General features: G+C 38.8%; 1 protein-coding gene across 4 annotated transcripts; it reads left to right on the forward strand.

The window, feature by feature from the left end:
* Nucleotides 1-2,421: 2,421 nt before the first annotated feature.
* Nucleotides 2,422-60,051, forward strand: trip10a (thyroid hormone receptor interactor 10a). 4 transcript variants are annotated; one of them, XM_063015194.1, is made up of 15 exons: nucleotides 2,422-2,604; nucleotides 20,771-20,886; nucleotides 22,659-22,715; nucleotides 22,882-23,029; nucleotides 26,446-26,508; nucleotides 26,743-26,847; nucleotides 30,706-30,834; nucleotides 31,019-31,165; nucleotides 34,661-34,849; nucleotides 39,374-39,553; nucleotides 44,244-44,353; nucleotides 44,550-44,682; nucleotides 46,324-46,412; nucleotides 49,557-49,690; nucleotides 57,154-60,051. In XM_063015194.1, the coding sequence occupies exons 1-15, from the start codon at nucleotides 2,581-2,583 to the stop codon at nucleotides 57,303-57,305; spliced, it is 1,776 nt and encodes a 591-aa protein (XP_062871264.1). In that variant the 5' UTR covers nucleotides 2,422-2,580; the 3' UTR covers nucleotides 57,306-60,051. The 4 variants fall into 4 exon arrangements, with proteins under 4 accessions (XP_062871264.1, XP_062871274.1, XP_062871284.1 ...); XM_063015204.1 differs by having other exon boundaries at nucleotides 39,374-39,538; XM_063015214.1 differs by having other exon boundaries at nucleotides 39,482-39,553.
* The last annotated feature ends 12,038 nt before the right edge of the window (nucleotides 60,052-72,089 follow it).

Genomic DNA, 72,089 nt, shown 5'->3' on the forward strand with positions numbered 1-72,089 from the left:
GGAGGAGCGCAAAGTCTTGAATATCCGCCAGCTCCGTGATGTCGTCATGGAGGAGTGGAAAAGCATTCCAGTGGCAACCTGTGAAGCTCTGGTAAACTCCATGCCCAGGAGAGTTAAGGCAGTTCTGGGAAATAATGGTGGCCACACAAAATATTGACACTTCAGGAACTTTCACTAAGGGGTGTACTCACTTTTGTTGCCGGTGGTTTAGACATTAATGGCTGTATATTGAGTTATTTTGAGGGAAGAATAAATTTACACTGTTATATAAGCTGCACACAGACTACTTTTCATTGTGTCAAAGTGTCATTTTGTCAGTGTTGTCCCATGAAAAGATATACTTAAATATCTGCAGAAATGTGAGGGGTGTACTCACTTTTGTGATACACTGTATATATATATATTGTATATATAAATATACTGGTGCTGGTCATAAAATTAAAATATCATGAAAAAGTTGATTTATTTCAGTAATTCCATTCAAAAAGTGAAACTTGTATATTATATTCATTCATTACACACAGACTGATATATTTCAAATGTTTATTTCTTTTAATGTTGATGATTATAACTGACAACTAATGAAAACCCCAAATTCAGTATCTCAGAAAATTAGAATATTACTTAAGACCAATATAAAAAAAGGATTTTTAGAAATGTTGGCCAACTGAAAAGTATGAACATGAAAAGTATGAGCATGTACAGAACTCAATACTTAGTTGGGGCTCCTTTTGCCTGGATTACTGCAGCAATGCGGCGTGGCATGGAGTCCATCAGTCTGTGGCACTGCTCAGGTGTTATGAGAGACCAGGTTGCTCTGGTAGTGGCCTTCAGCTCTTCTGAATTGTTGGGTCTGGCGTATCGCATCTTCCTCTTTACAATACCCCATAGATTTTCTATGGGGTTAAGGTCAGGCGAGTTTGCTGGCCAATTAAGAACAGGGATACCATGGTCCTTAAACCAGGTACTGGTAGCTTTGGCACTGTGTGCAGGTGCCAAGTCCTGTTGGAAAATGAAATCTGCATCTCCATAAAGTTGGTCAGCAGCAGGAAGCATGAAGTCCTCTAAATCTTCCTGGTAGACGGCTGCGTTGACCTTGGACCTCAGAAAACACAGTGGACCAACACCAGCAGATGACATGGCACTCCAAACCATCACTGACTGTGGAAACTTTATACTGGACCTCAAGCAACGTGGATTCTGTGCCTCTCCTCTCTTCCTCCAGACTCTGGGACCTTGATTTCCAAAGGTAATGCAAAATTTACTTTCATCAGAGAACATAACTTTGGACCACTCAGCAGTCCTTTTTGTCTTCAGCCCAGGTGAGACGCTTCTGACGCTGTCTCTTGTTCAACAGTGGCTTGACACAAGGATTGCGACAGCTGAAACCCATGTCTTGCATACGTCTGTGCGTGGTGGTTCTTGAAGCACTGACTCCAGCTGCAGTCCACTCTTTGTGAATCTCCCTCACATTTTTGAATGGGTTTTGTTTCACAATCCTCTCCAGGGTGCGGTTATCCCTATTGCTTGTACACTTTTTTCTACCACATCTTTTCCTTCCCTTCGCTCTATTAATGTGCTTGGACACAGAGCTCTGTGAACAGCCAGCCTCTTTAGCATGACCTTTTGTGTCTTGCCCTCCTTGTGCAAGGTGTCAATGGTCGTCTTCAGTCAAAGTCAGCAGTCTTCCCCATGATCGTGTAGCCTACATAACTAGACTGAGAGACCATTTAAAGGCCCTTGCAGGTGTTTTGAGTTAATTAGCTGATTAGAGTGTGGCACCAGGTGTCTTCAAAATTGTACCTTGTCACAATATTCTAATTTTCTGAGATACTGAATTTGGGGTTTTCATTAGTTGTCAGTTATAATCATCAACATTAAAAGAAATAAACATTTGAAATATATCAGTCTGTGTGTAATGAATGAATATAATATACAAGTTTCACTTTTGAATGGAATTACTGAAATAAATCAACTTTTTCATAATTAATTTTGGATTTGAATTGATAAATACTTGTTTAAAGAAACTTTATGATAAATACTTTTTTAAGAAACTTTAAACTGCATTAAAATAAATAAAATTAAAACTATGTAAAGTCTATGCTAACCAAAAAAAATCTAAATGATACCAACATCCTCGTTTCTCTCCCACAGGCCTGCTGTTTTTGGGACATGCATTGGCCGTATTTCAATAGTTTCCTATCCCCCTTACGCATGTGTAATTTTTACAGTGTAGGACAACGCTCTGTGCGGCTTTTGCAGTGCACTTATCTATTTGACAAATCTCTATTTGGAACGCAGCCTTAGAAATATGACTCGGCTCCTTTAAGAATCAGGATTTGGGAGTGACGCGGATACGAAAAGCCTGTTGATCTTTCGCTTTTTTTGTAACAAAAAAATACTCGTCCGTTGGAAAGTAGCTCGCTGGTTCTGAAGATTGTCTTCGTATTTCGCTGTTTATAACGTTAAATGACTGCTATAAGGAGGGTTTTCATTTTATCCTTTTTATGTTGTGTGGTGGCGTGAGTCTGGATAAGTTTTGAGCCGAACTGCTGTAGTTGGAACTGAGAAGAACGAGACATGGACTGGGGAACGGATCTCTGGGTGAGTGAATTTAGTTCACATTTAATGTAAGCTAACAAAGACCTGAGTTTGTATGTTTGTCAGTGTTTAGCATGTTCGGACGTTGCTGCGTTTAAACTAAACGTATAGTCATTTTAGACCGACCTACCTATCTTTTGTATCAACGAAAAACGTTTTTTTTTCCTCACTCAGTTTCCCTGAAACCGTTTTCTAAAAGCATATGTTTGGTAATGGGTTATATTTTTATTATATCTTTTGAGTATTTGTTAGCTTAGCATCCAGCGTAGAGTTCACAAATGAGACGTTTTTGCTGTTCAGACTTTAATAAGCTAAATGAGCGCTAATGCTACTATTGGCTTTTTCTTCTAAACGTTAAGTTTTCTGGTAGCTACACTTCAGAGTGGGGATCCATTAGCAGTATCAATCTCCGATGTAATGTCTTAGCTGCCTTTTAAATAGTCAAATTAAAGAGTGAAAGTCAAAATCCACCGCCTGACGCGCTGCCTGGGAAACTACCAAACATAAAGTCATCAAGTGATGATTGGTTTGGGGCGCATCGATCAAAACTAGATGCGTGGACACCCGCATTATACCCGCCAAGTTACTGTACTTGTATTTATCACTAGGATAAATCTCAGTTTTTCTCTTTGGGCATCAATGTTAAAGTAAAGTGGCATTGGATACAGAATTAGGCAGAATGTCTGTAACATCTTACCACGTCTGCCAATTTAATGTCAACTCAATACTTCGTATAGTTTATAAACTTTTGTTTCCTTCAGGCCATCTTCTATCGTCTTTCTGTGATAATTTGCTTGATCCAATAACTTATGTTTTAATTATTTAATATCCTTTGATTGCGTATACTGTTCAAATGGCAACATTTATCAATCCCTCAATTCCTACCAGTCTCTCAACCCCTGCCCTTAAGCACCGCCATACCATGATTCTGTCACCTTCATTTTCACTTTATAGATGGTATAAGCCAGATGAAATGCAGTGTCTGTTTTTCATTTGCTGTTCTGACCAAAGAGTTCAGTTTTCATCTTATCAGACCACAGAATCTTTTCCCTCACTTGCCAGAGTCCTTTGTGTGTTGTTTAGCAAACTTTAAGTAAGCTGTTCTATGCCTTTTACTCATCATGGTCTTTAGTTTTTACACTCTGCCATAAATGCCTGGTTAAAGGAATGTTGCAGAGAACATTTGTGGGTCTTTTAGAGTTCCCTGGGTTGGGTTTTTTGACTGTTGTAAAGTGTGGGCTGGTATAGACCCAGACTTGTGCATTTTCAGACTTCATGTCCAGTCAATTCAACTTGTAATGTGTGGATTACAAGTTCTTGACACATGTCAGGAATAATTAAAGTAAACAGGATGCACCAGACCACACTTTGAGTGCCACAGCGGACCGTATAAATACTTTTGTGAATAAGAGATTTCTGTTGTTGATTTGTAATTATTTTTTTATTTTTATAAAAAAGGTTCTATTTTATCATGGGTGATATCCACTCATATATCAAAAATATTTTGTTATTTAAATAATATTTTTATCATATCCAATTCATACTATAACAAAAAATTTGCAAAAAATGAAATTGATTGGGATTACTATTAAGTAACTTTGTTAAAATATGTAAACTATGCTTGTAATACATTAAAGTTAAGAAAATTCCAGATACTAATGCTGTATTTATGTACCAGATTTAATTATATGGTAATTTCTTGCAATAATTAGGATCCATGATGGCAAAGGAGCTTCTTAAAGGGGACATGAAATACTAAATAGAGTTAGCATAAAAAATACAAGATGAATTCACGTATTAAAGATCCTTACAGGAATTTGCAGTCATTAAAACTATATTAAATTAATGGGCTATTTAAATTACATTTTTTAAACAGGTGTAGTGCCATCTTTTCAGAACATTGGAAGTTTGTTGTCTTGTAAAACCTACATTAGTTTACACTAGCTAACGTTAACTATTAGTTTTTATTATTTAAGTCAATAGAAAAGAAGTAAAGTCAAACCAGAAGTTGAGGTTAGGGATCCCCTTTCCTCTTAAGTGGCCAGAAGATTTTTTTTGTTGTCTAGCTGTACTAAAACAAGAGAATCCTCCAGTTAGGTGCAATGATAGGGTTTGTAGCAAGCACTTTGAACATGAGTATATGTACATTGTATGCAGTTAACCCGAACAGACTAAAAAAAGTTAAATGCAACGTGCAATGGCAAAAGATGTGTCTAAATGAGATGTTAATGTTATATTACATTTGTTTCATCTTTATCAATGGCTTTATTCTTGTCATGGTCACTGCTGGTCTTGTTCATGCAAAAAAGTTTTTACTATTCCAATGTCCATTTTTATCCCTTTTATTCTTGGTTTGTTGTTGGTGTTTTGTTGTAAATAGTATTACAAAACCTTGATTAGACATTGATGGGTAAACAGGTCTATTTTATTGCCATTGTTTGACCGATGATAAAGGTTTAAAAAAAAAAAAAAAATCTTCAGAAAGAGTAGTTGTAATGATTGTACTGGTTTTGTGTACTGGTTTACTTGAGGTAAAAGTAACTACTTGTGTTAATCTTGAATTACCTCAGATAACCTCTGACTCTCCAGTTTGAAATGTCTCCAGATATGACTTTGCCTTTAAGATTAGTGTCTTGACTCACTACTATGAGTTGTTTTAAAATGACCATGACGACTGAAAGCTTTTCACACTTGTGTGAATACATGCCACCCTAATGAATCATGAATGTTATTTAGAAGGACAATGAATAAAATAGATTTAACTGCATTCTGTCTCGCTTGCTTAACTTGGCCACCTCCCGCTGACCTGCTGAAATTAAAAGGTTGAGTCCTTGTCACTTGCAACTGTTTCAGTAACTTGATTTTCCAATTTAATGTTTTCATTTATTTATCTTTCATTTATTTATTCACTTTATTCTGATTTGGACCTAATTAAAGTAGTCAATTCACCTGCTGGATTGTTTTTGGAGAGTATTGGGAAGAGAATTAGTTTTCCCAGACAGCAACTAGAGGTTGGTATTAAAACTTCCCAAGACCCTAAAGCTGTAGTGCACCCCTGTGCTTGCTGCACCTCTTCATTATCCTATTTTATGTTTATATGTTTTGTCTATTTAGTATAAACTGATGCAGTGTTTAACAATATGCCTATAGTATGGAATTGGATCATTAGACAGAAGTGGGTGGGGACTTTCTGACCCCGATACACTGGCTCCCCTGGGCCTCTGTGCTCTGTCCCCAGCCATCATCTACAGCAGCAGCCTAATTAGTTTTGCCCTATTTTCTGCATCCTATCACCCAGTCCATGTCCCAGTGATTATATTTTGTTACAATGCAGATTTCTCTCAGACACAGATTCAATTATAAACGCTCTCTCCAGCTCTGTGTTGTACATGTAAAGTTCTGCCCTGCAGATCTACAAATATTGATATTTATATGTTAATTATTAGCTATATTTATATGCAGGTAAATAAGCAGTTACTAATATGATAAGTTATGGTGACTAGTCCTTGTTCACCTTTAATGTGCATGGAGCAGTTTAGTTTACAGCTGTATCAGAGAGTGCATCGTTTTAATCTGAACAGGAAATCTTTGTCATGAATTTGCTATATTTAAATCATATAAGACTGAACTGTTGCACGTTAAAATGCACTGATCAAACACTGATGTTTGAAATAGCGTTATTAGCTGCATCCCTTTTTTAGCGTGTTTAGTTTTTTTAATGGGATGTTGGCTACCGAATTCGTTTAAAATGTCTTTTGAGAATGTAGTTATGTAGGTATGCTTGTGGTGTTTATGTTCATCTTACTGTTCTACTGTACATTACTGCCACATTTGCTAGGTTATGCAGTTTTTTAATTAATGAAACATAGACTTTTTATTTAAAACCCAGTGGTGTTTAAAGATTTAGTGGTAGCTATAAGGTTGTCAGTTAAAGTTTAAGATGCATCCCTAAAGCTAACAAATGCTTACATGAAACAAGCACTGCCACTTTAAACTGCACCTCACACAACATTACAGGGAAGCTAAACACAACAGGAGGGAGCTGCTAACTGCTCTTTTCTGTATTCACAGCATTGATAAGTATTGCTTTGATGTATATGGGAGGGAGATATGTCACCCCTCATGCACAAGGAACAGTGATAATTGTTCTTTTTTTGGATCTGGTATCACATGGCTATGATGTTTGGTTTGAACCAGGGACGCAGACTTCAGCAGGTTGGCTGTGGTAATAGTGTCACAATTAGTAGAATTTTCTGATGAAATGAGTGTACCTTGCCTTTCCAGTAATCTTTTTTTCTTGGTGGTATGGCAAGCTTTAATATTTTTGTAGCTAATGGTGCTGTCTGCCATAAGGTGTTTGTAGTTTGAGATACATGATGTTTGCTGCTGCGGTCACTACATCAAATTATGAAGGATTTCAATAACTAACACTTTTTCTATAAATCATAATACCACCATGGTGTAAACCAACTAATACTTTATATAAGTTAAGGAGCATTTTGTCTGAATGCAGAGCTTGTTAAATGCACACATTGATTAATTAAGTGTTCAGCTTATTCAGTGTTTGGGCATTGTAGCCTAGCGGTTAAGGTACTGGACAAAAGGTCTCTGGTTCAAGCCCCACCACTGCCAGGTTGTCACTGTTGGACCCTTGACCCCTTAACCCTCAACTGCTTAGACAGTATACTGTCACAGTACTGTAAGTTGCTTTGGATAAAAGCATCTGCTAAATGCTGAAAATTTAAATGTAAATAAAAAACATACATCCTGAAACAATGTTAGTTAGGGCTTATTTCTTACACTAAAACTTTATGAATAAGTTTTTCATTGTTATGCTAACATTGACACTAAATGCCACTTCTTACATTGTGCATTGTTTTGGTCCTGATTACAGTCTAATGTTCTATAAACTATTTGTCATCACCCCAATCTATTTTTGTGTTTTTTTTTCTACATTACCTTGTCTTTTGAAACAAGAGACATTGCATACATGTCAAGATGTATGCTGGATTATAGAAAAAGCATTTAAGAAAGGAAGTAAACATGTGTTTCATTGACTACAACGAAGCCTTCGGCTGAGTTGACCACACAAAATTATGAAATGTCCTTTAGATTTTGGGAATATCAGAACATTTCATTTTAATGAGGACTCGCTACACTGATCAACTGATTAACAAGCCATCGTTTTAAGGAAAGTTATAACCAACAGACTAGCTCCACATTTGCAAATGAGTAAGAAAAGGCTGCATTCTGTCACCATTCCTGTTCAACCTGTAATTTTATAATGAGAGAAGCAGAACTGAAGCAAAATCAAGTCAAGTATTCAGGGTTGGTGGAAGAGACATTCGTAGCTTTCAATACTCAGATGACAGCACTCGTAGCAAAAATTAGGAAGTCCTGAAGGCTCTTATAAGAAAGTAAAAATGAGACTATGAGACTTCAGTTCAATGAAATGACACCTGAATGCCCCAGGCTAGCACACACCTCCTTTAACACATTCTTTACATTGGCCAGCAGCAGATGTTTACAGAAAACCCTAAACACTTGGAGAAATGCTCTGTTCTTTCTGTATTTTTCTGCTTCTACCAGACAGGAGAAGTCACTATTTCAGTGGCAGGGTGGTGACTACCCATCCAGTGCTTCCTTTTTCAGATACAATCTATTAGGAGGATTGCCTTTGGGTGTGGATGAGAGAATGTCTATGACGCCTTGTTATGATCTTGTGCCCCATTCTGGGTGTATAACAACCTTTTGTGTAAACACTAGCTACCTAGTGTTTCCAGGATAGGATGATTTATTAAAAAAAAAAAAAAAAGCATATGTGAAAGTAAATGAATGAATAAATGTCACAGCCCTGCTTTGCTTTGAGTACGTATTTGATGTGTTAGTGTTAAACCATTTTTTGAGTGTGAGTCAGCCTATATGGGTAAATTCCAGATGCTAGTATCGGAATCAGTGCATCTTAGAATCCCAAGCATTGTATTGGAAGATGGGATGGGCTAGTTGGGCCAGTGCAGCATTACCCGTGCTTCTGGTTCCCTCTCTGGTGGAGCAGGTCAGCTGAATGAGTTTGAATGAGTCTGAATGAGTCAGAGTGATGTAAATAAGCCAAGGTGGAGACTGTATAAGAGACAGAGATAGTGAAGCCATTGTTTTAAGTCTTGCCTGCCTAGTTATTAAGCAGTGTACAGCCTAGTCGGTTCTGTTTTTCATTTATTCATTAAGGACAATTGATGGCAATGTAACATGTCTCCACTGTTCCTTGTAAATCAATTTGCTGATTTTGGCAGCTCTGGAGCTTGCTTCTGCTTTATGTAAAATGTTTGTGTGTGTGTTTTCTGCTCACAAATTCTTTGCCTGGATTTGTATGCGTGCTTTCTAAACAACTCTCAAAAATGTAGCACAGCAGGCCCTGTATTAAGTCATTATAGCAGTGTGACTGGTGGAAAAGACATTTGCCAATGACTTTGACTGGGATACTAATGTCACAGTGGTGCCTGGCATGGTACTTTGTTTTTTTCCTAGCATGCTGATTTGTTTTTTACTTTGCTAGGGAGGGATAGGACAAGGGCAGGGTTTAAAAAAACACCAGGAGGGGTTAAGAGTAAACTGAACATAGCACTGCAGGGCTTTCTGTAATCAGACCTGCATGTTTTAAATCGTTACGTATGCCTTAAATTTGTCTGAATGGCTGAAAGGCTGATTCAACTTTTGGTGCGTAAATAGTTAGGATGTTTGTTCTTTTTGTATACATTTTTTTTTTACTTTTTTGTTTCAAATCAGCATGTCCATATTTTACCTCTTTTATTAGTGCAATTAATTGAATAACTTCATTTATTCTCTTATTTCAGTGATCCTGTTTTTCTTTTTACACATGTTGTTGTAGTATGCTAGTGTAAATTCTGGTATAATGCTGCATTAAAGGTGGAAATAAATCTGAAATAGTAATTGGTAGTTTGTTTTGTCTCATTTCTTATATCACAAAAGCCTAAAATTTTTTCCTGCGGTGTGTATACTTTTTATATCTATTGTAAAGGCATGCCTGGTCAGTCTTTACCAGCTTCAGATTGAATACACAGTGCCTGCGTAGTGTGTAAAAACCATTATTATTGTACTCTATTCACAGCGACCATTTGGGATTTGTACTGGTGGATTAAAACAAGTGAAACAGCAGAAATTGCATAACGGTACATCAGGGCTCAGACAGCTGTGCTTGCTTATTTTATATCGATGAAAAACTAGAAACAAACTGTAGTTAAAATGGAGATCAGTTACAAAAAATCTTTTACCAGTATTGCAGGTGCATGGGTTCTTAGTGACTACATAACCTTGTAAATGAAAACTGTAAACTAAAAAATGCCTTTTTAAGGCATTCATTTAAGTGATTTAAGGTCACTGTAGATCATGGTGCAGATGTCAACCCTGACCGTTGTCAAGTCAATTTGATTTGTATAGCTATTTTTACAGTGCACATTGTCTCAAAGCAACTTTACAGAATCCAGGACCTACAGACCAAAAACCCCTGTTGAGCAAGCCGAGGGTAACAGTGGCAAGGAAAAACTCCCTTAAAATTACAGGAAGAAACCTTAAGAGGAACCAGACTCAGCAGGGACACATCCTCCTTGGGTGGCCTGGAGGACAAGTTAAATAAATAGGATTTACACAAATCAAACATACACAAAATAAATTAAACTAAAAGTCATAACTAGCAAAAAATAATTGGAGTTTTTCATTATTTGTCTGTGATAAAGTCCGTAGTGAGTTCTTGACATTTTTGGTGCAAACTAGCCAGGTCTCCGTCACATCTAGCAGGAGCAGCATTGTTGGCATAGCAGTCTCGACGTGTCTTTAGTCTTGGGGTAAAACAGAAGATGTAGTTAAAATGTGAAATCGTTAAGAGTAAAATGTCAGTTTTGCAGAGAGTAGCATTAGACTCCGGCACCCCTAATTATTACAGCATAACTAAAAGGGAGAGCGAGCAGGTAACAAAGTCATGAAGGCTTTCACAGGACATCACAGCCCACCAATGCCCTTCCCTTAATTAATAATCTCAAAATGCACCTGGTGCCTACATACTTTGTGCTATAATTATTAGAGATGGAACGATCGATCGGCTATAAATCGATATATACTTCCCAAATGTAGCCGATCCGATCGTGTGATCTATAAAGACCATGTTAAGCTTAACAGCTCAGTGGATTGATCCAGACTTTGAGCTACAAAGCACCAACCATCACATCACCATTCATCAACCATCGTACAGAAACCATCGTGAAAGCTCTTCACGACCTAAAATAACATCATTAAAGTTGTGCATCATACATAGTTCAGGATCAGCTGCTCTGACTGACAGAAAACTTTTAGCTCCACAGACGGAACGAGTCTGACTCGGTTACAGATCTGTGGTAATAGCAGTTTAATTAAGCTTTTTAATTGAGCTTTTTAATGTAAGAGAGTCACACAAAATGTTCTGTAGTAGCTGGTGTTTATTTAAAACCACGACATTAATTAATAACAGTAAACACTGAGAGATAACTGAGAAGAGAAACTTATGCTTCGCATAAAATGAATCGACTCATGAATCACTTATGTCGATACTGTGAACAGAGCGTCTCTCTTAAAGGCACACACACGTCAACGCTTCTGTCACAGGTTTATCTTCACTGTTAGACCTATTTTTAAGGTTTTTTCAGACTGAACTGTATAACATCTAACGTGCGTGTGTGCGTGGTCAGTTAGACTAATGAGATATGTCTCCCGTGGGTGAAAAATGAATTGCTTTAGTTTTAGAAGTAAAAAATCGGCATCGGCTATCGGCCGATCACGCTGAAAAGAAATCAGAGATCGAAATCGGCGTCAAAAACCCAATCGGTACATCTCTAATAATTATAGATTAATGTAAGCATAAATAATCTAATAAACATGGGTGTTGTGTTTAATATTAATTGCCTTTTTAAATCCAAAAGTCATTTCATGAGCTGTCTTATTTTATCTAAAAAAAAACTGGCCTGTTTTTACACAATAGAGCAAAACCTAAATCGGCCTTTCCCTTTAGATAATATTGATTTGCTTATCTTAGCCTGTATAATAAGACATTGATTGTAAAAAGTATTTGCATGCATGACCACTCATCCTGCTTTTAATGCAACAGTTTGTAAGTAGGCAAATTCACCCCCTCTTAGCGACCTTAGACCAGCCATTTAATTAAATATATATGAAGAATAAAATGAAGGTTAGCAATTGAGTATATTTAACTATAGAGCTAGGATATTTTAATCTTCTGTGGCAAAGTTCAACCAGAAGAGGGACAATCTACAGCATGTATTTATCATGCAAATAATGGCTCATATTGTCATAGGTTATAATTCCTAAATGCATTCATAAATACATCAGCCTACTTATGACTTGCTGCATCTGACCAATGATTTGAACGAGAGTGTTCATTTATGTTTTTTGTAGAGATGGGACGATCGATCGGCTACGAATCGGTATCGGCCGATTTTTATTCAAAATATGCGATCGGCGATATTTCCTAAAAGTAGCCGATCCGATCGTGTGATATATAAAGACCATGTTAAGTTAACAGCTCAGTGGATTGATCCAGACTTTGAGCTACAAAGCACCAACCATCACATCACCATTCATCAACAATCGTACAGAAACCATCGTGAAAGCTCTTACGATGTAATTTTGCTGATTGTAATATTTACTTTAAAAAGATAATTCAACCCGGTCACATCTGAGTCGATTCTATCAGCACGTTATATAAACTCCTGGTTCACTTTAGTAAATCGGAAGCGGTTCTTACTTGTGATGTAGATGAGAACAGAAAACGTTACAGAGCCAATCCGAGGCAAAAGTTTATTCATTTAATGTAAGAGAGTCACACAAAATGTTCTGTAGTAGCTGGTGTTTATTTAAAACCACGACATTTAATTAATAACAGTAAACACGGAGAGATAACTGAGAAGAGAAACTTACGCTTCACATAAAAACGAATCAACTCATGAATCAATGAATCACTTATAGCGATACTGTGAACTCTGCGTCTCTGTAACTCTGTAACTGCGTCTCTTTTAAAGGCACAAACACACACACGCGCGCGCTGCTCCGGTTTATCTTTACTGTGAGGCTCTTTTTAAGTTTATTTACTGCTAACCCCCCCCGATCGGAATCGCCTATCGGCCGATGTCCCTGAAAGGATATCGGAGATCGGAATCGGTGCCAAAAACCCTGATCGGTCCATCTCTAGTTTTTTGCCATTAAGTGAACTGCATTGCATATTGACCATAATTGGGACAGTGGTAGCCTAGTGGGTAGAGCTTTGGGCTATCAATTAAAAGGTTGAGAGTTTGAATCCCAGCTCTGTCATGCTGCTCCTGTTGGGCCCTTGAGCAATATGGGATATGCAAAGAAAGAATTTCATTGTACTGCACACCTGTTTGTGTTCATATGACAAATAAAGGCATTGTTTTATTTTTGGTTCTGTGTTTATAGATTCCTTATTGTGGGAGCTGGAGGTAGGATGAGTTCACACATGGGCCAGCTTGTTAAGAATTTGCTGCTGGATGTTGTTCTAATACAGTCAGGTTAATTCCGGTATAGCCAGGCTTTTGATGGTGTGTGGTGGGAAACATTTCTTTATCTTTACTTACAAGCAGGCATGCCTGTGCTTGTGTGCTCATATATGCAGCCTGGCCAAAAAAGGAACTTGTAAGAGAAACTCTACAGAGCAGCTCTTCTCAGTCTCTCATCGCTGTTGAACATGTGGGTTTTTTTCCTTACAAAAAAAAGGTGCCGAGTCTGTAGCCTTTTCTTTTGATTTTTACTTGCTTGCTTTGTAAGAAAATAACATGCCTAGACCTTGTTGAAATATAGCAGGAAGTGAGAAATAAATCCAAGTTCTGTCTTAGAGATGACTGTGCCCCAGTACTCTTCCCCTGCTCTAGGAAGGCGTCCCTCTGATAACGCAGCTGAGGGTCAAGGGTGACAAACGTGCAGGGAATCCAAGGAATGTCAACTAAGTATAAACACAAATCAAACAACTTGCATTATTGCTGGCTCTTTAGCAAGGTGTTCAACCTACAGTGCACTTTATTTAACACAATGTTTGTCATGATAAAAAGTATTTAGTCACATACAGATTAATTAACTTTTTTGCCTGTACACACAATGCCTTGTACAAAAAAATGCAAAATCAAATTTTACAACAAATGTGTTTATGTAAATGTTACATAAATCAGGTTTTTTATGTTTAAGCATCTATACAGCACTTTTCCAATATACACTACAAAGACAACAGTAAAATAAGATGTAATAAAATAAAACGGGCCAGTGATAGCTCAGTGGTTAAGGTACTGGACTAGTAAACAGAAGGTTGCCGGTTCAAGCCCCGCCACCACCAAGTTGCCACTGTTGGGTCCCTAAGCAAGGCCCTTAACCCTCAATTGCTCATCGTGTTCCGCTCATTGTGTAAGTCACTTTGGATAAAAGCGTCTGCTAAATGCTGAAAATGTAAATAAAACAAACATATTAAAACATCACACACAAAAAAGTTTAATGCATACAGATGTGACTCAAACCTTTTAACATCTCCACAGACCCTACAAGTCTAATATCTAAAGCCAGCTATTCCAGCAATAACCACAAAAGCACAATCATATTTTTTTGTTTCCATTTGGTTCTATGGACTACCAATAACCCATGGCTGCTGAACCTCAGCCTCAGCAACAACTCGAATACATCCCGATCCATTTTCATGCACCGTTTAGTATGTACCCCTAAACTGCTGTTATATGCTCCCTTCTTATTGTCCTTGTTAGTTTGTGAGCAGCAGCATTTTGGACCAGTTGGAGTGATGTCATAGTTCCTTGACCGAGACACGTAAATGAAGAATTAAAATAATCTAACCCTGATGGTATAAAAGCATATTTTTCTGTGTCATGAAAGGAAAGCATTTTCTGACTTTAGCTGTATTTCTTAATTCTTAAAAAGTTAAGTAGCAGTCATGCTGAAGGTGATGGAGTCTTTTTTTATATTGTTGAGACATGATTAAATGATAAGATGTAAGAATAAACATCTTGGGTCAGATTAGCCATTATTTTATTGTGGATGGACACTAGGAAGGCTTGAAAATGCCAAAACACAGACTGGTCACTTCATTAGGCTTTGTGTGAACTGCAAAGCAGCACCAGACCATTACACTACCACCACCATGTTTGTGTTAATATGATGTCCAAATGCGAGACGAGCCGTTGTGTTCTTTTCGGTAGTTTGCACTCTGCAGCTCTCCCATGCATGCCATTTTTGTCCAATGTCTTTTTTTATTGTGTAATTGTGTACATTAGAGATGGACCAATCGGGGTTTTTGGCACCGATTCCGATCTCCTTTCAGGGACGTCGGCCGATAGCCGATTCCGATCGGGGGGGATTAGCAGTAAATAAACTTAAAAGGAGCCTCACAGTAAAGATAAACCGGAGCAGCGCGCGCGGGTGTGTGTGTGTGTGTGTGTGTGTGTGTTTGTGTGTGTGTTTGTGCCTTTAGAAGAGACGCTTTGTTCACAGTATCGCTATAAGTGATTCATTGATTCATGAGTTGATTCGTTTTTATGTGAAGCGTAAGTTTCTCTTCTCAGTTATCTCTCCGTGTTTACTGTTATTAATTAATGTCGTGGTTTTAAATAAACACCAGCTACTACAGAACATTCTGTGTGACTCTCTTACATTAAAAAGCTTCATTAAAAAGCTTAATTAAACTGCTATTACCACAGATCTGTAACCGTCAGACTCGTTCCGTCTAAGGAGCTAAAAGTTCAGCAGATGATCCTGAACTAACGAATTTGCTAATGAATAAACTTTTGCCTCGGATTGGCTCTGTAACGTTTTCTGTTCTCATCTACATCACAAGTAAGAACTGCTTACGATTTACCAAAGTGAGCCAGGAGTTTATATAACGTGCTGATAGAATCGACTCGGATGTGACCGGGTTGAATTATCTTTTTAAAGTAAATATTACAATCAGCAAAATTACATCGTAAGAGCTTTCACCATGGTTTCTGTACGATTGTTGATGAATGGTGATGTGATGGTTGGTGCTTCGTAGCTCAAAGTCTGGATCAATCCACTGAGCTGTTAACTTAACATGGTCTTTATATATCACACGATCGGATCGGCTACATTTAGGAAATATCGCAGATCGCCGATAGAATATTTTGATTAAAAATCGGCCGATACCGATTCGTAGCCGATCGATCGTCCCATCTCTAGTGTACATTAACCTTAACTGAGACAAGTGAGACCCAAAAGTTCATCTGGGTTTTTGTGACCCCCTGGATTAGTTGTTGATACATTCTCGGTGAAGTTTTTCATAGGCCGGTCACTCCTGGGAAGGTTCACCACTGTTCCAAGTTTACTGTATTTGTCATTAATGACTTCACTGTGGTTTGGAAGTCAATGAGCCTTAGTAATGGCTTTGTAACCCTTTTTCACATCTGTATTGGAATCTCTATAGAATGTGCATCATGTGCTGCTTTTTGAGACCTTATGGCCTGACAGGTTCTGTTTAAGTGGTGGTTGGATTCCACAGGTCTGGGAGTAACCATGTCTGGGTGTGGCTGGTAAGATTGAATTTACCTGTCAGTTGAATTTGGTTGACTTGGTACCTAAAGGGGCAATTACTTTTTCACATAGGGAGAGGTAGGGCTGAAAATTATTTTCCTTTCTTAGATGCAATAATTTTTTATTGGCACTAGACATGAAAATAAGTAGTTTTGCCAGATAAATTTAAGATTAACACTTTTATAACAGTTTACAGCAGATCTCTGATAATTTATCTGCACTACATGATTAGATCATACTCTTGTTGGAAATCCTATTCAATATCTAGTCTTCTCTTATTTTGCTATTATTGCCCTGGGATTGTTTTTTCACATGACTTTGTAGGATGTTTGTGTATTCCTGTACACATTCAGTCAAAAGACCCTTTGTGACGTGGTATTGACATTGGACAACTAGGCTTGCAATCAGCATTTCATTTCATCCCAAAGGAACTCAGCTGGGTTGACATCAGAGCTTTGTCTAGGCCTCCAGAGTTTCTCCACACCAAACCGTCTTTATGGACCTGACATGTGCCCATGGACACAGTTATGCTAGAACAGAAAAGAGCCTTCCCCACTGGGAACTCAATAACGACCCTTAATTTGCTTCAGCTGTGATGTGTTATGTAAAAACTAGGGATGCATCAATACAATTTTTTTCCCAACCAAGTACAAGTACAGGGGTTGGACAATGAAACTGAAACACCTGGTTTTAGACCACAATAATTTATTAGTATGGTGTAGGGCCTCCTTTTGCGGCCAATACAGCGTCAATTCGTCTTGGAAATGACATATACAAGTCCTGCACAGTGGTCAGAGGGATTTTAAGCCATTCTTCTTGCAGGATAGTGGCCAGGTCACTACGTGATGCTGGTGGAGGAAAACGTTTCCTGACTCGCTTCTCCAAAACACCCCAAAGTGGCTCAATAATATTTAGATCTGGTGACTGTGCAGGCCATGGGAGATGTTCAACTTCACTTTCATGTTCATCAAACCAATCTTTCACCAGTCTTGCTGTGTGTATTGGTGCATTGTCATCCTGATACACGGCACCGCCTTCAGGATACAATGTTTGAACCATTGGATGCACATGGTCCTCCAGAAGGGTTCGGTAGTCCTTGGCAGTGACGCGCCCATCTAGCACAAGTATTGGGCCAAGGGAATGCCATGATATGGCAGCCCAAACCATCACTGATCCACCCCCATGCTTCACTCTGGGCATGCAACAGTCTGGGTGGTACGCTTCTTTGGGGCTTCTCCACACCGTAACTCTCCCGGATGTGGGGAAAACAGTAAAGGTGGACTCATCAGAGAACAATACATGTTTCACATTGTCCACAGCCCAAGATTTGCGCTCCTTGCACCATTGAAACCGACGTTTGGCATTGGCACGAGTGACATGCAATTTTTAGCGCAAAATCAGCAGTAAATAATAAAGTAACCAAACAATTATTTTTTTCACCCACAGGAGACATATCTTATGAGTCTAACTGACCACACACACACACACACAGGTTTAATGTTATTTAGTTTAGTCTGAAAAAACTTAAAAAGAGCCTCACAGTGAAGATAAACCGAAAGCAACAGCGTGTGTGTGTTTCTTTAAAAAAACGCTTTGTTCACAGTGTCGCTTTAAATGATTCTGGTTCAGGAGTCGAATGTGACGCGTAAGTTTCTCTCTCCGTTTTTACTGTTATTAATAAATGCTGTGGTTTTAAATAAACACCAGCTACTACAGAACATTTTGTGTGACTTTCTTACATTAAAAAGCTTCATTAAAAAGCTTAATTAAACCGCTATTACCACAGAGCGGTCACCGAGTCAGACTCGTTCCGTCTGTGGAGCTAAAAGTTCTGATTACCCTAAAAGTTCAGCAGATGATCCTGAACTAACGAATTTGGTAATGAATAAACTTTTGCCTCTGATTGGCTCTGTAACGTTTTCTGTTCTCATCTACATCAAAAGCAAGAACCACTTACGATTTACCAAAGTGAACCAGGAGTTTATATAACGTGCTGATAGAATCGGCTCAGATGTGACCGGGTTAAATTATCTTTTTAAAGTAAATATTTCAGTCAGCAAAATTACATCGTATGTGTGATGCACAACGTTAATTCTGTTATTTTAGGTCGTGAAGAGCTTTCATGATGGTTTCTGTATGATGGTTGATGAATGGTGATGTGATGGTTCGTGTTTTGTAGCGCAAAGTCTGGATCAATCCACTGAGCTGTTAACTTAACATGATCTTTATATATCACACGATCGGATCGGCTACATTTGGGAAATATCGTCCGATCGTCGATAGCATATTTTGATTGAAAATCGGCCGATATCGATTTAAAGTCGATCGATCGTCCCATCTCTACTGCTAATTGAACCTTCACACTCTGCTCTTACTGGTGCAATGTGCAATTAATGAAGATTGGCCACCAGACTGGTCCAATTTAGCCATGAAACCTCCCACACTAAAATGACACGTGTTTCAGTTTCATTGTCCAACCCCTGTACATGTACTTTTGTACTTGCCGATGCCGATACCAATACCTATTGGATCAGATATCTGACATGCTAGAAAACTCGATCCGGTCGGCGAGCGCTCGGCGAGCCGGTCGGATCGAGTTGTTGGATAGTTCACACTTAGCGATCGAGAGCCGAGTTTTGATCACCGAGCAAACGCCGAGTTGCTCCCGAGCCGGCAAATCTAGCGCTGACCAGTCGCTGAGCGAAAATCAGGGCAAAATTCGTGTAGTGTGAACTAGGCATAACGCAGCAACGTGCACTAGGCACACGGTATCGGATGTTTAGTATCGGAGCCTCGTTTGCGAGTACGAGTACAAGTTAATGAGCGTGGTATCGGGCCATGCCAGTACCAATACCAGTATCGGTACTCATGCATCTCTAGTAAAAATCATAGACATTCAAGTGTTTAAGGTGTGTTGCAACCATGGTGAAAACTAAGAAGCTTTCATAGGAGCTGAGAGAGGAGATCATTTCATTGGACCAAAAGGTCAAGGGGTATAAGATTTCCTAGCCCTGTAAAATTAGAAACACTATAGGGAGTATTGTCCAGCCATTCCAAACTTATGGCGCAGCAGCAAACCTGCCTGGCTGAGTAAGAAAGCCCAAAATTAAACACTGAACATTGAAAAGGATGCCCTGATAAAGGTTGGGACAGGTTTATGGTGTCAGTGGCAACCATAAGAAGATCACTTAACAACCAAGTACTTAATTTCCAGACTCTATGACGCATGCCATTTTTTTACTGTGTGGTTTTATTACTGCCACTGTAATGGCAGTGTTAGCTCAGTGGTGTATTTGTACTGGACTAGTAATCTGAATGTCGCTTGTTCAAGCCCCACTATTGCCAGGTTGCCACTGTTGGGCTCTTGAGCGAGGCCCCAGACCCTAAGTTGATTTAACAATTGTAAGTCGTTTTGGATAAAAACGTCTGCTAAATGGCGTGAATAAAACATTCGCTGTTGATCTGCTCTTCATTAAATGAAGCACAAAGCTAAGTTTTCTATTTTATTGTGATATTATACGGTTGTAAGTCAATGGTTAAGCCTTGACTAATGGCAAGCGCTTATCAGAATTTGCCAAAATTTGCATTTTAAGGTGCACCTAGTCTGGTATCATCACCTCATACCCAGATAGTGGCTGTGATTAGGTTCAGGTAAAGCAATCACTTGATCTAACTAAGTTGGATGTTGTCTGAACCGTTATGCATCATCTACTGTACTTGGGTGTTTATTTTGTGATAAATTCATTTTGCTTCCAACAAAACACAGTTGGACTGTTGTGGCCTAGTGATTAAGGTACTGGACTAGTAATCCAAAGGTTGCTGGTTCAAGCCCCACTACTGCCAGGTTGCCACTGTTGGACCCTTAACCCTCAATTGCTTAGACTGTATACTGTCACAGTACTGTAAGTCGCTTTGGATAAAAGCATCTGCTAAATGCCAAAAATGTAAATGTAAAATGTAACACTACAGTAGCTCTCATACATTGCACGTTGCATATATTTAACCTCTTATTACCCATCCTGGCGGCACGATGGCTCGGTGGGTAGCACGGTCACCTCAGGTCCTGAGTTTAATTCCCAGGTTGAGCGGCCCGGGTTCATTCTAAATGGGGTTTGCATGTTTTCCCCATGTTCGTGTGGGTTTCCTCCTGGTGCTCCGGTTTCCTCCCACAGTCCAAAGACATGCAAGTGAGGTGAATTGGAGATACAAAATTGTCAGTGACTGTGTTTGACTTAAAGACTTGAACTGATGAATCTTGTGTAACCAGTAATTACCTGTCCTGTCATGAATGTAACCAGAGTGTGTAAAACATGACGTTCAAATTCTAATAAATAATAAATAATATTATGACCTGTCCTCCTCTGTGGTTTAATGGGTAAAGGGGAATAAAACATGTATTTAGAATTAAATGTGACTGAGTGACTTGTGTTGACCTGGAGTTCTAATATTATTAAATTATGCAAATGCATGTAAACAAGTTGATCTAATTCTTTTCGAAATCTGATTTTTGCACTACTTTCTAAATTAACGTATTGTTTCTTTTTCTCCACAGGACCAATATGACGTCATTGAGAAACACACACAGTCTGGACTGGATCTGGTCGAGAAATACATTAAGTTGGTAAAGGAGCGGACAGAGATTGAGCAAAGCTATGCCAAGCAAATAAGGTAAGCAATTCCACAATGTACAACACGCAGTTGGTGTAGACAATAATGTTTACAATGTTCAGGGAGCAGTTGCAACTGAACAAAAATCATTGTTACTGGTTCTCATGACTTATTCTGGTCTTCAGAATGCAGCCTTGTTCTAAATGCAACTGGGTTAGATTCCTTACCCTTGCAGTTTTTCACATTCATTTGCTTTTGTTTTTCACTTTCTCTTCTGGCTGTCCTTTTTTTCGGCTGTTTGGTCTTTATCGCTCTGCTCCTTCACTTGGCTCTTCCTGTGCCCTCTGGCTGGAGAGAGGAAGTGGGAGCAGACTGGCACATGACAATGAGGATGTGGTTGACTAGTCTTTTAATGGAAATTCTACTGCCTTAGCCACTTTTATTTTATAACAAGAACTCAATCCAGTAGCCATCATTTTTAGAACAGACAGTGTGTGTTTTGTCTTACTATTTTACAGGGGATTCGAGTTGGGTACTTTGGTCGTCTTGACCCCATTGATGTTTACTGTTGTCAGTTGAGCCAGGTCAATATCGTTATAATCAGGATTTAATGCCAAGGCAAGTTTGTCAAATAATGACGCTGTCAAATATTTGACAGTGACAATATTTGACAAAGTTGAATTTCTAGAGTGGTTACTTTCTTTAAAATAATTAGCTTGGAAACCAAACAGGTATTTTTTTATTTAATTCCATTTGAAATTAAAAGGTAGCGTATGGCATGGGGTCTGCTTCAATTTTAGGACACTTGTTTTAGTAGCCTCCTCAATTAGAAAAAGCTCCTAACCATGTAAGCTGTGCACTATACTTACATTTTTAAACGTTAATAATTTGTCATTAAAACATGAACTTTGACTAGAAGTGTAACTTTTGCTAAAGACTAAAGGCCAGTTTCTATTAAATAAGGTTAAACGGTTCATAATTTGTGTTTTATAAAAAGAGTTTATACAATACAAACAGGATGCAAATCAATCACGGGGCCTCTGCCACTTACAAGCAATTGTGGACTAGTGTAATTTCCCACCGAGTCACTAGCGCCCATTTCTTTTCTTTTTTATTTATTTATTTATTTTATTTTGATTGCTAGAGTTTGATGTTGTTTAATTAAACTGTATTGGTAATAAATAGCTGTGCCCCACATTCCAAATCTATATAATATTGACATACTTTAAAATAATACTATAGTCTAAAATAATCTTGTAAATAAAGTTATAGTATTATTAATAATGTTTGGGACATGGCACCTTTGCTTTGAGAGATGAAAAAATTGTTAACTGGATGCTCAATTGTGTGGTTAATTTTCTAATTAAATGTAAAGTGATGATGGTGGTGGTTGTAAGCAAAGGTAGTGCTACAGCTCTGGATTACGAGCATCTGATTCTAAAATAATTTTAGATTAGCACAGTATTTCTAAATAGTGCAAATTTATATCTTGATGTATTTTTAATCAATATTTCAGTGTGGAAAATAAATATTTGTTACCTAGACCTTACTGGTGAAGCAATTAAAACAAATGTAATGCAGTCTTTTTAGGACTTCTAGCTGAGAAATGTCAAAAGTGGCAAATTTAATACTGGTGTTTAATAATGGCAATTATATATGAAGTCAAATCAGCAAGACAGTGTGCAAGATGTCAAGGGATGTGTGATGTCTGAATACTTTCTGAATCCACTACGCATTAGGTGGTAAACACCAAATAAATATTCTTAAAAAGCTACAAGGTGGTAAGCAGATTATGTTAAAGGTTAATTGTAATTTCATTTTGATGTCTCCAGGAACCTGACCAAGAAGTACAGTCCTAAGAAAGGCAGCAAGGAGGAGCAAGAATGCAGGTAATTCCTTACATAATTTAAAAGACATTTGTTTAGGCATATTAGTTTAAACAGTCACAAAAAATTTGGTCCATTATGTCAGGAAGTGATTCCAGCCCCTAGACTAAACTGAAATCTGCTCCTGTTTTACATCTGTATCCATTTCCATCTGTGTCTCTTTTTTCAGGTTTTCCAACCACCAGTCCTTTTTCGACATTCTTAATGAGATGAATGATTATGCAGGGCAGCGAGAGCTGATAGCTGAAAACATGATGATGAACATCTGCATCGAGCTCACCAAGTATCTGCAGGAGCTCAAACTGGAGCGCAAGGCGGTAAGAAAAAGAGGAAAATAGAAAGTGGGCCATGCTTAAAATAAAGACACCAGTAGGCTAAACGAGTGGAGAACAGGAAGAAATGAAGGGTATTAGAGGGTTGTACGAAAAAATAGGAGAGATTTTAGTAGTCATAGACAGCTCATGCACATTTGTTTTTTTTTTCCGGCTGGTCCGGTATTTAGGGGTCACCACAGTGCTGTGTCTGATCCATTTAAACCAGCACAACACACACTAACACACCACCACCATGTCAGTGTCACTGCAGTGCTGAGAATGATCCAGCACCTAAATAATACCTGCTCTGTGGTGGTCCTTTGGGGGTCCTGACCATTGAAGAACAGAGTGAAAGCAGGCTAAAGTATGTAGAGAAACTGATAGACTACAGTCAGTAAATGTAGAACTACTGTATGTAGTTCTACTGTAGAAGTTATTCTATATGGTAAGTGGAGCTGATAAAATGGACAGTGAGTGTAGAGGTGGTTTTAATGTTATGGCTGCAACACATTTTTTACCACCGAGTTACATACCTTTCCTGTACTTTGCAATTGTATGCAAACTGAGGACTTTGATAGTTGTACTTGTGAAAGTGTAATTTTTTCCCTTTGTTGCTTGATCTAACACTCATCTGCTTAACAGTCCAGGGTCTTCACTGCCCGAAATAGCACTTCAAAATTAGGTCTACACTTATTTCAAAGCTACACTGGTGTAACATGCAGAATGTGGCTAGGCATTATTTTGGTGAAACAAGCTGGGACGTACCTGAGAAAAGGTGTTCCCATGCCATTGGCACTAATACTCACCACACACCCATACCATGACACATACTGGCTTTTGAACATCTTAGTTGGTAACAATGGGTGTGTTTGAAAACCTAGTGAGCTGTCTTACTGTCTTACCGCCTACATAGGCAGCTGCCTAAGTAGAGAGGATTCTAATAAGTCATTGACTTATAAGTCAGGTTATTCTAACGCACTACTTAGACAGTGATTCCATCTGTTTTCGCTAACACAGTTAGCCTCATGTCATTCAAATCAACACACTAGCATGTCAACTAATGTCTTTCTCTGTGTACAGAAAACGGTTAAATTAGCTGACAAGCCCGAATTTACAACTAAATGAAATTTGTGCAAGTTTATACAAATTAAAAATCAATAAGAATTTATTTGCGTTTGAAAATAACCCGTTTCTCCGCACCATTCTCCATGTTTTTCTGTGAGAAAAGTTGTGCCGCACTGAATGCTGGGATTGCCTTCATTGCTAAGGCAGCATCGGATGCTCCCTCGTTCTTGAGTCAAAATACCGTTGAAATTTTAAGATACCTTACTAGGGAGGATATTAAGGCATCTAGGATTTCGAACAGCCTCCTTCTCGGGAGCGCACATAGGATGATGTGAAATGCCGTCTATGTAGAGAGCTCACTAGGTTTTCCAACACACCCAATGCTTCTTTTCTCTTTGGCTTTGGCTCATTTTTTTTCTGCCAAGTTGGTGCTGTTTTGGGTGTTGAACTATGGCTTTCACTTTGTCTAAACTTGTATTTTGTAATTTCTGCAACTAACTGTGTTTACTGACAAAATGTTCTTCAAATTATTCCTCAGCTCTATAGCATTTAATATTGCTATTTAGCCTTCTTTTTAATATGGAAAAGATGTTGCTGGAATACACTACCCCACTTCCTTTTAAAATGTGTTACAGTTAATCTAGCTTAAAGTTAATCAGTGAGGTTAAACATTGTGCTTTTGTAATTTCCAAAGACGGATTGCATTTGTAATTCGTAAGCCCAATTCCAGAAAGTTCATAAAATAAATGTAGTTTTGGCACTAGTACCTCACACAGAACATACACAACACAGGCTTACTTAAAACTGGTGTATGCTGGTTTATTTCTGTCTATTTTTCTGCCTCCTTGTGTGTGTGTGTGTGTGTGTGTGTGTGTGTGTGTGTGTGTGTGTGTGTGTGTGTGTGTGTGTGTGTGTGTGTGTGTGTGTGTGTGTGTGTGTGTGTGTGTGTGTGTGTGTGTGTGTGTGTGTGTGTGTGTGTGTGTGTTTGACCAGCCCTTCCTTAGTAATTATATCTAAGTTGTTATTCAGGTTTTTTTCTATTTTAATTATTTATTCATTCTTATGTAATATAGATAGTTTACTAGTTTGCCAGCTATTGTCATTGCAAACACAGTAGTATCACAAGTACAGCTCTGTTTTGAAAACAGTAAACCATGGCCTAAATAATCAATAAATTAATGTTCTCAGTTTTAATTATGTACTAATTTCTTTTTAGAATTAAACCAACACTCAGAAATGCAAAATATAATTGGACAAATAGAAACAAGAAATAATAAAAGGAACTAAACATAACACTGTTAATGCCTAAATGATATTATCATCACTATCATATGTATGAAGTGGTGTTAAACTCTAATAAATATATAAATAAAAACCAACATTCAGAAACCAAATGGCAAAAAATAAATACACCATTTGTACTATTGTACTTGTACTACTATAATTAAAAGAGTAATTAGGAGGCATGTGTAACTAACTATTTAAAGGCACAAGATTAGTTAATCATCAATAATTGTTGATTGGAAGTTTGGTGGTGTTTGTTTTGTGTATACATTTTGTCAAGTAGAAAGTACATCAGTCATGACCTCGGTGAAGCAATTATTGCTGCTAATTAATCTGGAATAAGTCTGTCTACATTAAAATTTGAAAATCACCTTTCAGCAATGAGGAGGATTGTTTTAAAATAAAGAGCAATCAAGACGGGTGCCAGTCTACCCAGGAGTGGGCATCCTGGCAAATTCAGTCCAAAGTCAGATCATTTGTTTAAAGAAAACTTAGATGCTCCTTTATGGGAGCAGATGTAGCCTACCTACAGGTTTCTAAAAGTATGCTTAATAGGTATGTTCATGACAGTACAATTATACATTATACTCAACTAGAAAGAACAAGTATGGCTTTTATGTTAGGGTGGACAGGAAAATGGTCATAGGACTTAGGTTTGCAAAATTGATACTCTGAGATGCTGTGGCAGGATCAAAAGAGAGCTGTACATACAGCAATGCCTTCAGCATCAATAAACTGAAGCGAAGTTGTAAAGAAGAGAACTAAAATTCTTACAAAAAACTTTAGTTCAAGTTACTTTTGTTAAAAGTGTGTTTACATGGTCCTAAATTATAGGATGTTCTTTTTTTCCCACCGTTTTTCCCATCGCCTAAGGTTTATTGTTTATTAAAAAGGTTGGGCGATGGCCATACACTTGTTAATAAGTCAGTAATAATTAAAACAACAATAATTAAAAACAAAATTGTTTAAATTCATTTTAAGGTCCCTGTGCTCTATTAGTGTATCATATAGACTGTATGTCTACCGTTTTGTTTTATTCATTTTTATTGACTTCACTGTTATGTTTTCAGCATCTGTCAGATGCCAAAAAGGCTCAGCAGACATTGGAGAGCAACTCCAAGCACCTAGACAATGTAAGTGCACATCAGTGAATGAGGTTCACAGTGGGTGAGGGAGTGTGCATGTGTTGACTGGAAGCGCTAGTCTGCAAGCGATAATTGTGTCTGTCTGTCTGTCTCTGTCTGTGTGTGTTCACTGTAAGTAGGTTGTTCTCTGGCGTGTGTGTGTACGCATTGTTTTGTCAGGTAAATCCTTTCTTGTAGAGTTGGTTGGTTAATTGTGTGTGTGTGTGTGTGTGTGTGTATCAGAGTAAGAAACGCTTTGAGAGAGAGTGGAGAGAAGCAGAAAAGGCGGCACAGTATGCAGAAAAAACAGATCAGGATATTAATGCTACAAAAGCAGATGTGGAGAAGGTATGTGCAGTCACTTTCACACAGTCTGTGTGTGTGTGTATACAATGCTCTAAGGAGTTGTATCACCAACACACCATACTGTTGACTTTTCTTATAGGTAAATGTGCTTTAAAAATTACATATATTTACAGATATTTAATGTTTTACATGATGACCTTTATTGATATATTTTCATATATGCTAATTCCTAATATGAAGCCTGCAACACATTTCATAAATGTTGGGAGGGGGACACTGTAAGATTGGGAAGTTTGTGGTAAGAAATGCCTTTTTTGAAACTCTTCACAGGTAAACAGTTTCATAAGTTAACAAAAGAAAGAAACATTAACAAAAGGCTCAGTCATATACAAGCGAAAAAAGTAAATTGTTTATCAATTTAAGAACAATGTTCTCTGAGCACAATTGCAATTCATCAGACAACACTGCATTTAAAACCACTATGGTTAAGAGGAAAAGGACCTACCTATTTGTTAACAATGCAAAGTTCAGCATCTGTCATGACACAGGCCTCTTTACAAGTATTGGTAATCTTGTACAAATGGTACAAAGGGTTTTAAGAAATTCACTTCATTTGAATTAGCTTAAAGCCTAAAGTCACACTAAAGATGATAGAAAGAATCCTTTATTAAAGAATGATTATTTTTAACAGAAACCACATATGTTGCAGATATTGCCACCCCTGCATCTAATACTTTTTACAAGGATGGAGAATACAGAGAAGAGAATTTGAGACCCTTTCTCTTTACAGAATTGTCCAGGGGCCTAAGTCCTCTCTTGTGCACTCTCTTTTTTGAGCTCACCTCACAGGTGTTCTATGGGGTTTAGATCAGGGAACTGAGATGACCATAACAGAAGCTTGATTTTGTGTTCAGTAAACTTCTTTTTATGATCTGAGCATGTATTTTGGATTATTGTCCTGCTTGAAGAGCCAGTGACGACCCACTTTTAGTTTTCTGGCAGAGGCAGACTGATTTTGATTTAAAGTCCAGGTCCCATCTGTTTTTCATTACACTTTGTCACCTCTCCTGTACCCCATTCATCATTTGAAAGGGACCCCTACTGACCAGATGTTATTTGGGTGGTGAACCATTTTCAGCACAGCAGTGACACTAATGTGCTAATGACAAAGTGTGTTGTACTAGTACAAGTGTTGTTTGGGTTTTATCCTTAATGTCAATGCTAGGAAGAGAAGAGTGCTCTAACCAAAATATAAACCAACAGCATTCTGTGATCAGAAATAGCCTACTGATAAAAAGTCTAGAGGAAGATTAACACACTGTGCATGAAAAAAAGAACATAGGTGTAGTCTCTAACTGCAAACCTACACAGATTGCTCCTAATAAGCAGTATTTAAAAAAAAAACCCAACAACACTGCTGCACCTGTAATGACACTATCAGTTCATTACCGCATTTATTAGAAGATTGGTCCCGCGGTTCCCAAAACAAACTGCATGACATAACTCCCCACATCAATGTTAAACACAATCGAGACTTCTTAAAAAAGGCAAGACCAGACAATTGTAACCAGGTCATACTGCCCTCCCCCACCGACACCTTCTGGTTGGCGAGCAGACACCAACTTGACAGTTATGTGCTACAACCCTTACAATTAAACATATTTTGTTAGAATGTTCTAGAATTTCAGGTTAGAGAACAATAAAGACTTGATCGAGAAGATTACTCCAATTAAAAGTCTTTTTCGAAAGACTTGATGTAAAGCAAATGATCTAAACTGATAATGATGTAGTTTCAATAACAGTCTATGCCATAATTATAGCCAGTATGTTGCTGATGTGGCAGTAAACACAAACAAACAAACCACATTTATCATTTCAGTGCAAAGGATGATGGTTAACCCAAAAACCATTTAGTCACTGGTCTTTTCAACCCATTAGTTGGAGAAGATGCAGAAGAAAGTGAAGAAATGGTCATTGTGGGAGAAATGAATGGGGTCAGACACTAGTGGATTTCTGTTTTGAACATAAGTCGGTCATCACCAACACAGCAGGCAGATGATGGGGGTCCCTTTTAGAATAGAATAGAATAGAACAGAACCTTTATTGTCACTATACACAGGTACAATGAAATTTTGTATGGCATCTCTCCAATAGAGGTAATAGCAGCAGTAAAGAAAAGAGTAGCAGTAAAAAAATCAACATTTTTTAGTCTTAAAGATTAAAAAAAGTAATAAATTTACACTCTGCAAAAGTAATGTACATGTGCATTTATAAATATTAAATATTGTATTTGTGCAAATGCTGCATAGTCTGCATGTGAAGCATGGTGTGTGTGTGTGTGAATGTGTGCGTGCATGCGTGCAGTCTTTTCTCAGTCCTGTGGTGTGTTCTGTGCCTGGATGGGGACTGGGTTTTGATTGGTCAGTGGAACGTAGGGGATGATAGTATACAGAGCTGTAAATGGGCTACAGTTAGTTAATGGATGTACACAAAGTTAACCTGTATGGTGAGTGTATCTTAAAGTATTAACTATCACACGTGCTAGGTAGGTGTGTGTTTGGTGAGTGTATATAGGAAAAAACTAAAGGGTTGATGAATTATCTTGTCTTTTTATTGTTTTATTGAAAATGGATTAAAAAGGATTTGCAAATCAAATATAATTTGTCTGTTTTATTTAAAAAAATAAAAATAGTTGCATGGACTTTAGACTGTGTGTGAATTGACACTGTATTCAAAATGTTGCATGACACAACCAAAGTACCTGGTGCTAATCCCTTTGACATTTTTCCTGTTGATCCCATACTATTCATTATTTTTAAAACACCTTTACCACTGCACAGATGCTGCATGCTATAATTTGATGCCCCACCCGAAAGGCACTTGAACACCAGGAAGTCTTTGCATGGTGTGGAGTTTGCATGTTCTCCCCGTGTCTGTGTAAGTTTTCTCCTGGAGCTCCAAAGACATGCAAGTAAGGTGAACTGGAGATACAAAATTGTCCGTGACTGTGTTTGACATTAAAACTTGTGAACTGATTAATCTTGTGTAACAAGTGACTACCGTTTATGTCATAAATGTAACCAAAGTGTGTAAAAAAATGATGTTAAAATCCTAATAAATAAATATATACAGTATATCTCAGCCAGAAGAGTACCTATGCTATGTTGTGGGAGTCCTCATGGGAGGATATGTTTGAAAGTAGGTGTCTTGAGTGCTTGAAGCTTCAGAGACGAAGTAACAGAATAGGATTGCTGAAAATTAAAACAATAAAATGTAAATTTGATATTTGGATATTATTAAGGAGAGACTGCTTAAAAGCATGCATATGTTTAGAAATATGTTAATTTTTTTTATCATTTACAAATTTCATGGACATCCTTCTTTTAAAGTAAAATGATTTTAGCCCTTAAATCCTGCTCTGCATTTTAATTTTGCCCTCTTGTCCCTGGCTTGCCAAATTTTAAAGGCTAATCTGCACCAGAAAGCTCACTTAATTACCTAACAGTTTTTATTTACATATGCTTTAAAGCTCTATCATGACCACAAAAAAGTCAGACATGTCATGGATTAATAAAAAAAATGGCTAAATGTTTTAAAATTTTACACTTACAGCATTCAGCAGACTTGCTTATCCACAGCACCTTACTAAAGTGCATAGAGAAGTAAAAATTTTCCCACACAAGTACAATTAGCTTAGCATTAAGTACACACTTCCTGGCTCTATATAGTGCATGAATGTTTTCTCTTATGCCATTTCTTATGTGATTTTAGATTTTCCTGAGATCGTTTCTTACTGTATTGATGCTAAAACCTTACATTTTAGTTGGGCACATTTCCAGAAACAAGTTTGGTCACCCCTATTTTACACTAACCAGACTGTCTCTGTGTGTGTGTATTTAGGCCAAACAGCAGGCAAATATGCGCACGCACATAGCCGAGGAGTGTAAGAACGACTACGCTGCCCAGCTGCAGAGATACAACAAGGAGCAGAACCAGTTTTATTTCACTGACATGCCTCTTGTATTCAATGTAAGCAATAGCACATACCAATCCTATGCTCTATTTTCTTACTGCACATCAAGTATCATGTGTTTATTTTATCTGGCAGTTTCCATGTAACCTCTGGTGTTTGTGTGCTTGTGTGCTTGTGTGCTTGTGTGTGTTTGTGTGTGTGTGTGCGTGCGTGCGTGTGCGCGCATGTGTGGGTCTGTAGAAGCTTCAGGACATGGATGAGAGACGTGTGGGGAAGCTGGCACAGACCTATGTCGTGTTTGCCGATACAGAAAGACAGGTCATGCCTATCATTGGGAAGTGCCTGGAGGGCATCACCAGAGCTGGCACCAACGTCAATGTGAAAAACGTGAGCGCTACATCCATGTCCGTCACATGCACTGGTTTTGTTGTTTAGGGTCTAGTGTTCCTCCTCGTTCAGAGAACATGCAAAAGCTTGCCTCACTCTCTTAGTCTCATAAAAACACAGATTAGTCTGTTTTGATTTAAAGAGATGGACAAATCATACATTTATTAAGCCAACACACTGGACAGGAGTGCTAGCTGACCATGTAAATTACTGTAGTTAGATGTTAAAGGCCCTAATTTACTAAGAGTTTAAACACAGAATGCTCATGGCTTAATGGTCCTAATTAAAGCTGGATTGTTGTGGGAGATTAAACTTGCACAAAACAATGTAAGATTAGATTTTGTGTGCATGTGTTCGAATTCTTTCAGGGATGTTGAGCAGCATGTGCAATGGGACCTCTTACAAAATACTACAAAAATACTAGCTTTCAGAATCAAACACAGTGAGACACTGAGTAAACATTGTATGTGTTTGTATACTTTGTGTGTGTGTGTGTGTGTGTGTGTGTATATATATATATATATATATATATATATATATATATATATATATATATATATATATATATATATTATATATATATATACAGTGTATCACAAAAGTGAGTACACCCCTCACATTTCTGCAAATATTTCATTATATCTTTTCATGGGACAACACTATAGACATGAAACTTGGATATAACTTAGAGTAGTCAGTGTACAGCTTGTATAGCAGTGTAGATTTACTGTCTTCTGAAAATAACTCAACACACAGCCATTAATGTCTAAATAGCTGGCAACATAAGTGAGTACACCCCACAGTGAACATGTCCAAATTGTGCCCAAATGTGTCGTTGTCCCTCCCTGGTGTCATGTGTCAAGGTCCCAGGTGTAAATGGGGAGCAGGGCTGTTAAATTTGGTGTTTTGGGTACAATTCTCTCATACTGGCCACTGGATATTCAACATGGCACCTCATGGCAAAGAACTCTCTGAGGATGTGAGAAATAGAATTGTTGCTCTCCACAAAGATGGCCTGGGCTATAAGAAGATTGCTAACACCCTGAAACTGAGCTACAGCATGGTGGCCAAGGTCATACAGCGGTTTTCCAGGACAGGTTCCACTCGGAACAGGCTTCGCCAGGGTCGACCAAAGAAGTTGAGTCCACGTGTTCGGCGTCATATCCAGAGGTTGGCTTTAAAAAATAGACACATGAGTGCTGCCAGCATTGCTGCAGAGGTTGAAGACGTGGGAGGTCAGCCTGTCAGTGCTCAGACCATACGCCGCACACTGCATCAACTCGGTCTGCATGGTCGTCATCCCAGAAGGAAGCTGACGCACAAGAAAGCCCGCAAACAGTTTGCTGAAGACAAGCAGTCCAAGAACATGGATTACTGGAATGCCCTGTGGTCTGACGAGACCAAGATAAACTTGTTTGGCTCAGATGGTGTCCAGCATGTGTGGCGGCGCCCTGGTGAGAAGTACCAAGACAACTGTATCTTGCCTACAGTCGAGCATGGTGGTGGTAGCATCATGGTCTTGGGCTGCATGAGTGTTGCTGGCACTGGGGAGCTGCAGTTCATTGAGGGAAACATGAATTCCAACATGTACTGTGACATTCTGAAACAGAGCATGATCCCCTCCCTTCGAAAACTGGGCCTCATGGCAGTTTTCCAACAGGATAACGACCCCAAACACAACCTCCAAGATGACAACTGCCTTGCTGAGGAAGCTGAAGGTAAAGGTGATGGACTAAACCCAATTGAGCACCTGTGGCGCATCCTCAAGTGGAAGGTGGAGGAGTTCAAGGTGTCTAACATCCACCAGCTCCGTGATGTCATCATGGAGGAGTGGAAGAGGATTCCATTCGCAACCTGTGCAGCTCTGGTGAATTCCATGCCCAGGAGGGTTAAGGCAGTGCTGGATAATAATGGTGGTCACACAAAATATTGACACTTTGGGCACAATTTGGACATGTTCACTGTGGGGTGTACTCACTTATGTTGCCAGCCATTTAGACATTAATGGCTGTGTGTTGAGTTATTTTCAGAAGACAGTAAATCTACACTGCTATACAAGTTGTACACTGACTACTCTAAGTTATATCCAAGTTTTATTTCTATAGTGTTGTCCCATGAAAAGATATAATAAAATATTTGCAGAAATGTGAGGGGTGTACTCACTTTTGTGATACACTGTATATATATATATATATATATATATATATATATATATATATATATATATATACACACACACACATCTTTGCAGACAGTCTGAACCCAAGTTATTTAGTCCATTTTTGTTGTCTGGTCATTTCATTTGTTACTACATATCCATTCCTGCATTTTAGGCCTTCAACATATTCCAAAAACAGTTGGACAGTAAAACATATTACTATGTAATGTTGTCATTTCTTCTCACAACAGTTAATAACACCTGAAACACTCATTTCCTTTGGTTTCCTCTATTTTGTCCTATTTTTTCTGCAAACACATTATAAGGTGTGCTACAATATGAGTTATGCCTTGGTAAAGGATGTGATTCTGCATTGTCTTGTTGAAAAATGCATGGACGTCCCTGGAAAAGATGTCCTATTAAAGGCAGCAGATGTTGCTCTAAATCTCATTGTATTTTCTGCATTAATGCTGCCATCACAGAAGTGTTAATGACCTCTGCCAAGGGCCCTGAAAGTCAGACCCTGACTTTTAGACTTGTTGCTGATAACCTTCTGGATGGTTCTTTTTGCCTTTGGTTTGGAGCACACTGCATCTATTTCTTCCAAAACAAAGATCTGGAATACTGATTCATCTGACCAGAATACATGTTTCCACTGTGTGTTTATCCATTCCAGATGCTTCAGCGTCCAGATAACTCAACAGCGCTTCTGGACATAGTAAACATAAGGCTTCTTTTTTGCACAGTAAAGTTTTAACTGGCGTTTGTGAATGTAACTGTACTGTAGTGCTTGACAAAGGTTTGCTAAAGTAATTATTTTCCCACATGGTTATATCGGCTATTGATGAATGACGCAGTGCCATCTGAAGGGTTGGAGATCACAAAATCCACAACACAAAGTGTGCAAAAAGTCAAGGGGTCTGAATATTTTCTGAATCGACTTTATAACCTTGCAACCATTTAATATAAAATCTCAACTTTTGAAATGAACTCTGATTGTATTGTGTTACTTGTTTTACCTGTTAGATTCAGATGTAGTTTTTGTTTTTTAGATGTATTAGATTACATTTATGGTAACAGTATCCATGTTTTCTGTCTAACAGTAGTGACATATGCACCTACACAATTTTTGGATGCATATCAAATTGCATTCTGTGTACTAAATAGAATGTGATGATAGCATTAATAGTGCTCATTATTTATTGTGTATACTATTGTTTGTATTATTTATTTTCTATTATTTATACGATTTATTTAAGACGTTTTTTTTTTTTTTAGCCGTTTCTTATTAAGAGAAACAAAGCTACATGTTGATAAAAATGTCTTTTTGATTTCAGGACTCTTTGGCTCTTATAGAGCAACACAAGTCAGGATTTGAGCGACCTGGTGATCTGGATTTTGAAGACTACAGCCAGGGCATCAACCGCACTTCCTCTGACAGCAGCTTAGGCACCCCCAAGGGTCCACTTGATCTGCTGGGCAAAAACAAAAGCAAACCGTTTTGGCTTTTCAGCAAGAAGAGTAAGGTAGGATCTTTTCACCCGTTTCAACATGTAACACAAGTATTTGTGTTTACGGCTGCAACTGATATTTTAACATATTGTAGAGCTGCATTTAATAAAATAAATTAAGAAGGAGTTTGGGTTGAGACGGTCAGTTACTGTATTTGTCATGGTGGAGGCTAGGTCAGCCCTTGCCCTCTTGGGCAATAAAAGCCAAATATAGTACATTAACTTTCTTTTAGCTTAAACTTTGTTTCGAACCCAACTCTAATGCCATGTACATAGCCTAATTTGAGCTGGAATGGCAATAAACACAAACAAACAAAGCTCGCTTGGGCTGTTAGACTGCTATAAAAGGGAATTGACAGTGACTAAAAAATAGAAAAATGAGCAATGACTGTAACCAGTCAGGAAATAATCACTTATTTAATGTTCCAGCTGCTTATTTTTCATACTTAACATAACAAATTACCAGTAGAACTATACCAAAATCAAAAAAGTCAATTCATTTTTAGAATAATAGACAATAATGATTCTGTACTCACTCCTGTAGAAGGAAAAAAAAAAAAAAAAGAGATTTATTGAAGTCCCTGTAAAGTTCCACTATACTCACAGTCCCAATGTAGAACTCGCAAGTTACAGGTTGTATCACGAAATGGATACGAGATGTGTGAATCCAGGTAAATTTCTTTAATAATCAGCATTATAAATGTTGTTGACATATTGTTGCAGCCCTAATACACAAAGGACAAGTTAAGGACTCTAACCGGATTAGGAAAAAACATAACTCTTTTGTATTACTGTCGCCCAGGCATTTAAACCTCCTTCCTATTTTATTCTTTCTGAATCATTCTAAGGATGAAGTCACACAGAGCAATGACTAGCAGTATAATTGCATTGTCTATGTACAATTATGTAGGAATTTTCTTTATACAGGTTGACAATTCGACCTTTAGCGTACTGAATCAGAGCAATTCGGTCGCTCTCGGACCTATACAAAAGCTGTGTTCTTCCACCTTGTTCTTCCTGGAACATAATTTCCAAAAACTTTCTCTCTTTTTTTAAACAAACACACGACATGTATGCTCACGCATGCACACGCACCTACTTTTTTTGCATGGCCAACTTTCTAGCTATGAGCTCATTTGTTTTGCACTCGGCACGTGACAGGAGTTCAGTCATGCCTAAAGAGAGCAGGGCACAACAGCCACTATCAACACACTACTGCTAGTATACAAAAATAATAGCTTGCTAATTTTTTAACCATGGTAGCTTTGTGAAATGCCAAATATCACTGAAGATTATGTGCTGGTGTGTGGTAAACTTCATTAAAGAGGTTAAGAAATCCCCTGGGTGAGTGTCTGGAGGGCAGAGTAGAGAGCCATGTGATTATGCAGGCAGATGGTTTCCATCCAATACAGCACATTGCCCTTAGTGTCCTCTGCAAAGTCATTGGATCCTCTTTTTTGTCCAGTTCAAGTCCAGAGACTGAGTGACTATAGTTTGACCTCCTTACTGTAGTCATGTGACCTCTTATTAGTTTAACTTCTTTTTTCACTCTTGCTGACACCCAACTGTGCATGTCTGCTGTTTTTTGTCCTATCCTGTCTTTCTTTGCTCTGTGTCCAGTCAGCATGTGCCTCTGTCCCATGCCACTTTCTAATCTCCTAATCAATTAATGACACAGCAGAGTCTCAACAGTGCAATAAAACGTCAAAAAATTATTTACTGTAGTACAAGTAATTGTGAGAAGTTATTTCAGGTAGTTGTCATGTTGTTACTCTTACGTTCTTATTTGTAATATAGTATAATATTAAATAATATAAAACAGTAAAATATATTATTCATTAAAAGGGTTTATTCACTTTTGTTATTTAGCATACTTTCAGTGCAAATATGTTCTTCAGATTTAAACAGAATCTCTTTTAACCAGTAAGTGACCACCATTAGTCTGTGTTTAACCAATAATTAACAATTAAAACTTGATGTTTTATATTTTGCTGAGATGCTATGTCACACGTTAAGTGTTAATTGGATTATTTTCATATTTAGCACTTAGTGCAATGCTTTTTTTGCTGAGAAAAAGATCAGTCAATGGCACAGCAAAGCTGCTTCTGTATTATATGTGTGATGTTTGGTCTGTTCTTAAAAATCTGGTAATCATAGGGGTGGACAAATAATACATTCATTAGCTTGCCCAGGAATGTAAATAATTAAATGTGTTTATTCTAAGGCATAATTAACTAGGCTAAAACAGACTAGCCAGTGAAATCTAATCCAAATACATGATGTGAACTAGTGAAATACATGGATTCTTGATACTTTGCTTTAAGTAGAATGCATTAAAGTATCAACCAGTGATAGACATCGCCAAACACTGTAAATGCATGACTAAAACTAGTGAAATCATTCTAGAAATTGATCATTCATCTTTATTAAAGATATAAAAGTCTATCTGGAGTACTAACTCTTTTAAATGAGTATCTGTAACAGTACAGCATCTGTAGGTTGCATTGTGATCAGGCAGCTGACAAACCTGAGCAATATAGTGAGTTATGCTGTACAGAGCTGCCATCTTCACACTTTATTATTTAATAAGTATCCAGAATGTGTGATACACATTAGAATTTTAACCCTAATATAATTCCAAATATAATGCCCGCTTGGTGAGGTAATTGATATTCAAATCTGTTGTGCATGAGCTTTTAAGGTAATTCGCTGTGTTAAATCTGCTAGGCAGATAAAAGACTAATAGCTCAGACAAATTATATCTTAGTACTGTGTGCTTGGGCTGCTGATTTGTCCACCCCTGTTTCTTTTGACCCACTGTATTTGTCTTTATTGTTGATACTGTTTAAGGGAAAAGTGTGGCTCCATTCCATCAACCCTCACAAATTGGATCCAGCTTTTACTTGATTGAAAGTGAAATGGATATCTAAAGGTCTTCATGCAATAACTGTATAACTGGCTAAAGCTGAGTGTTGTAGTTTATATGCATATACTATAGTGCTTTGAAACATAGCAAATAATTGATTTGAGTAGCCCTGGGGGAAAGACATCTGTTTTGTATTTCCTATTGGCTATCATCCATAGTGTAGAGGACAGCCTGGGTTTAGCCAGTGAAGCCACACTTTTCTTTCTCATGCTGGTTGCTGGGCTTTAATATTGTGTGCTGGAGTGTTATTGATGAATTTGGGCTTAATTGTTCAATCAAGTTTTATAGCACTGACTTAGGGGGCTTTAATGTTTATCTGTGGAGATTGAAAATATAAGAGCCAGCAGTTTTCATCCTACTTTTTATTCCTAGCATATGCAGGATTTTCCTGATTATTTTTAACTATACTGTACTAGGGATGCAGATTTTGCCAGTGCAATTTAACCAATTTAACAGTCATTAGTTAAGGGGTTAAGTCAACCAACAAGCATATAGTGTCCCATAAAGATATAAAACACTTATAGTTTCATATAAACAGGTCTTTATGCTTTATTGATTTAAAAAAAAAAGCACAAAATAGTAAACATGCGAAGGAGCGTCGTTTCGAATCCAGCTCTGCCTTCACGGTCGAGGCTGGGCGGCTATGGACAACGATTGGCCTGTTGTCCGGGTGGGGGGCGGGACTTGAGACCGTAGGGGATGCTCTCTCAGGAACGGGGCGGTTGCGCCCTCTGCTGGCTGGTTGGTGGCGCCTGTATGGAGACGGGAGGGGGTGTGGCGGAGTGTGTGATCCTCCGTGCACAGTACTCTGCCACGCTGCACTCGTCAAGTGTGGGTGATAAGACGGTCGATTGGCTGTGCACGTTTCGGAGGAGGCGTGGAACGGCCTCGTCAGCCCCAATCAGGAGCAGGAATCCGCACTAATGAGAGGATGATAGATGGGACGAAATTGGACGTGCTAAATAAAAAAAAAATAATAATAAAAAAAGAAACAGCTTTGGTAGACGTGTTTTACACAGTCACACATTTTACATTCAAACATTTATTGGTAATATATACCAGTTGCATTTATAAGTATTTGAGACAATAGAATTTACATGCTTTCTCAGTACAGTATAATAGATTAAAATCATTGTCTGTTTATTTACCATGCTTAACAAAAGCAGCTGGTGGAAATTAAAGTAAAAAACATAGATATTCTATTAATAGTGGGCTAGGGATTTAGGTTACTGCTAAGTTTAAGCTTTATTGGCTGTAGGTTTTAGCTTTAGAATATAGGGCTTTAGGTTTGGATAAAGGGGCATTAGTATTGGATCGGGGTTAAAATCTATTCGCTGAGCTGTGAGATTTTAATGTTGGGCCGTGGTGCATTGAGGCTTTAGTGCTTGGCTGCGTGTGGCTCACATCTCCGCATTTTTAGGATCCTGCTGAGGTCGCTCGTGTTCCTCGCTTTGTGATGTTGCTTACGGTGTTTGATGGTGTCTCTCTCTTTCCCTTGTCATCTTGGTGTGTTTGTGTTTGTGTGTGTGTCACCTACCACCTCCTGCCATCCTCTCCCTCCTGTGTTCCTGGTGTTGGTTCCGTCCACCTCGTCCTGCTACACCCTTTCCCAGCCTTCCTCCTCCCCACTCACGCCCTTCTCCACACCCCCTGCCCCCTCGCCCGCTAATGGACCCCCCTCCCCCAAGTTTGGCCGGGACCCTCTGTCTTACTGTTTGAAGGAGATCAATAAGACAGTCAAGCCACGAATGTCATCCTTCAGGAACCTGCGCAGAACGGTGAGTGAGAGAGAGGTCAGGAGCCATTTAGCCTGAATAATAGTCATGTGCAGAGTGGTCAGAGCCTAGTGCATGTTTAAGCCCTTTTAGGTCACCTCCAGGTCATGGAAGAGAGAGACATCTCTGAAAGCTTCAAGAACACTGCAGAACATCTCCCCACAACAGACATTTTTTCTGACTGCTCTCATGAACACATTGTCTGTCTGTCTGTCTATCTCTCTCTTTTAGAAGTATTCCCTGGAGAGGATCACGGTAATCAACATCATAATGATGTGGTCTGGTGTGGTGTGGGGTTTTACACAGTGTACTTTTTGCTGTTTTATTTATTTATTTTGGGCTGATTATATATTGTAGTGTTTTCAAATGGCCATCTATGCATTATACACACAGCATTGAATTATTACTAAAGTTTCAATTCTCTTGGCAGTTGAGCTTAATTTGGCTAAACAAATTCTTTGCAAAAATACTGCACAGAAGGTCATGCACTTTGTCAGACACTAAAGCTTTTTAGGCACGTGGGTTTGTTTACACTACATCATAGTCTGCTCTTATAACCTCAAACATCTCAGTACCATATTTCTTCAAAATAAACACTTCTTAATTAGTTTTGTCCCAGGTCCAACATTTGTCTTATAGTGGTAGCCTAACACAAGGGTAGTGGGTCTAACACAAGCTGGGATATGCGAAAAAAGAATTTCATTATACTGTATGTTTATGGCAAATAATGGCACTCTATTCTATTCTATATTGTGAGATAAAAAGCTGATTTACTTTCTAACATATTAAATTTCATCTAACAAAATTAATGGTGAAATGGCAGCACAGTTGGGCAGCATGTAATATTGCTGCTGCACAGCTTCATGGTCCAAGTGTTTACTCCTCTTCTCAGGTGCTTGTCTTTCATGGGTTTCCCTGGGTAACCTGGTTTCCTTCCACCTCCCAACGTCCCCATTTGGATAGTGGTCACCCCTTGCCATCTTTAATGCCGCCGTTCCAAGTAAAATGTCTGTGCTCTAGTCTTGTTATGCAATTTGTAAACTGTCCTTTTGAAAAGTGACCTGGTCTTGGTTGTATAACTTCATCTCCATTGTCTCAACCATGGAACAATAATATTAGCAGTACAAGGTGTATAATGTTAATCAGAAAAGTGCAGGTAGTCATGTAAGCTAATTATAGATGTTATAACAGCTACAAATGTGAGGTGGGCAGCGCGGTGGCTAAGTGGGTAGCACTGTCGCCTCACAGCAAGAAGGTCCAGGATTCGATCCCCAGGTGGGGCTGTCCGGGTCCTTTCTGTGTGGAGTTTGCATGTTCTCCCCGTGTCTGCGTGGGTTTCCTCCGGGTGCTTCGGTTTTCTCCCACAGTCCAAAGACATGCAAGTGAGGTTAATTGGAGACACAAAATTGTCCATGACTGTGTTTGATATAACCTTGTAAACTGATTAATCTTGTGTTACGAGTAGTTACCGTGTCTGTCATGAATGTAACCAAAGAGTGTAAACATGACGTTAAAATCTAAATAAACAAACAAAGAAACAAACAAGTGTAAGGCAGGAATACCCTGGACAGGGTGCCAATCCTTAGCAAGGCTTTGGCCATTCTGTGTAGACACCCAGCCTGCCAATAGCACTGTGGAGATTCAAACTGCTTTTTTGCTAATAGTTTATGGCACAGTATTGATTCTTGAGAATTGAGTTCCATCAACTTGATCCAGACATGATGTGTAATTCATCCCATATTTACTGCTTTTTAACTCATAAATGGTTTTAGGAAAATATAGATTTTTTTAAGTGGTGGCATTAATAGTCCTTTGTAAATCCATCGATACCTGCTTGTGGCCTACTTTGGACTTTCTGACCACCATTTGGGGGACACTGTTTTAAAATCGATCATAGATTGTGTATAGGCCATAATCACCTTATAGGGCATAAACAAATGCTTAACATACTTTTTATAGATGGGCTTTGTGTCACAGTTATTACTTCTAAGTAGGGCTGGCTCGATACCACTTTTTTATGTCCGATACGATACTGCAAATTGAGTATCTGGCGATACCAATCCGATACTGTCATTTCACCTCTCAAACAACTAAGCAGTAATAATAATACATGTCTCAGTGCACCATGGTTAAATTAGCTATCTAAATAACAATGCTCAGACTGTGAAACAAATATTCTAAAGGAGTAAATACAGCACCTACAACATCACAGTTATGCAAAACTGCTGTTTTTATTTAAACTTTTACACACAGAACATTTAGCAGCATTTTTGGCTTGTTTAACAGCACTGTACAAACATTTCAAATAAAATTTAAATTACAACTTTATCTGTATTTAACAAATAATTTTTATATATATAAATGGGGTTGGACGAATATATATATAAAATTTTAATATAAAATTCTAGATGTGTCAACTCAAGTCTACACCTTGAAGAGGCAGCGAAAAAATATTAAATAAATAATAAAAAATATTGTTTAGAAACAATTAAATAAAAAAAATAAAATAAACAAATGTACCTATCTTTTCCCGGCTTGGAGATCTCTCACATCCTCAACGAATTTTAAGCCATTAGTGTTATGAAATAAAACAAACTACACCGTTTCCCGTTTAGCCACAGATGTCCTCTTCAAAATCCAGCAGGGTTTTTTAATAAGCGCAGCCAAACACTGCGTCAATTCTAATTGGTCTATCGCGTTTGATTGACATCCACATCTTCCAATTGTAGACACTTTGAACGACATGCCGTGAAAGTGTTTTAGAAGTGGCAGTAGTAGATGATTTTTTTTTAAATGCTAAAAGTTTAAGTAGATCAGTGTGTGTTAATTTCTGAACGGCCTTATTTACATTGTGTTATTTACATTAAGTAACAATATCAGATCGGATTACATGTTTTTTTCCTTCCGATATCCTATCCAGTGATTTGGGCCAATATCAGACCGATACAGAGTATCAGATCGGTGCCAGCCCTAGTTCTAAGCCATTTTAGCTGATTACAATTATTTTCCAGAGTTGAAAAATGTAGATTTTACTCTATCTTGAATTAGCCACAGCTGCTGGTCCAGCTGCATGTTCTGGAGACTTCTGACAAGTATTTAAATACCAGTGTGATAGTACCAGATGTCTCACATAAAAAGCCAAATAAATGCAGCCATCACTAGGATACTGGTGTCAAACAGAACTTTACATTTTAATATCATATGTTATTATAGAATATATTATATATATGTATAATATAGATTATATATATGTATATATTAGCATGAAAAAATTTTAATTCTATAAATTCTACAGACCCCTGTTGACATTTGATTCAGCCTATAATCTGTACAATTAAATTGATAAACAAACTAAAACTGAAAAAAAATAATAATAATGATGTGGCTGCATAAGAGTGCACACCCTCTTATAATTGGGGAGGTGGCTGTGTTCAGAACGAACCAATCACATTCAAACTTAAGTTAAATAGTACACAGTGAGATCAGTTAAAGTAAGCCTGATTAACCTCATACAAAGTTCAACTTTCCCAGTTGGATTTTCCTGACATTTACTAATTTGCATCTTACAGCAAAAGCCATTGTCTGCAAAGAGCCAAAGAGCTCTTATGGTTGAAAGGCAGGTGAACGGTACAAATAATTTCCTAGACGTTATATACATGGATAAAATATGGCACAACAGTGAAATTACCAAGAACTGGATTTCCCTTAAAGGTTGATAAAAAGACAAGAAGAAAACTGGTCTGGGAGGCGACCAAGAGGCCTACAGCAACAATAAAGGACCAGCAGAAATTTCTAGCCAGTACTGTTTGTGTACTACATTTGACAACAATCTCCCATATGTCTGGGCTGTGGGGTAGGGTGGTGAGAAAAACATCCAATCAGGTTGGTGGCAGCATTATGTTTAGGGACTGTTTTCCCTGGAACTGGGGTTGTAGTCAAGGTGAAGAAAATTATGAACAGTTTAAAACACACAAAACCTTCGGGCCTCTGCTAAAAAGCTGAAGATGAAGAGGAATTTCATCTTTTAGCAGAACAGAAACCCAAAGCATACCTTCACATCAACAAAAGACAGAAGATCAAAGTTTTGGAATGGCCTAGCCAGAACCCAGTCTGTGGGGTACCATGAAGAGAACTTTACACAGGAGATGCTTCTACAGTGTGACAGATTTGGAGCACTTTTGCAAGGGAGAGTGAGATTTCCTACCTAAAAAGTGACTCCTGTCATGAAAGGTGCTTCAACAAACAAAAGTATTCGCTGAAGAGTGTCCATATTTATGTAACCGCATTATTGTAAGTGTTTTATTATTTAATCCCCCACCACCACCACCCCTGAAAGATTTCAATTTATTATTGATATAATTTTCAATTATAATTGTACAGATTATAGGTGACATAACAGCTGGAAAAAGCTCTAAAAAAAAGTTCATATTGGTCTCATGTTTTTACATCACAAAACCCAGGCATTGTAACATTGGTGTGTAGACCTTTCATATCCACTGTATATAAACACTTAATAGAAATGTCAATCATTGATTATTACCAATGATCATTCAGGCAGTTCTGAATGTTCAGGCCAAGCTCTCGTCTGCTTCATCAAGGTCTGAAAAGTAGGTTTTTAGGACAAACAGGAAGTGGTGATTATGCAGGAACAAGCAATCACACACAGGACGTGTTTAAAGAACTTCTTTTCTTGTCAATCTCATGCCAGCCGCCTGCCTCTGAAGATTTCGGCCATCTTCCCCCGGAGCAGCGGCGGAAGAGGCTACAACAAAAGATCGACGACATCAGCAAAGAGCTGCAGAAGGAACTGGATCAGAGGTAAGCAGTGTGATGACCGATGTTACTTTGGAAACTGGTGATATTAAGTATTAGTACTCTGGACTATGTTTCTATGGACTATGTGCTTTATCTCTGGTGATTCAGTATTGTTATTGTTATTTTAAGTTGACTGTATATCTGATCATATTTCTATCACTGTCCTGATTTGACCACTCTCCCTGTTGACTGTGTAAAGTGAGGCACTAGGGAAGATGAAAGACGTTTATGAGAAAAATCCTCAGATGGGCGATCCCAACAGCCTGGCACCGCAGATCACCCAGACGACCCACAACATTGAGCGGCTCCGGGGGGAACTCAACAAATATGAGGTGCTTCACAGTGTCATTTATCACACCTGTAATACAGTAGGTAAAAAAGGAACATCCTGAACTAAATCTGTAACTACAGTCTTATTACTGACTACGTATTTTGTATGGAAAGACACTGATCGCAGTGTCCACAAAAAGGTAAAGCTACTCCAGTTTAATTAGGGTTTTCATCTTTAATGTAGTATCACAAGTACTCTTTCATTATTATTATTAATGCATATAATTATTTTACTTATTTTATGGATCAAGTAGCACTAAAACGGTACCTTAATATTTTTTTTTTTTTTAGTCATGTAAGCTACACTGAGGCTACTTCGTCCAACCACATGCTGCCATAATGAATAATATAAAAAGAAAATACAGCACAGTTAACTTACTTACTGGCTACAGCACTTGATATCATCATTTCAAAGTCTCTGTATTATGCAATAAACAAAAACAAACAAGATATAATTAAATGCCATATTAACCTGTCAGGTGGGCCTCCGGAAGGCGCAGCAGTCTATTAATCTAGCCCACCACCGATGTCTGTTAGCCAGCGGAGTACTCAGACACAACTGGCTGTATCTTGAGCCTGGAGGGGATGCGAAGATAGATTGGACGGGGGTCATCAGTGAACTCCAACTGATCGGATGTTTGGGTGGCGAATACATTCTTGGTGGCCGTTCAGGTGACGCAGCATTGTTATTACGCTCGCCCATTATTGGCGAGATTCGAACTCGGGGCTACTCGCTGACCGGGCATCTACACAGTCTTGATTGGTTATGTCTGAGGAGAGGATGAGGGGTGGGCAGAAACCTGTGTTGGATTGGCGCCCTGTCCAGTATTTTCCTGTCTTGCACCCAGTGTTTCTCGGTGGAACCGGACTCGTCGTGACCCTGACAATAATAAAGATGTAAAATGTGGGAAAAACTAGGTTTTCATTCAAATAAAGAAAGTTCTAAAGTGAACAGATGGCTGTAATATAATGTGTGCTAACACTTTAACATCGGCATGAACAATTTTATCCGTCGTACTAGAAAAGTAGATTTTGCTTGCTGCTGTTTTTCATATTAATTTGCAGTAAGTGGAATTTAAAATCGGCTAGTCCTCACGTTCGTTTTGTTGCATTGCCAATGCGATAGTGTTATGATGGAAGAGATGGGCCACACTGAAACTAATTACCTAGTAAGGGCAGCTGTTAACATTAGCATGTGATTAATCAGTAAACTGCTAAAATCTGGTAATGATAAGATGAGTATGAATGGAAAAGCCCATGGTAATGATACTTAAAAGGTTGTTTCCTAAGCACCTGTGTTTAAAAGAGTAGTTGCAGTTTTTGAGGCAGTTCAAGTTATTGTGCTATTTACAGCTTAATCGTGCTGTTGGCTAAATCATTATATCAATAACTGGTCCACTGAGCAAGTGAAAGCTTCTGTGTACTTGTCCAGTCTCATGTTTTAAAAGCCTTAAAACACACTCAGTGAATTTTGTAGCTAATTTAGTCAGTGTATTTTTTGTTAGCTTAGCTAATTAAGTGTTAAGTCTAAAATAAGACCCAAGCTAAAATTAGAGCTTTAGGGTGTGCCACGTCATTAAAATAAGTACAAATACAAATTGGGAGTGTGTACATACTTACTTTGTTGTGTTTCTGTGTTATAGTCGTGGCTGGCAGGAGCCGGGGGTCGAGACGCTACTCTCCGTTACTCCAGTCACTCCCTGAACAACAATGGTTCCCTCAGTGTGTACAGGTCAGTGCTATCACCACACAAGCTTGAGAATGCACACATGCAAGATAACCTCATCTCAAACTTTTGTTTGGTTTAAAAAAAAAAAAAATGTTTGGCTAAAGGGCTAAGAGGGGTGGGGATATGGACTTATCAGTGTGCACTGATTGGCTAGACTCCAAGCACTGTAAAACGACAGACCACTGCAGTTCACAACAAGGAAACAAGTATTTTGAGTCTTCTACAGGAAAGTCCTGGCATGACTTTTGCATGTTTGCTATAAGGTCATAGTTCTCTGAAGATGATAATTCATATACGTTGATACTATTTTAATGGTTTACTTATTGCATATCATAAATATTGTAATATCATAATATCTCAAACTGGAACCAGTACAGCCACCTCCTAAAACATACAGAAAGTGGACTGAATAAATTGTCCCAAGATGATTTAATGTGCAGTGCGCTGCAATGGATTGGTGCCCTGTTCAGTGTGTATTCAAGAATGAGTGGCAACAGACTCACTGCAAACTTGCCCAAGGTTACAAAGGTTACAAAAAAAAAAAAGAATTAGATTTAGTCTAGGAACTAAGTCCTGAACTATGTTTTTTTTTATATACAGTCGAATCCGGTTAATTGGACCACATCGGGACGCAATCGTTTTGGTCCTAATAACCGGCTGGTCCGATTACACGAACATGCCCTATGTTACAAGGAATGATAGTGGAATGATAGTGGAATGACTTTAATCGTGATTGACAGGAGGGAATTCCTTGCACGTGTTGCCGGACACTCTTGACTTCATTTCGCCAAAAAGCGGAGATGCAGATGAATCCAATAACCACGCTGCTGGCTACTGGGTGCTTCGTTGTGGGAAAGAAAGTGGTGGGCGTGTTCACCTCCCGCTGGTTTTGCTCTTGTCAACACAACTTTTCGGATTTCCTGACCTTTGATAAAAGCATAAATTCTCCCGGGGAGCCCAGGAATCCTCCCATATCTCGCTGACCCGCTTTGCATCCGCTCTAAGTGGCGACTTGTGGCTTCTTTTTCTTATTCGCTCTCACGTTCTTTGGTCCGATTAAACGGAATTTTGGTCCAAATAAGCGAATAACATTACACGTACATAATAGGATTTGTTTCGGTACTTTAGGATTCGGTCCGAATAAGCGGCTGGTCCGATTAACCGGTGGTCCAATTAACCGGATTCGACTGTATCAGGCTACATACATAATATAGAAACTTGAGTTTCAATACAATTGTACAGGGTGGGCCATTTATGTAGATACACCTAAATAAAATGGGAATGGTTGGTGATATTAACTACCTGTTTGTGGCACATTAGTATATGGGAGGGGGGAAACTTTTCAAGATGGGTGGTGACCATGGCGGCCATTTTGAAGTCGGCCATTTTGGATCCAACTTTAGTTTTTTCAATGGGAAGAGGGTCATGTGACACATCAAACTTATTGAGAATTTCACAAGTGTATCCATATAAATGGCCCACCCTGTAGTACAATACAAGATGATTTGGCCTAATAAATATTGTAATACTACATTTTATTTTGTCGTTACCTTTTTAAATACAGTGGATTTAGATCCCTTGACTTTTGCACACTTTGGGTTGGTTTCACAGACAGGGATTAAGCCTAGTCCTAGACTACACAGCATTTTGAATGGAGATTCTCCATTTAAAGCAAAATGTAGTCCTAGACTAGCCTTAATCCCTGTCTGGGAAACCAAACCTTTGTGTTATAGATTTCATTTTAAAAGGATTGGAGACTGACGTAAAAACATGGATTTTAATTGATTTAAAATCAAAATCTTAAATCTAATTCACAAAAGTATTCAGATCCTAAGAAATCCACTTTAGCAGCAAGTCTATTTGGATACATCGCTACAAGCTCTGCACACCCGTATAGCAGTTTACTCCATTTGTAGTACGAGATCTTCTCCAGCCCTGATGAAGCGTGGCTGTGAACTGTCTCCACAGATTCTCAATGGGGTTTATGTCAGGGCTTTGGCTGGACCACTTGAAGACGTTCAGAGACTTGCCCTGAAACCACTTGTTTTTGCTGTTTGCTTGGGTTGATTCTTGTGTTGAAAGCTGAAGTGTCACCCCATTTCTGAATTAGCGTGCACTCGAGGAAGTTTTCTTTAAGGATGTTCCTGTTAAGGATGTTAATGATTAACCAATTGACTCAAAGCCAACAAGAAGTCATTATTTATTAATATTTTTTTTTCTTGCCTTCCTGGCCAAGGCCCTTCTTTGCCTAAGCCAGCTCTAGCAAGGTTCAAGGTTGTGACATGTAGTGGTGTAACTCCTTTGTTTCTTTTTCCTCCACCCAATCTAATCATTAAGAATTCGCCTCATGCATTTCCTAGAGTTCAAAACATTCTAACTTGCAGCTCTCACCAACCACGACAAAAAGCTCCCATAGCTTACAGCATGACAGAACAGATCCAAAAATGCACTTAGAGCTTTGCACAATAATTGAAATTTGTAATTAGAGAACAGAGGTTAACGCAATCTACAGTGCAGCTTAATATAGACCTGGGATAAAGCTTCCTATAAAAACTGAGCTTTAATTATTTATCACTGTACACTACAAAATTGCTAAAACTAATGATCATCCTGCCCAGGGTCATGATGGGTTTAGTTCAGACAGGAATACCCTGGATAGGGCACCAGTTTATCGCAGGGCTTTGGCTACCACTCCTATTTCTCTTCAGACACAGCCGATCACGTTTGTGTAGTCGCCTGGCTGGCCATATTAGACACTGCACCACTCAAGCACTATATAATTTATAATTTGTCTATTCACATTTATTAGCGAGTAATGTTAGAAAAAGATAGTGTTGGCTAACAGTACTGCCATTATTTTTAGCAAAAATGACATTGCTTACAGTACCATAGGTTAAAAACCTCTTGTCTATAAGATTTAATGTGTAAGATTAGTACCATAATGGAACATTCCAATCCAATATGTCACAGCTCTCACCCCATTATGAGTTTCATAATATATGATGTATAGAGGTTTCCGATATGCTGACCAGGGCCAGTAGGTGGTCATTTAGTTTTTATGTGTAGGTAATTTGTGTAGTTGCTGGCAGGTTTTTCTGTTCAGTTTACTTATTGACCATGTGTACTCCACCATCACTCTTTCTGCAGTCCTGATGGGGCCCATTCAGATGAAAGCGCCCCTGACTCCTCCCAGGCAATTTATGCTGAGTTCGATGATGACTTTGAGGAAGAGGAGCTTTCTACTCCAATTGGAACGTGCACAGCTTTATACAACTTTCCAGGTACAAATAAAATGGCTTTTTCTCACTATAGTTTAGGACTGTTGCACTTTAATCGAGTGCATATAGAAACATACCCTGTCAATTTTTTTCACGTCACACATTGAAATGTACACGTTTGCAAAATCCAGTTAGTTAAAATCTTATTACTATCACTAGGATGAATTCTTAGACTTGCTCAGCTTCACCTCAAGACCATATGCTGCACTACTTCCCAGACCTGACATCAGGGAACAGTCAATTTTATATTACAGTAATCAAAAGCAAATTAACTGAAGATTCCACAACTAGTAATGTATTCACCATGGTTGCTAATTTGCTTTTAAAGGCACCCAGGGATAAAGTTGTGGAAAAGCCCTATTTAGAAGTAGGATACAAAATGATTTTAGAGGATTTTACTATTCCTTGGAGTAGCCTTTAAAGTGTTATCAAGAATTGGAAAGTGCATTGCCTCACCAGCACCTGGTCTTGATCTGGCCGTCTCTTTGGATGACCAAACCAGTAGGATAATGATCAGGAACGCTACCAAGTGGCCAATAGCAACCTTAAATGACTAGCCTTTATGACTGAGTACCGGTCCGTGGGCTATTTATTAACGGGCCGCACAGAAAGAATGAATAATTAGAGATCGCTAGAAAAGCAGTTTTCACTGCTTCTATTTCGGGTGCTATTGTCACCCCTAGGTGGGAGCAGCATTTTAATGCAGCGAAAATAGCTCATTTTACATTTACATTTTGTGAGCAATATTATTACATAATTTTATGTCATCCCTTCCTCACCAGTCCGTGAAATTATATCTTATATAAAACTGGTCCGTGGTGCAAAAAAGGTTGGGAAACGCTGCATTAGTAAACAATCTCACAAGCTTTATGATAGGCTGTCCTCTATGGCAAAGACGCAAAAGGATCCTCTTTTTAAAAGCTTGGTTGCATTTTGCAAAAGATACGTGAAAGATTCTGATTACATGTGGCAAAAGGTTATATGATCAGATAGGACCAAGGGTACACTTTTTGGACTGAAAACCAGCTCATCATCCCAAATGCACCAGTCAATTGGCACCATTTAGGCTCAAATGACATTTGGCTTTCCATTTGCTTCATGTAGTTTAAATATCATTATTTTGGGCATCTATAGTATTTTTTTAATCAACATCCAAACAAGTTTTATAGCTGCATAAATAAATGAAGCTTTAAAACCCACAGTGGTAACTGCTGGGAGTTACCTGCTTAAATATATAAAATCACTACCACAGCTTGCACGTATTGGTCATTAATGTCTATGCAATTAGGGCTGAAGCACAATAAAGCAGGCTTAAACCAGACGTGGAGTTATCTTCGGGTATATAGGCAGCATGGTGGCTCGGTCGGTAGCACTGTCACCCCACAGCAGGAAGGTCCTGGGTTCGATTCCCAGGTGGAGCGGTCCGTGTCCTTTCTGTGTGGAAATTGCATGTTCTCCTCATGTCTGCGTGGGTTTCCTCCGGAAGCTCTGATTTCCTCTTACAGTCCAAAGACATGCAAGGGAGGTAAATTGGAGATACAAAATTGTCCATGGCTGTGTTTGACATTAAACTTGAACTGATGAATCTTGTGTAACCAGTAACTACCTGTCCTGTCATGAATGTAACCAAAGTGTGTAAAACATGACGTTAAAATCCTAATAAAATAAAGTTATACAGTGGATTCAGAAAGTATTTAGACCCTTTACTGTTTGCTGCCATTGTGTTGTGGATTTTAATTTAATGTATAATGACAAAATGAAAATTTTTAGACTTTTGACAGTAAAAGTCAAAAACTGAATTCTTACTCATAGAAGTGTTCAGACCCAATATTCAGTACTTCTGTCAGCAATTACAGCTGCAAAGCTGCCTGGATTTGGGCAGTTCATCCCATTCTTCATGTCAGATCCTCTTATTTATATCAGTTGGCAAGTGTCTGTAAACTGCCATTTTTAGTGCCCCCTGCAGATGTTCAATAAAATTTAAGTCTGGGCTTTTAGTTGGGCCACTTAAGGATGTTCAGAGACTTTCCCCAATGCCACTCTTTGGTTGTTTTGGCTATATGCTCTGTGTCATTGTTGAGTTGAAAGGTAAACTATTTTCATGGTATAAGTTTGCTTGTCCTTAAAAGAAAAATGTTCCTGTATTTAGTCTCCCAGTGAGTTTGAATTTGCTTCTGATCAGACCTTTTTCCCTGGTGTTGCCACAAGTCCTTTATGTTTTTGTCCGGCCATCCTGCCTGATTAATAGGGCCAATGAGATGATTGTCTATCCAACAGGTTCTCCCAGTTCTACATAGGACTTTTGGAGCTCTTATAGAGTGAACATAGAGTTTATTCTTACTTCCCTGACCAAGACACACCATGTACAAAAAGTCAAGAGTCTAAATACTTTCTAAATCCACTTCATATTTAAAGGAAACTGTGTACCTTCTTTTACTGAAGCGCAGCATGTACTAACAGCTATAAGTTATTGAATCATTATTTGCCTTTTTCTGTTTAAAATACTGTTTCACTGTATTTTACTGAGTGCCAAGCAGCTTATGAGGGGAAAAGATAGGCTTATTAGCAGAATTGTAGACAGCGTGCCATCTGGGAACCTGTCATGCTGCTGTCCCATGTGGTGTGAATTGTCGAACCTGTTAACATGGATGCACAAACAAAAAGCAAGACAATTTATGTCTTATTTTGTCGTGTAACAATACATTGTGTCATAGCTAATTGGAGGCATTTGTTTTTAGGTGACTGGTACATCAAACTATACATTTAGAACCCAACAGGTTACTGCATGTCCCTTTTCAAAATGACAGCAGGGCGAAATGACCCCTCCCTGTACCTTTTAAATGACACTACACTAATTACACCCTCACTTCCTCATTAAAGCCAAGACCTCACTGTTACCACAGGGACGGGCGTGATTCTCAAACAGTGTCTTTGTAAGTGCTTGATTAAAATCTGACGTAACGGCGTCATACAATACGGTGTGCATTGTATGGGGAGTAATATTATCCGCATGTGCATAAAGCTGCAATGTGTTGTGACATGCAGGAAATCATGTAAACCTAATAAACATGAGGTGATTTTTGTATATTTCCAGGCTGCACTAATTTGGTCTAATCAACAGGTTAAAGTAAAGAAGAAAAAAGAAAACATATAAATGTTAGAAAATTATACAGTTAAAATGTAAAATAAAATATACAGGTACAATTATACTGTGTGTAATGGTGGTAAAACATCCTTTCCCCAGAACTCAAGTCTTGCTTACATTTACATTTTCGGCATTTGACAGACGCTGTTATTCAAAGCGACTTACAGCACTGCAAAGGTATATTGTCTAAGCAATTAAAGGCTAAGGGCCTTTTGGTCACTAGTCCAGTACCTTAACCGCTAGGCTGGAGCTGCCCTCATCATTAAGGCTCTCCTAAATTATAGCCGTGAAAATCGAGGCACTGACTGTGTAATGAGTCTTTTCCCATGTAATATGCAGTTTGCTGTGAAATTAAAAATGTAAGGTTTGTGTTTAGCGATTTAACTTTTGTCATTTGCATTTTGGGCATCTGTAGCCTAGTGGTTAAGGTACTGGACTAGTAATCAAAAGCTTGCCGGTTCAAGCCTCACCTCTGCCAGATTGCAACTGTTGGGTCCTTGAGCAAGGCCCTTAACCCTCAATTGCTTAGACTGTATACTGTCACAACTGTAAGCTGCTTTGAATAAAAGCGTCTGCTAAATGCTGAAAAATGTAAATGTATACTGGGTAATTTGCACTATGAGGCGGTCCTAGCAATCCTACAGCAGTTCAGTTAGCAATCACTTAGACAAGATGTCAAAGTCTAAAGCTGCTAAAACGCTACTTAGGTAACTGAGTTTGAAAAACTCCCAACCATTTCTGTGGATGCAGAGGGGGGGTGTCAAAACACGGATGCAAATTTTCGTATTTGAGATGGAGCCTTGCACCTTCGCTGAATGTGTATTGTAACTTCCATTTATTTTATCATTCAACTTTATTAACGTTATTTAGTTACTGCTGTGTAATGTGGCACAAATCTGTGAAATCTGTGATTTTTAAAAACAAGGTCCTTAGAATTAAGCAAATTTGAAATGGCCTTACTCATCATGTTATGAAGAAATATAGTAAACGTGATTATTAAGTGATTGGCTAGTGTCAGGCTGGTGATTGGTTGAGAAGAATGTCATGGTAGTCTTTCCTAGAGACAACAAAACATGTTAAGCTGTTTTACATTCACGTTTATGGCATTTAGCAGGTGCTTTATATCCAGAGTGATATACAATGAGATGTTAAGGGCTGATGGCCTTGCTTAGAGGCTTATGAGTGGCAACATGGTGGTGGGGCTTGAAACAATGATCTTCTGAATACTAGTCTATTATCTTGAGCTACCATTGGTTTGGGTTGCTGTTGTGCCATTTTGGACTCTCTTTCAACTTAAGTCTTTACATGAGTTGGGGCGGCACGGTGGCTCAGTGGGTAGCACTGTCGCCTCACAGCAAAAAGTTCCTGGGTTCGATCCCCAGGTGGGGTGGTCCGGGTCCTTTCTGTGTGGAGTTTGCATGTTCTCCCCATGTCTGTCTGGGTTGCCTCCGGGAGCTCCGGTTTCCTCCCACAGTCCAAAAACATGCAAGTGAGGTGAATTGGAGATGAATTGAAAATTGTCCATGACTGTTTGATATAACCTTGTGAACTGATGAATCTTGTGTAATGAGTAACTACCATTTTTGTCATGAGTGTAACCAAAGTGTAAAACATGACGTTAAAATCCTAATAAATAAATACATTAAGAGTTGATGTATGATTCTCATGAATAATAGTCTAAATAATTAATGGTTCCATATGTAAGTTTATTAAGGTTAAAGATCCAGTATCTATAAATAGATAAGGTAAATGAAGGAGTTGGGTTTGAAAGGACCTTTAGAGCATGTGTTTCATTTGTAATCTGGAACAGATGTTCCAGATGGATAGACACATCTCTCTGCTTCTAAGTGGCAGGTAATTCGAGTTAACAGTAGCTTGACAAGCAATTCTCTCAGAATAGGCCATAAACGTTGGATGTTCATACCTCCTTTTTTATATCAGGATCATTGGACAAAATGTATTAAAACTATGTGTCTACACATTGGCTGCATTCCAATCACCCCAGTAGGTCCCTCTAAAGTGGACTATACAGTGAATTCGAGCCATTTTATTACACTGTAGGGAGTGAAAGCGTTCAGTTTGAAGGAAACATCAAACTGTGTAGGGAGTCGTGAGAAACAAAGGTTCATCATTAAACAGGAACCTGACAGTAAAGTTTTCTTATCAATCACTGAGTGTCTTGTGGGTTAATACAGGTGCATTATCTGAGACCAGCAGATGGTACAAGCGGGATTGTCAGACTAATGTTTCATCAATCTTAGTTGAAAGCAACCACCAACGTCGAAAGTAACCAGTGAATGCTGCAAAATTCACCAAATTCAGCTTAACTTTTATATAGCTAATCACGCGCAATACAACACAATGTAAATACAACACAAACTTGATGTATTTCCATAAACTCATGTTTATTCCATACATATTACATACAAAATATAATACATGGCTGCGGTTCATTATTTTGGTAGTTACTTGAGAAAGCAAAGGAATTGTGAGATTGCTGTAAACATGACATTCTGAAATGTATGTGATACCAAGCAACCCACATTTTGTCCATGATTTTTACTGCAGTCCAGGCAACACAAACAATGCAACAAAACAAAAAACGAAATATACTTAATTAATGAAATTGTTGCCAATCTTGTCCCACTGTGGTTTACAAGGTATAACATAAAGTCTCCGTTTGTGCAAAAGTTCAGAATTTATTAAATTTGTATTATTAGGGATGTAACGATACACTCTACCCACGATGCAATACGATTCATGATACTAGGTTCACGATACGATTTTTTACCTTTTTTTTTTTTTTTTTTTAAACAAAATGAAATTGAAGACAATTTATGACAAATATTTCTTTTATTATTTCTCTTTAAAATAAAATACTGTATTTGTGCTTATCTTTTATTCATTTAAATAACGAATGCCCTTTTATTTCTGAGGTAGGTACAAACTATGCCAAATAATGCTTATTGTGTAAAAAAACAAATGAAATTTTAAAACAAATCCAACATTATATAAATAAATGAATAATACAAATAAAGAAAGCATCCTTACATAAATAAATTTGGCTGGAAAATCCCCCTACCTGGCAACTTTGTGAAGTGCAGTCAACCTGGCGGGGTGAATAGCGCAGTGCCTTCTGCTTTTTAACGTGAATATCGATTCATCTAAATTAATAACCGATTTGAATCGTGGCACATGTGCACCGATTTTAACCGTCTTGTGGTGCATCGTTACATCCCTAATTATTATTTATCTCTGCAACACATTTTTTGTCATTTAAAAAGTAAAAAAAAAAAAAAAAAAAACTGTGCTAAGGGAACATCAGTAGTTTAAATCCCTTCATTTGGAACGGCCTTGCAACGGTACCACATAAACGTCAGAATGTCACGTTGACAGCAATCTTTGACCATCCTTTTGCTTTCTCAAGTAACTCATTGGTTTGATTCCCAGGTGAAGTGGTCTGGGTCCTTTCTGTGTGGAGTTTGCATGTTCTCCCTGTGTCTGCAGGGGTTTCCTCCGGGAGCTCCGGTTTCCTCCTACAGTACAAAAACATGCAGTCAGGTTAATTGGAGATGCTAAATTGTCCTTGACTGTTTGATTTCGAACTTGAACTGATGAATCTTGTGTAACGAGTAACTACCTGTCCTGTCATGAATGTACCCATCCTAATAACAATGCTTATAAACTTAAATATTAATAGCCGATATCATGTGATTAGTGTGGAGGGTATACAAGTACACTACCTAGGGACCCTGTGGAATGGAATCCAGCTATTTAAATTTTTCCATTCACCCCTGTTCACCAAGTCTAGTCATATATATTTGCATGCACGCTTCACGCTATTTGCATGCACGCTACAATCTACTGTATCTTCTTACCTGCTAAAGATGTCAGTATTGCATACAGAGTGCCACACACTACCATCTCTGATAAACCACCCCTTGTCTAGGTGCCTCGCCTCCTAATATGGGTCATCACTGCTCGACAGTTTTCCCTACCCGCTACAGGCACACATTCAATCAAGTGTCTGTGTAAGCGCCTGGCCAGTTGATAGCACAACTGGGATTTGAACTTGTGGTGTACTAGTGCATTAGACTGCTGTGCCTAATGTAAAACTGTGTATCTTAAACATTACAATGTGATTTTTCTTTTGCTTATATGATAATAAATATTATGAAAATTCCAATTGAGAAGTTTATTCAGATAGAGCTCTAACATTTTTTATATCTGGCTCTGTTTACATTGTGAATTACTCACATGTTTATTCCTTACTTTGTTTTTGTGATCTATTTTCTCTGTGCTGCCCTCTTCTGGTGTGCAGGCTCCAGTGAAGGCACCATCTCCATGCAAGAAGGGGAGGTGCTGGCCGTGGTGGAGGAGGACAAAGGTGACGGATGGACACGGGTGAGGCGGAATAACGGCGATGAAGGCTACATCCCCACTTCCTACGCCAACATCACACTCAACAAATGAGCTATTTTCCTGACGTGCACCGACTCCCCATCACTGCATATCATTTGGCACCGAGCACTGCAACGTTCAGGCTACAGAGGGAGATAAAGACAAGCGTTTGTGTAGACACGACTCTGACGGGTCAGCCAGAAACAGCATGGGAATATTGTTAGCAGTTTATATCTTCCCCCTCCTCCTCGTCTAGACGTCTAAACCGAAACCGGTGTGTGTTTAAGATGCCGTTCGGGTCTCGCTCCGTCTGCGAGACATCAACTGCCAGCCGTCGTCAAACACAGACAAGTCTCCGAGGATGCCTCATGGCTGCAGCTAAAACAGGACCAACTCGTCTAACACATTCTAGAAAGTGTGCGTGGAAAGAAACGCAAACGATTTGTGGTGGTGATGATTAATTGTAGCCGTAGCTACCATCTCTGTCCCGGTGGGAATCGTGCCATGTCCTGACCTTGCTGTTCTACTTTTTCACTTTAAGCTATTGTTTTAATGGATGTTCTGTGTAAACACCAACTCACTTGTTTGCAGATGCTTGCCAATGAGTTTAATGTGGGATGGATGCGAGTGTGGAGAGAGCAGTGTGGACCTGAACCAATTTCTGATTCAAAGACTGCGCTCTGCTGCACAGTTCAAGACAATCATTCAGCGTAGTTGCATTTACATTAACTTACCTTACTGACAGCTTTTTACAGATCACTAGGGATGCCTGTTTTCACCTTCTAGAGAAGCCAAAAAATTATGATATTTATCGTAATTTACTATTATAACTACTTATGACTTTAAAATGATAGCAAAATATATTTTGAAGATTTTATATATTTTTAAAATGTTAGTAATATTTGAGATGTGCTTCTAAGGGAAGGAAATGCCTGACATAATTATTATATATATTTTTTTTTTTATTCGAATTTTGCATTTCCCCTCTTGGTCACCCAATCTAGTTTCCATTTCCCAGATTGTAACTTCTCCGAAGCTGGGCGGCACGGTGGCTAAGTGGGTAGCACTGTCGCCTCACAGCAAGAAGGCCCTGGGTTCGATCCCCAGGTGGGGCGGTCCGGGTCCTTTCTGTGTGGAGTTTGCATGTTTCGGTTTCCTCCCACAGTCCGAAGACATGCAAGTGAGGTGAATTGGAGACACTAAATTGTCCATGACTGTGTTCGAAATAACCTTGTGAACTGATGAATCTTGAGTAATGAGTAACCACCGTTCCTGTCATGAATGTAACCAAAGTGTAAAACATGACGTTAAAATCCTAATAAACAATAAAAAAAACAATCTTCTGCGGCTTGCATCACCCCTGCCCTGACCGAGGAGAGCCGCGGACTATCGTGTCCTTTTTGACAGACGTACATTCTAAGTCGACCAGAGGCAGAGTCTCACTGAGAGCGCACTCTGTGCCCTTTGTTGAGTTCCCCACTTTTTGAACCTCCCTCCCTCAGACAGCCAGTTGTGACTGTTGGACAGCACAGCTTTAGAGCTTGAGATCTTAAGCTACACCACTCAAGCGACCCATGGTTCCTATTTTTGCTTTTTCTTATAAAATTTTTATACAACGATCCCCAGTCAACACTTTGTGCTAGTTTCTGTGCCAAGAAACACAACCAATAAAACACAATAATAAGAAATAATAGATTGTTATTTCTAAAGATGTGGCACCTTTTTTTACTCAGTTACTTTCCACATGAACACGGTGGCTAAGTCGGTAGCACTGTCGCCTCACGGCAAGAAGGTCCTGGGTTTGATCCCCAGGTGGGGCAGTCCGGGTCCTTTCTGTGTGGAGTTTGTGTGTTCTCTCCCGTGTCTGCGTGGGTTTACTCCGGGTGCTCCGGTTTCTTCCCACAGTCCAAAGACATGAATTGGAGATACTAAATTGTCCATGACTGTGTTTGATATAACCTTGTGTGAACTGATGAATCTTGTGTAATGAGTAACTACCGTTCCTGTCATGAATGTAACCAAAGTGTAAAACATGACGTTAAAATCCTAATAAACAAACAAACGGTCCTAATAAAACATTTGGGCTTGGGATCGACACTGAGCGCACACTGTGACTGACAAGTGCACCTTCCAGTGGCTATGCTGTTTGACATGACTTCAGAACCCCCAAACAGACATAGACAATTAAATCTGTGTAGACACCCAATAGGATGGCACACCTGCGATCCAAACCCAAGATCTAAGCAGTAGTGGGTTAACATACTTCTAACAACTAAACAGTATGTGTGCAAATGTGCCAACGTTTCTTATCTGTTAGGGTGTTAACAGTACTTAATTTTACTGAGAAAATAAACCCATTTTGCATAAAACTGTATTGCTACCTGAAACAGAAGGACTATTTGTTTTGTTTTGTTTTTTGTTTAGCAGGTGAAAACAGGCTTCCATAGATCATGGTTACAAAATGCCAAATTAAGATCATGTTTTGTGCTTTACGGATTGTAACTTATTGTTAAGCACACATTGTATGTGTTCACTCAACATAAAGGATTACTGCACACTATTTGACACACTGTCACAAGAACACATTTTAACATGTAAATAAAACGTTGAAAAATGTGCAACATGTAGGACTATATTTATATATAAGAAGTAATATATTTTAGATATCCCATCACCACTATTGTCTTAGCTTTTATCTTTAAGGAATAAAGATTGTATAGTGTAAGCTCATTCCTGTATGCGGTAGTTAAGCTGATTATCATGTTTGAATGTTTATTATTACAGTCTCCTCTGTCCAGGTGCCTTTTAGTAAATCATTATATACGGAGTGTTACATGTCTTTTTGCACGTCATGTCTCTTCTGATCAGTTTTCTGACCATAAGGTTTTTACATAAGGTGGTCTATTACAGGCCTGCTGCTGGCCGGGTGATTTGTCACATGGCTGTCCATGAACGGTGCATTTGGCACCATCAGTTTTTTTTTTTTCCACTGCAGACATCTCTCCACCATCACTTCCTCTCTATGCATCTGTTTTAGTTTCTGTTTCAGGCTGTATTTAATCTATTTAGTGGTTGATTAACTATTAATTGACTTGTTTAAAATGGCCTGATTAACACAAATAGATTTTTTTGGTTTGCAATTACAGTTACAAAAGCTAAGTAGCTTTTTATTTGTATAGAGGTTACATACACTGATTAGGCATAACATTATGACCACCTTCCTAATGTTGTGTTGGTCCCCCTTTTGCTGCCAGAACTTCACTAGAGCCCTGAAGGTGTGCTTTGGTATCTGGAACCAAGATGTTAGCAGCAGATCCTCTAACTCCTGTAAGTTGTGAGGTGGGGCCTCCATGGATCGGACTTGTTTGTCCAGCACATCCCACAGATGCTCGATTGGATTGACATCTGGGGAATTTGGAGACCAAGTCAACACCTCAAACTTGTTGTTGTGCTCCTCAAATCATTCCTGAACCATTTTTGCTTTGTGTCAGGGCGCATTATCCTGCTGAAAGAGGCCACAGTTATCAGGGAATACAGTTTCCATGAAAGGGTGTACATGGTCTGCAACAATGCTTAGGTAGGTGGTACGTGTCAAAGTAACATCCTCATGGATGGCAGGACCCAAGGTTTCCCAGCAGAACATTTCCCAAAGCATCACACTGCCTCCGTCGGCTTGCCTGCTTCCCAGTGGTCATAATGTTATGCCTCGTCGGTGTATAGCATTATTTCATATAGCATTAAACATGGTCAAAATATGTGGACACTTTTTAAGTGGATTTTCCCTTTTCTAATGGGTGCATAATATACAGCCATGCAATCTTTTATAGACCGCAGAATGAGTCACCCTAAAGAGCTCTGGAAATTGTATTGACACTTTCATAGAATGCCGCCTCTTCAACAAGTCTGTTTATCTGCTGTTAATAATGAGACTAGTGATAATGTCCAGTAGCATTGATAGCATGGCCTCAAAGCAGTAGACCACACATACCGATCACTGCAACTTGTGAAGTGTAATAAATCACCTGTCATTAGTTGCATAATGCTGTAATGAATTTCAGACTGCCTCTGAAAAAAAGACCAGAGCTTCATGAATTGCAATATTGTATATGGGTAGTTGTATATAAGCCAAAGTGCCAGCTAAGTTGGTGTAAGGCACACCCTTTTGGACTCTGGAGTAGTAAAATAATCAACGCTGTACCATTGGCAATCAGATAGACAAATATGGATGCCATTAGAACAGAGGTGTCATCTGTTCACTTTACTAGAGGAGCAAGTTCTGTATTACCACTAGTGGTGGTCCGAGAATAATCTGTCCTTATGTGTGGCAATGACTTTTTTTTTTATGCATGAGAGTTTCCCTTGTATACAATGTGTGCACAGGCTCCTGATCTCAACTACACTATATTGCCAAAAGTATTCGCTCGTCTGCCTTCACACACATATGAACTTGAGTGACGTCCCATTCCTAATCCATAGGGTTTAATATGATGTCGGCCCACCCTTTGCAGCTATAACAGCTTCAACTCTTCTGGGAAGGCTTTCCACTAGGTTTAGGAGTGTGTTTATGGGAATTTTTGACCATTCTTCCAGAAGCACATTTGTGAGGTCAGACACTGAAGTTGGACGAGAAGACCTGGCTCACAGTCTCCTCTCTAATTCATCCCAAAGGTGTTCTATCAGGTTGAGGTCAGGACTCAGCAATCAAGTCCAGGCCAGTCAAGTTCTTTCGCACCAAACTCGCTCATCCATGTCTTTATGGGCCTTGCTTTGTGCACTGGTACACAGTCATGTTGGAACAGGAAGGGGCCGTCCCCAAACTGTTCCCACAAAGTTGGGAGCATGAATTTGTCCAAAATCCCTTGGTATGCTGAAGAATTAACTTTCTTTGGCATTAACATCAGCACTTCATCTGAGCTGGGAGCTTCTTCCATGCTCAAGCAGCTACATGCAAGTTGTGAAGTGCCTAGTGTGAAAGATGTCAAGGATGGAGTGATGTAAAGGCTTCATTAGAGAAGGAGTGGAAATGTGTTCTGCTTCTCTATCTGGCAGTGTGATGGAAGAGTCAGGGATTGGAGTCGGGGAACAATACCTGCCTAACTGACTTGTTCTAAATGCAAAATTTGGTGGAGGGATAACGCTATGGTTGGTTTTTAGGGGTTGGCCTAGGCCCCTTAGTTCCATCTTAATGCTTCAGCATACCAAGACATTTTGGTCAATTGTGTGCTTCCAACTTTATGGAAACAGTTTTTGTTCCAGCATGACTGTTCCTGAGTACAAGGTTTATAAGGCATGTTTGGGTAAGTTTAGTGTAGAAGAACTTGATTGGCCTGCACAGAGCCCTGACCTCATCCTCATCAAACACCTTTTGGGACGAACTAGAACAGAGATTCAAACCAAGCATCAGTGTCTTACCTTTCAAATGTTCTTTTGGATGATTGGGCACAAATCCAAATTTTGTAGAAAGATTTCCCAGAGAAGTGGAAGCTGTTGTATCTGCAAAGGAGGGACCAAATACATATTAATACTTATGAATTTAGAATACGCTGTCATAAGTGTAATGTAATGTGTATGTGTTCCAATACTTTGGCCATATAGTGTCTGTTGCCACCAAGGCAACATCTGTTTCTGGAAAGTTCCTATTTATTTCAGCAAGATGGGGCCAGGCTTCATTCTGTGCACATAACAGCAGTCTGGTTTTGTAGATACCATGTGCGTGCTTGACTTCCCTGCTTTCCAAATCTGTCTGCTTTTGAAAATGTATAGCGCATAAAGAGGAGAATCAGACAACAGTGACCACGGACTGCTAAGCAGCTGAGGCAAGAACTGCAACGACTAGTATATTGATGTAAGTGGTAAACACGCCTGTGTCCCAGCTTTTATAGGAGTGTTGCAGGCATCAAATTTAAACAATCTGTGATTTCTTAATTCTCTTGAATCTTCATCTAACTGACAAAAGTAAAAAGATTTCCGGTGTTTCACTGATCATTGTATTTTGTAAATAGAAACACATTTAGAATTTGATGCCTTCAGCACACTCAAAAAAGGTTGGGACAGAGGCAAAATAAGTGAATAAGCAGATGAATTGGTAGAAGGTCAGGGAATCATTATAGAGTATAAAAGGAGAATCTACCAGAGCACCTTTACAAGCAATAATGAGTCATGGCTCTCCACTTTGTACCAAACTTTATGAGAAAACTGTCAATCAGTTCAAAAGGAACGATTCAAAATGGCAAAAGATTTATCTACCATATATAATATTGTAAAAACATTCAGGGAATCTAGAAAAAATCTCAGTCTGTGTAAGGAAAGGCTGAAGGAAACCCACACAGACACGGAAAGAACATGCAAACTCCACACAGAAAGGACCTGGACCACCTGACCTGGGGATCGAACCCAGGGTGTATGTGCTTGACTGGCCTGCCTGCAGTCCCAATCTTGCTACTATTTAAAAAATGAATAGTGCATCATGAAGTGAAGAATCAGACAACTGTGACCTCCAACTACTAGCTAGAAGAGAGAGAAAATCCACTTGCAAAACTGCAAGAATTAGTATCCTCAGTTCCCAAACGATAATAAAAGGTCTCATTATTAGGAAAGCTGATTGAACACAGGGGTAAACATGACTTCTAAGTTTTTTGGAGTGTGTTGCAGGCATCAAATTCTAAATCTGTTTAGAAAATAAACTCATAAGTTAAAACATTGGAAATCTTTTTATTGTACCTTTGTCAGGTAAATAAAGAGTCAGAAGAATTAACAAATTAAAGAGTTTTCTTTTTATTGCCTTTTACAAAATGTCCCAACTTTACTGGAAATGGGGTTTGTATTTACAAAATACTGTTTTATTTACTGGGATTTTAACATCATGTTTTACACACTTTGGTTACTTTCATGACAGGACAGGTAGTTACTGGTTACACAAGATTCATCAGTTCACAAGTTAAATTTTTTTTTTTTTAAATGCATTTTCTCCCCTTTTTCTCCCCCTTTAGCGCATCCAGTTGCCCAATTGCATCATACTTTTCTTCCGCCTATGCCGATCCCTGCTCTGACCGAGGAGCTCGAAGCTAACCCACGCCCCCTCCGACACGTGGGCAGCAAGCCGTATGCATCTTATCACCCACTCATTGACGAGTGTTGTGCCACCTAGCATTGTGTACGGAGAGACACACCCAAAGAGCACTCTTTCCTCATCTCTGTGTAGGCGCCTCTAATCAGCCAGCAGAGGTCGTAATTGCACCAGTCTGACAGAGAGAGACCCATATCTGGCTTAGTCCCGCCCATCTGAACAACAGTCCAATCGTCGTTCATGTGACCGCTCAGCCTCAGCCGGCAAGGCAGAGCTGACATTCGATACGATGTATTCGAGCGCGTGTTTTTACCGCCGCGCCACCTGAGCGTCAGTTCACAAGTTTTAGTGTCAAACACAGTCATGGCCAATTTGGTATCTCCATTGCATCTCACTTGCATGTTTTTGGACTGTGGGAGAACACCGGAGCTCCCGGAGGGACAGGGAGAATATGCAAACTCCACACAAAAAGGACCTGACCCGCCCCATTTGGGAATCGAACCCAGGACATTCTTGCTGTGAGGCGACAGTGCTACCCACAAAATAGGCTGGTCAGTGAAAACATTGGAAATTTTTTTTCAGGTAAATAAAGGTTCAAGATGTTTAAGATACTTTGCTAAAAACTAAAACACACACACACACACACACACACACACACACACACACACACACACACACCAGTTTTGACGTCATTAATATGTCTGAGTGGAAAGTAATCCCTTTAGTCATGTTCCTAACTTCCTACACTAATTGGAAGGATAATGTAGACGCTGGATTCATACAGGATGTTTGCTGCCACTAAATTTACTATGACTCACAGATACCACCTGCTGGTGGAGAATGGTACTATCTATAATTTATTTGTACTCTGAGTACTCTGAAAGACAGACGCGTGAAAAGAACTGTAACTTACAAATGTATGTACATAATATGCAATATGTGACTGCCGTAAAAGAGCTACAGAAGGAGACGACTCACTTCCTTTTGATTAGTGTCACAGTTACACACCGTGATTTACAGTTTATAAAGTCTGATGTACAGTGTGATGTGCCCCACAGGTGGCAGTGTTGCTCCTCTGGCCATGGGGTTCACACTTGAATTAGGTTGGAGTGTTTCTAAAATAAATCTGTATGCTAGCATGATGTCATCAGTCTGAACCTACTTTAGATTAAGCAGACCACAAAGGAAACACCTGATCTGGAGTTGAGGAACCTGGCTGTACAATGGTGACCATTTACTTTTATTTCAGGTACATCATTGAATGCATTTACATTTTGCATTTGCATTTACACTCACTGTCCATTTTATCAGCTCCACTTACCATATAGAAGCACTTTATAGTTCTACGATTACTGACTGTAGTCCATCTGTTTCTCTGCATGCTTTGTTAGCCCCCTTTCAAGCTGTTCTTCAATGGTCAGGACTCTCCCAGGACCACCACAGAGTATGCATTATTTAGGTGGTGGATTATTCTCAGCACTGCAGTGACAGTGACATGGTGGTGGTGTGTTAGTGTGTGTTGTGCTGATATGAGTGGATCAGACATAGCGGCGCTGCTGCAGTTTTTAAATACTGTGTCCACTCACTGTCCACTATATTAGACACTCCTATCTAGTTGGTCCACCTTGTAAATGTAAAATCAGAGATGATCACTCATCTATTGCTGCTGTTTGAGTTGGTCATCATCTAGACCATAATCAGTGGTCACAGGACGCTGCTCACGGGGCGCAGTTGGCTGGATATTTTTGGTTGGTGGACTATTCTCAGTCCAGCAGTGACAGTGAGTTAAAAACTCCATCAGCACTGCTGTGTCTGATCCACTCATACCAGCACAACACACACTAACACACCACCACCATGTCCGTGTCACTGCAGTGCTGAGAATTACCCACCACCCAAATAATACCCGCTCTGTGGTGGTCCTGGAAGAGTCCTGACCATTGAAGTACATCATGAAAGGGGGCTAACAAAGCATGTAGAGAAACAGATGGACTACAGTCAGTAATTGTAGAACTACAAAGTGCTCCTATATGGTAAGTGGAGCTGATAAATAGGACAGTGAGTGTAGAAACAAGGAGGTGGTTTTAATGTTATGGTTGATTGGTGTTCATCTACTACGGGGTTATATCCCAGCCACCAACATGGCTGTGGCACTTGTGAAAGTGAAAGCATGAAAGTGAAAGCATGTTTTTAGGTTTTTTATTTGGTTTTTAATCTAAAATCTTTTATTCACTAAAGCATTTAGAGCCTTTACTCTGGCACGACAAATTATGGTCAAACAAATCCTGTTTGTTTTTTTTCATACTTGCGATGTGTCTAGTTCGCTTTAATTATTCTAGGAATGTGTTTAAAATTCCACCTGTTGCAGTTTGAACTGGTCTGTCTTAGCTTAGAAAAGTGCACACCTGGGTCTTTAAAAGTCCTGTGTAGAAATGGGGCTCCTGTTGGACTGACTAGCACTCCATAATCAGCTCTTAATGGCAGACAGGCAAGACAAAATCCACTGTAAAAGGCATATTCGACAAATAAATAGATTCTCTGTCATGATAAAATGGACAAAACAAGCACTATGTCTTGTGTAAGAGGCACTGTATATGACCTGACTATTACCATATGGTGAAACATGGTGTTATGATATAGGATATAAGAGCTTATAGGATATATAAGCTTCTCAGTGGCAGGGACAGGGAGACATTTAGGATGATATCTGCACACAAACTGGGGTGACAGTTACCCTTTACCAGCCAAAAACAAAGGGAAAGTATCTAAATGTCCCTAAGTGGTCCAGATTTTATTTAAATCTAAAGTACACTAAAGTGTGCAAAAAGCCAAGAAATCGAAATATTGTCTATATACGCTGCCAAACAATATCACTGGCCAGTTTATTTGAGTGAACATTGGTGACAGAGACAGTAGTATGGTGTATAGTGTGGTGCTGGTAGGAATATTTCTAGGTGCAGCATTGTTGCTATAGATTTTGCACATCTCAGTGCCTCATGAGGGTTGAGATTATTCCAGCACTTAAAAATATCTAGACAGCATTGTCATGTGATCAATAAATGACCAATAAAGATCTGGCACAGTTGTACTTTAACCGTGAGGTGGGACAGCCTCAAGGGTTGTAGGAAAATAGAAACTAAGCAATATATTTTAGTTTAACTTCTTAGATAGCTCACTAGTCTTTTTATAGTGTTAGGGTTAAAATTATATACAGTTTGTACCTTGAAACTCAACATCAATTGGTTCCAGGATTGGCATTGAGTTTCAAGGTATTTTTTCCTTTAAGGATGTATGAGAAATCTGTTAATGCGTTTCATGGTCCTGTGGACTTGCATATATTTTAGGCTTATGTAAAATAATGGGGTTGTTTTTTATACACTGAAAATAACACAAATATAATACAAAAATAATGAAATAAAAAGCTGATTCTTAGAATTTTTCAGAACCTCGTGCTGTAACACAAGTTTAAAAGTGAAACAGAGAGGAAAATCCAGCTAAACACAGATACATGTGGACGCCTTCAGAGTGAATCTGATGGTTATTCCACACAAATGCAGATTCATCTCATATTTGCACTTTGATGGCATTTTACAGCACCACTCAAGCCGAGCGCTGAACAAAGCGACTGTTCACTGTTAATTTAGAATTAAATAAATAAATTTTTAAAAAACAAACAGAACACATTGAGTTTAGGGGTGCAAATTTCTCGACAAAGGGCAATGAGTTTCAAAGATTTTGAGTATAGGGGACGTTGAGTTACAAGGTACCACTGTACTAACCCAATTAAAAAAAAAAAGTTGGGACCTGCAGATAAATACAAAAAGCAATGTTTTGTAAACTGTATTTGAAGGCTATTTAACTGAAAACCGCACAAAGAAAAATGATTAACTTACAAACTTATTGATTTTCATAAATATATGCTGATTCTTAATTTGATGCCTGCAGCACATTTCAAAAAGGTTGGGACAAGCAATGTGTAGGGCTAGAATTGTGGAATAATGAAAACACCTGTTTGATATTTTTACATTACTGAACATAAAACAAGTTCATAATCTCAATTCATGTTGCGACATCACAATATATGTTGTAATATGAAACGCTTCAATTCGTTTGTATTTTATACGTTTGTACTTTGTTTAGTTGTTACCCCCAACCTCCCAAATAAGAAACTGATTTACCATATATAATGTTCTCATTTAGTGAATAAGTAAAGTGAAATTGCATACAGACCATGTATATAGAATACTTGGTTCTGTTAATTGCTGGTAACAAGTGTTGAGGGCAAAATTCATTCAACAAAATATGCAAGATTTATATTACATACAATTATATAACCTATGGTGGGGCAACACAGCCGCATGGCAGGAAGTTTTGGTACCCCATAGCTTCCCATTTTCTAAGCTGTGGTCTGTGTGAATTTTGGCATGCAAATTATCTATTGAGGTGGGACGGTGGCTTGGTGTGTAGCACTGTCACCTCACAGCAAGAAGGTCCTGTGTTTGATTCCTTGGTGAAGTGGTCCGGGTTCTTTCTGTGTGGAGTTTGGTAGATCACCTGTGAGCATTTGTGCTGTTGTTACATTTGTTTGTTTTGATGCAAAAACTTGAGCGTATCTGGAGACACACAGAAAAACGATGAACTGTTGTCTCCTACTAGCTGTATAACAAGGTGTTTGTGGGTGGTAATGTGTACTGTAAGTGAACACAGCATATAAAACAACCTCAGCTGCTATGTTTTACCAGATAGACCAGTACCACACACTATCAAGTCAGTCTCACTGCTGCATTGTACTGCCAACCACCCAGGTAATTTCTGCTTAATAGTAATACATTGCCCGTCCATTTCATTTATGGACAGAGTCTGGAGGGCTAATAAAAAGCACATAGCAATAGATTAGTAACTGTACCTAAACAAAGTGTTATTTGATCCAATAAGCAGTAGGTATGAGAACAAGGTAGACGTACTTAATTAAGTGAAAATCCAGTTTCTTGGAAGGCTGTACATAATTTGTAAGCTTGCTCACAGCTTGCACAGGCACCTTAAAGGTCAGTAGGACCAAATACTTAGTCTGCATGAAACCAATTCTCTGGAAAAGGTAATTTATTAATGATGGGATGCTGTGTCTACTCCAAAACCACATCTTTATGCAATGAGGAATCCAAGCTATGGTGGTTTTTTCTTATTGAGAAACAGGCACAATTGTAACTTCAAATCTACATTAATTTATTTATTCATTTATTCATTCATTTAACCCCCACTATTTTCTGGATTAGTAGACAATATAATGGCTCTTATATTGTTGTATAAAAAGACAGAATACCTGTGGGAAGAGCTAGCACACTATATAAATTGTACAGAACAGTGTTAGTAAAGTCAGCACCCTAATTAAGGGAAGCAGTAGAGTAGGGACCAGTGTGGTATATTTTGTTGAAAGAATATTTCAGCTGTGGTTGGAAGACATTTTTATGCAATTGTTACTAATAATATAGTATAAGAAAAACTTCTGTATAAACATACACCGATCAGCCATAACATTAAAACCACCTCCTTGTTTCTACACTCACTGTCAATTTTATCAGCTCCACTTACCATATAGAAGCACTTTGTAGTTCTACAATTACTGACTGTAGTCCATCTGTTTCTCTGCATGCTTTGTTTTATGCTGTTCTTCAATGGTCAGGACTCTCCCAGAACCACTACAAAGCAGGTATTATTTGGGTGGTGGGTCATTCACATCACTGCAGTGACACTAACATGGTGGTGGTGTGTTAGTGTGTTTTGTTAGTGTCATTGTCCCTGCTGGACTGAGAATAGTCCACCAACCAAAAACATATCCAGCCACAGCGCCCTGTACTCAGCGTCCTGTGACCACTGATGAAGGTCTAGAAGATGACCAACTCAAACAGCAGCAATAGATGAGCGATCGTCTCTGACTTTACATCTACAAGGTGGACCAGTTAGGTAGGAGTGTCTAATAGAGTGGACAGCGAGTGTACATGGTATTTAAAAACTCCAGCAGTGCTGCTGTGTCTGATCCACTCATATCAGCACAACACACACTAACACACCACCACCATGTCAGTGTCACTGCAGTGCTGAGAATGATCCACCACCTAAATAATACCTGCTCTGTAGTGGTCCTGTGGGGGTCCTGACCATTAAAGAACAGGGTGAAAGCAGGTTAAAAAGGTATGTAGATACACAGATGGACTACAGTCAGTAATTGTAGAACTACAAAGTGCTTCTATATGGTAAGTAGAGCTGAAAAAATAGACAGTGAGTGTAGAAACAAGTAGGTGGTTTTAATGTTATGGCTGATCAGTGTATCTAGCATTGCAGTGTCCATCATGCAACACAGTTTCTTAATGTCACATTTATTGTCAAAACATTTTCCTGTGTGTAAGTTCATTGTTAAAGTTTCAGTATGATATAAATTATTTGAATGTCATGAGAGAAAAAGATTCAGTAAATCGAATATTGCCTACAGCAACAAAAAAGTCACTATTAAGCAGCCACTTGAGAAAACACTGCAAAATAATATTATATATATTTTTTTATTTTGAATTACTTGTCATTATTGTAAAAGCTTGTGTTATCTGCTAAATAAAGGCTAAAAACTAATTTTATTCAGTTCCCAGGTAGCACTTGCACAGTATTTCAAAAAGTTAAGCATATTTGATATTGTTAACCACTGTTACATCTTAATTTTGAAGTTTGAACTGTTAGCTTGAACTGTCTTGAAAGTGCTGCAGCCTGAATCCCACAAAAAGGTCTTTTTTGTGCAAGTGGATAAATGTACTATGTATGCACTGGAGAAACACCTGGTTTAAAGTGTATTTTTCACCTTTGTGTATTGCGTACAGTGTTTCCTAAATAATTTATACTCCAACCATAGCTGATCAGAATTAAGTGGAAACTAAAATGAATAAATGAATATGTTATTTTTTACATAACCAGAGTGACACTGAGGCATGCCACGATTCCCAGTCAGAGTCTCCTAGGTGGGTCCCAGACAGCATTTAGTTCCATTTAGCCTAATTTCTGACCTGCATTCTGTTAGCATAAACAAAGTGGTGTGTTAGGTAGACCACCTTGGAATCCAATGTCTAGCATCAGTCTTATTCATTACTTGATATACAGGTATATATATATATATACAGTGTATCACAAAAGTGAGTACACCCCTCACATTTCTGCAAATATTTTATTATATCTTTTCATGGGACAACACTATAGAAATAAAACTTGGATATAACTTACAGTAGTCAGTGTACAACTTGTATAGCAGTGTAGATTTACTGTCTTCTGAAAATAACTCAACACACAGCCATTAATGTCTAAATGGCTGGCAACATAAGTGAGTACACCCCACAGTGAACATGTCCAAATTGTGCCCAAAGTGTCAATATTTTGTGTGACCACCATTATTATCCAGCACTGCCTTAACCCTCCTGGGCATGGAATTCACCAGAGCTGCACAGGTTGCTACTGGAATCCTCTTCCACTCCTCCATGATGACATCACGGAGCTGGTGGATGTTAGACACCTTGAACTCCTCCACCTTCCACTTGAGGATGTGCCACAGGTGCTCAATTGGGTTTAGTCCATCACCTTTACCTTCAGCTTCCTCAGCAAGGCAGTTGTCATCTTGGAGGTTGTGTTTGGGGTCGTTATCCTGTTGGAAAACTGCCATGAGGCCCAGTTTTCGAAGGGAGGGGATCATGCTCTGTTTCAGAATGTCACAGTACATGTTGGAATTCATGTTTCCCTCAATGAACTGCAGCTCCCCA

Source organism: Trichomycterus rosablanca, chromosome 2 (assembly GCF_030014385.1).
Source record: "Trichomycterus rosablanca isolate fTriRos1 chromosome 2, fTriRos1.hap1, whole genome shotgun sequence".
Taxonomy (NCBI): domain Eukaryota; kingdom Metazoa; phylum Chordata; class Actinopteri; order Siluriformes; family Trichomycteridae; genus Trichomycterus; species Trichomycterus rosablanca.

Bases quoted from the DNA above. Each gene is read 5' to 3' on its own strand.
- trip10a (XM_063015194.1), top strand. From the start codon at position 2,581: ATGGACTGGGGAACGGATCTCTGG. The intron at 2,605-20,770 runs GTGAGTGAATTT...TTTTCTCCACAG, and splicing joins ACTGGGGAACGGATCTCTGG to GACCAATATGACGTCATTGA. The intron at 31,166-34,660 runs GTGAGCGCTACA...TTTTGATTTCAG, and splicing joins CCAACGTCAATGTGAAAAAC to GACTCTTTGGCTCTTATAGA.